At 42.6% G+C, this 70804-nt stretch overlaps 3 protein-coding genes and 2 long non-coding RNA genes across 5 annotated transcripts; all 5 read left to right on the top strand.

Annotated features, from left to right (window-relative positions):
- The first annotated feature begins 16087 nt into the window (after positions 1-16087).
- gdi2 (GDP dissociation inhibitor 2) lies at positions 16088-28531 on the top strand. Its single transcript, XM_038276877.1, has 10 exons — positions 16088-16248; positions 19607-19714; positions 19796-19895; positions 20255-20389; positions 20471-20669; positions 20760-20891; positions 23426-23525; positions 25808-25979; positions 26956-27155; positions 28064-28531. The coding sequence occupies exons 1-10, from the start codon at positions 16204-16206 to the stop codon at positions 28214-28216; spliced, it is 1344 nt and encodes a 447-aa protein (XP_038132805.1). The 5' UTR covers positions 16088-16203; the 3' UTR covers positions 28217-28531.
- On the top strand, positions 23532-25587 carry LOC119777874. Its single transcript, XR_005279987.1, has 3 exons — positions 23532-24510; positions 24605-25466; positions 25561-25587. It is a non-coding gene; the product is annotated as an uncharacterized LOC119777874 (long non-coding RNA).
- Positions 28532-31840: 3309 nt separating the features above from the next.
- On the top strand, positions 31841-37123 carry asb13a.1 (ankyrin repeat and SOCS box containing 13a, tandem duplicate 1). Its single transcript, XM_038276876.1, has 6 exons — positions 31841-32037; positions 34775-34962; positions 35049-35205; positions 35276-35410; positions 36616-36807; positions 36908-37123. The coding sequence occupies exons 1-6, from the start codon at positions 31995-31997 to the stop codon at positions 37042-37044; spliced, it is 852 nt and encodes a 283-aa protein (XP_038132804.1). The 5' UTR covers positions 31841-31994; the 3' UTR covers positions 37045-37123.
- An 8393-nt stretch (positions 37124-45516) lies between these two features.
- LOC119777871 (ankyrin repeat and SOCS box protein 13-like) lies at positions 45517-51556 on the top strand. Its single transcript, XM_038276875.1, has 6 exons — positions 45517-45674; positions 46593-46780; positions 48045-48201; positions 48279-48413; positions 48527-48718; positions 51417-51556. Exons 1-6 carry the CDS (start codon positions 45632-45634, stop codon positions 51542-51544), a joined length of 843 nt encoding a protein of 280 aa, XP_038132803.1. The 5' UTR covers positions 45517-45631; the 3' UTR covers positions 51545-51556.
- A 4945-nt stretch (positions 51557-56501) lies between these two features.
- LOC119777870 lies at positions 56502-70362 on the top strand. The gene is made up of 5 exons (XR_005279986.1): positions 56502-56639; positions 56828-57004; positions 69059-69191; positions 69689-69766; positions 69941-70362. It is a non-coding gene; the product is annotated as an uncharacterized LOC119777870 (long non-coding RNA).
- The last annotated feature ends 442 nt before the right edge of the window (positions 70363-70804 follow it).

The raw sequence follows: 70804 nt of genomic DNA, 5'->3' as shown, positions 1-70804 counted from the left end.
CCACAGTGAACTCGCCCCAAGGCCCCTGCTCCATCATTTTTAATAAATGCTTTTTGAGAGATCTGTCTGTTTGAATAAAAGGTTTTCTGTTCTGATGCTTATTTTGGTTTATAAGCCCCAAAGTTTCTTTTCTCTGGCGCTGAGTTAGCATCAATGTCTCTGGGTGAGAAGCAAGAGCTGAATAAACTCCACCAGCAGCACCACAGTTATAGAAACTGTTTTATTTTAAATGTTGGTGCAACATATTTAAAAAGCTGATGTACTGAAATTAGATTATATTTATTCTTTTTTTTTCTTTTTTTCTGCAGTACACGCGAAAATACAGACATAAAAGGAAAGTGCCAAATAAAAGAAGTTTTAGCACAAAGCTTTAGGAAAAACCCACTCAGCAGTTTAGACTAAGCCTCTGGCTCCTACTGAGTGGCTGAATAACCTGAAGTTCAGCAGTGCACAAACACATAGACTGTTAAACTCTGTCATAACGAAGCTTTTCCACTGATTCTAGCTTTTTTTCCCCTAAATTCAATAGAATCTGTCTTAGAAACTCCTCCACCATGGGAAACCATAAGCACTTTATAAATGTTGGAGCACCAGGGAGACATTTACCCGGTTCCTTCCTTTACTTCCTGAGTAACAGGAGTCTCTGCTTCTCTTCTCCAATCATTTCTCTTCAGCTTTAGGATTTTTTTCTCTTCATTCTGTTGTGTTTGGTCTAACAGTCAGAGCTGCAGTCTAATTTCTTCCTAACTGTCCCCCATATTTGGCTATCTGATGGAGTTTGTCTTTAAACATACTATAAATGATGATTTTCTTGTTTTTTCTCCTGGTTTTCCTTTATTGTGGAATAACATCATATGATAGACTTAACTGGAGTTGATCTAACTGCAAAACAGTCTGTTTTTAGCAATGGAGTAAAACTGAAATCTCTTTGTTCATAAAATACTCGACTCTGCTGCTGATACAGTCGGTGACTTCTACATGAATAACAATAATCATAATTTATTCTAATCTAAGCAATATGATTGGATGCCACAGAGGAGGGCCCAGAAGTGCTTGGATGAGGAGAGCCCACCTGCCCCCCCATCCTCCCCACCTTCTCCAGAAGCTCCATAGAGAGCGTTCTGAGCAGCTGTCTCACTGTGTGGTGTGGAGGCTGCAGCGCCTCAGACTGGAAGAAGGTGAGAACAGCAGAGAGGATCATGGGGGCTCCTCTTCCCTCCATTAAAGACATTTCATCCCAGCGCTGCGTGTCCCGAGCCCGTGACATCATCAATGACCCCTCACCCCCCCACCATGGACTGTTCTCCCTGCTGCCCTCTGGGAAGAGGCTTCACAGCATTCAATGCAGGACCAGCAGGTTCTGCAGCAGCTTCTTCCCCACCGCCATCACACTGATCAACTGCTGAGAAAACTATAAATCACAGACTCTGCATCACACTGATAACACCAAACCAAAACACTGCATATTTCTGGGCCCTTTGGACCAGTGAGGTGGTGTTTCCAGTCCAGGTGAGGGTGTCTGTGATGAATGTGGTGCTGCTGACCACCTCTACAGCTGAGCTGTTGATGAGCAGTGGAGCGTGGTTAGGCCGCTTCTTCCTGAAGTCCACCATGATCTCCTTGGTCTTCTCCACCTTCAGGATCAGGCTGTTATCTCTGCTCCACCAGCTGCTCCACCTCCTCTCTGTAGTCCAGGACTTGCTCATCCTGCTTCCCAAATGGATGCGCTTGTAAGAGTCTCTCAAACTCGTCTGAATAATCCGCCGTGTCAAAACGAGCTTAAAAGTCATTCAGTTCCCCAACAAACTGTACTGGGTCCATTGTAGTTACTGTACTGGGTTTGGGGCTGCATCCTGTCAGTGTCTGTACCTTTTGAAAAGCCTGTTTTGTATTCATGTTGGAGAATTCCCGTTCCAATTTGTCCTTGTATTTTAGTTTTGCCTTAAATACTGCATTTTTAACCTCATGATTTGCCAATTTCAGATCATTCAAATTATCATTTGCAAAGGCTTTATATTTCTTTGTTTGAATTCTGGAGTCACCCAGGGGTTTGTGTTGGGGAATTTCTTTATTGTTTTGACAGGAATGCCAGTGCCATTGCAAAAATGTATATAGTCCGTAATCACAGAGGTTTTTTCTTTTATCACCCTAAAACACCTCCCAGTCCGTACAAGCCAGTGATGCAGTGGCCTCCTCTGCTGTAGTGTTCAGGGCGCTGCCTCTTCAGTTGCTGTCTGTACACCAGAAGTAGTGAAATGATGTTGTGATCTGCAGTCCTGAGCGGTGGATAAGCACGGGCAGGAAAGCTCCAGCCACATTGCCATAGCACAAATCCAGAATGTTTCCCCGTCTTGTAGGATCGTCCACATACTGTTGGAGGGATGGTAAAACACTGTGCAGTTATTAAAATCCCCCAGAATGAACAGCGGAACGCCCGGGTACTTGGCTAGCATGTCAGTAGCCTCCTCGGCTATCAGCTCCGCTGCCGTGTTGTTGTTAGCACTCGGTGGGACATAAACACAGTTGATCACAACAGTAGGGAATTCTCTGGGCAGGTAGAATGGATGTAGGGACACAGTATTTCCCGGTCTGCTTTCCGGACTCACATTGGTCATTTTGAATATCTGGTCGTGCCTTTTGGCCTTTCTAATGCCCTTGCAGTTTTTCAGGCCCTCGTTAATCATGTCCTGAGGGACTTTTTAAACATCTTAGTTTTTTCTACATGGACGACATCCTGATCTTTTCCAGAGATCTGGAAGAACATAAGACCCACGTAAGAAAGGTTCTCCACCGCCTGCTAGACAATCACCTGTATGTCAAAGTAGAAAAGTGTGAATTTCATGTTCCTTCAATCTCTTTTCTTGGTTTTGTTTTTGAGGGTGACAGGTGAAGACGGACCCAGCCAAGATCAAGGCAGTGTTGGACTGGCCAACCCCTGAAACCAGAAAACAGCTCCAGCAGTTTCTAAGGTTTGCCAACTTCTACAGGAGGTTCATACGAAACTTCGGCGTCATAGCCGCTCCTCTCTCTGCCCTAACCTCCACCAAAAGACCTTTCATCTGGACCCCTGAAGCTGAGAAAGCCTTCTCTGAGCTAAATACCCTATTCTCTAAGGCACCCATCCTCATCATCCTGATCCCTCAGCTCATTGAGGTAGATGCATCAGATACTGGTGTTGGGGCTGTACTGTCCCAGCGGCCCCCAGCGGATAGTAAGCTCCATCCATGTGCCTTCTTTTCAAAAAGATTCTCTCCTTCTGAGAGAAATTAGAACATTGGAGACAGAGAGCTCCTAGCCATCAAACTCTCACTTGAAGAGTGGAGGCAGAGGCTCGAAGGCTCAGAACTCCCAGTGGTGGTTTGGACTGACCATAAAAATCTGTTCTACTTCCAAAATGCCAAGAGACTGAACTCCTGTTGGGCTTTGTTCTTCTCTAGATTCAACCTACCGTATTATCAAGACCATAAGGCGCACCGTACTAAAAGGTGCAGTCTCAGTTATGTGTGCCATTTCTGTATTTAACACATAAGGCGCACCGGACTATAAGGCACGGGTTTTATATACTGGTACATGTCCTCTACTACGTTTAAATACCTCTACTGTGTATTTAAAATAGAGTGGGAGCAAAACTGAGTATGATTGTGCTTTATTCATGTATTTACTACAAAGTATTAATCAAACCTGGGAGCTGGCCGGGAGACAGACACATCGCTGATGACACAGAGCGCTGTGATCACTCCTCTTAAACAGTTTATTGACGCATAAATTAACTTAAAATGCAGAAATCTGCCGGCAGAATATGTTTGCTTTTATTATCCTGCTGCCTGCAGTTTGGATTATTTAGATGAAAACCACCTACCAGCCGCCGCGGTGAACCGCAAGGAGGCGACCCGGCCAGAGGCTGCTGATGAAGGGATTCCTACTGTCGGCGCACCGCTGGTATGTGGGGGTCTGAGCGGCTCCGACAGAAATAATATTGGAAGGCAGGATGGTAATCTGGATGAACTAACTGCAGTGATTAGGTTTTCAGGTGGATTTTCTCACTTAAAAACATATTAAAACTACTTTATTCCCACTGATCACAGCAAATATAGCTGCAAGGCAGAGAAAGGATAGTGAAGCTCCGCCCAACGCGCATCAGACACACTTTTGCACCGCGCTGCTTCAGCCGCGCGTCAGAACTAACTGGTACAAGCAGCAAAAATGAAGCAGCAGACGTAATTTTGCTGCTCTTGCTGCGTCCGGTGTGAACGCAGCCTTACTTTGAACGGCCGGTTCACAACGATGTCGAGCGGTTGAAGTTCCTTTGTCAGACCTCCCGCTATAACAGCGAGCACAGCGTTCATTTGTTTCACCATGTTTTTCACATCAGCTGTGAGATGGGCACGCATGGAGTCACAGATTAACAGCGATGGTGATGCGAGGAAAAAAACACCTGGTCTCCTTACATTCACCTCCCTCAGCCACTCTTTCATCATAAGGAGTTCTGCATAAAGCACATACCTGTTCTTTTATACACAATCCACGCCCACACTTCCCCCTTTAACGTTCTCATGGCGGTCTCAACAACGTCTGCAGTAATAACACACATAGGGTGCACCGCACTATAGGGCGCGCCGCACATTTTGAGGGAAAAAAAGACGTTAATATGCGCCTTATAGACGTGAAAATATGGTAAATATCACTTATCATCCTGGGTCACGTAACATTAAGCCAGATGCCCTGTCCAGACAGTTTGCCTCGGATGACTTCTCCAAAACCCTACAGATGTTTTGGACTCGTATTGTGTCTGCACCAGAGTCTACTAAAGAATCATGTCACAAATATTTTCATTCCAAAGGGAAGATCAGACCTCAACTCAAAAACAAATCGATCTGAAGCTGGCCCATCAGTTTCAATGACAGATTTCTTCTCCCTAGATGTTCACAGATGGTTTGGTGTCTGTCTGTGGATTCTCCACCTTGGTGCTATTTTAGCCTTGGTGTCAAAGCAGCAGATTTCTGACGCAAGGCTGAAAAGCCTCCTTTGTCTGGTAGCCTCAGACTTGTTCAGGATCATGTTTCCACTGGCCTCTACTGGAAGCCAGAGTGTGTTTCTGACATAAAAGTGAAATTAAATGTCTCGCCGAACCAGATGTTTTACAGTTGGCAGATGTGGAGAGTCTGAGCAAAAGCCGAGGGAAGAAAGCAGAAAGTTGTTAAAACTGTCGACTGGGTGGAAAGTTTTAGAGGAAAGAACATTTACTTCTGTTTTTTCTGCTGCCTGCTTTCAAACTATATTTATAAGATAAAAGATATAAGATTAAATCTTTAGAACTTCACCTAAATTGAAAATCAAGTGTTTTAATATCAGTAAAAATGTTTGATGCTGGTACAAAGCAAGGAGGTCAGAAAAGTAGAGGAGAAACTTAGCATCAACAAAGGTTGCTACTTTAATTCCTGCTTCCCTTTTCCTGAAAAAAAACAGATTACATTAACCATGGTTGGACAGAGCGCTCATGTTGGGGAGCCGTTTTTAGGGTTTGGTTTTTGGGAAATTGTTCCTCCTTCCATTTGCTAATCTGAGACGCCGGCAGCAAGGCATTAGTTTTATGGCATGCCTTCTCAGAGCATTGGGCCCCTGGCTGCAGACGATCGGCCCTTGTTGGAAAACTGTGGTCCAGCTCACATCATTAGCTCATGTTTTGGCTGGACCAGCCCCAATATCGTTCACCGCTGCGACAATTGCATTAGCAGACCGCCAGCTACATCACAATGCAAGGAATTCAGACATTACCCAACGTCCAGAGAGAAGGTCTGAGGGGATCGCTGCTCCCGCTGCCGCTGCTGCTGCCCCCGATAATTGATAAGTAATAATTCTTATCATTGCCTGTTTTCTGAACCAGAATCACTCGTCTCCCCAAATATTTAATCAAAGCAAAAGGCAGCTACTTTAAAGAACCTAGAATATAAGACATATTTTCAGTTGTTTCACACGTTTTTAAGTAATTCTGCACATTTTCATTCAGAGTTTTGATGCCCTCAGTGTGAATCTTCAATTTTCATAGTCATGAAAAAAAAGAAAACTCTTTGCATGAGTGTATCTCTCTCTCTCTCTCTCTCTCTCTCTATATATATATATATATATATATATATATATATATATATATATATATATATATATATATATATATATATATATATATATATATATATATATTTATAAAAGAATATATAGGAATCGTTTATTTGAGCCACACCAGATGTTCAGGTTAAGAGACACGGAAAAGTGAACGCTCCTGCTTTTAAGCGGATCTTATCTGAAAATATACAAACTGTTTTTTTTTTCTTATATTGCAACAGAAATCACAATAAATAATAGAAATCAATTCCTGCAGCATAACTTCAGTCGTCAACCTTTAGCAGATCATTTTCTTTTTGCTACACTTCTTACTATCAATTTAGAAGCCATAATTAAGTTTATTTATAAAAGGTAATTGCACAAGTAACTAGGTATTTACTAGAGTAACTAAAAAATAAACTAATAATATTTCTTTTTTCAGCGTAATTTTTACTTTTACATTAGCCTTAGGCTTAGACAGATTTATTTGTCATTTTGTTTACACAAGAGTAAAACAAAAATAATTTTTGTTTAGAACAGCTCTAGTTTAATATTGCAATATTAAACTTAATTAAGTTTAATATTGCAAATTAACTGCTCCAACTTGTGTCTGATTTCTGGCTAGAAAACCCAACCTGAGTATTTTCTCTCCATCTTGTGTTTATCTCTGTTTGAAAAGACTAATAGATTCTTATCTTCTAAAATAACGATATCAGTTTATGCACTTCTATATGTGATGGTAATCTATGCAACGGACATTAGCAGTCAAAATAGTTCAATAGACTTAGACTCAGCTTTATTAATCCTTTGGGATTAGTCCTTCAGGGAAATTCTGCTTCCAGTAGCTTCTATAGAGCACAAAGAGTTAAAGCATGATGCCATTAAAGATAAAAATATGACAGACTGGCCCAATAAGCTAATAATAATAAAAAAAAGAGTTTCATTAGTTAGTAAACTGGTGTTACCCATATATGGACATAAGAGTTTGACCGCCGTATTATTTGGATTAGATGGAGCTTCTAAATAAATGTAAATCCCTTTAATAATCTCAAATTGAAGAGATTTACTTCTGCATTTACCCCCCTTCCCTCGGGGAGCTGTGGGCTGCCATTGTTCGGCGCCCGGAGAGCCGTTTGGGGTTAAGGGTCTTGCTCAGGGACCCAGCTGGCAGTTTGTGGATCAAAACAGATACTTGCCACCTTCCCAGAGCACAAACTGCTCTGACCTCTATGCCAACACTTCCATCATACTGTAGTCTGACGACAGATTTGAGTTTAAATGGTAAAATATTGTCATTGTTAAAAGTATAAACTGTCTCCCTACACATACATATATATACATCTTTATATACATGTGTTTAAATGTATATACTATTACATGAGGTTTAAACCATTACACGATGTATAAAACTTATATAAGTTTTGTTGTTTGTACGCCGCCGCCGCCACCCTTCCCCTGGGGCAGCCATTACTCTGACTCCACTTTAATTGACATGCTTTGTCTCTGCAGAGGCATTTGCAGCCTGAACATACTGTACGACTCCACCTGAGCATTACTGCATAATAAAAGGTTACCGTGCCTCTGTTATGCTGACAGTGTGCCAGACTGCCGGTGAACAGGAGTTAATGAAGGGCAGCTCAGAGCGACAGCCTTGCCGTCAGAACCTTATGTGCTGATGTTTGCACAACAACGAGCCTCGGATGTCCTGATTTCATCAACATTACAGAGAAAAACAATTTTCAATCCTCTGCATGTTTGTGGCGTGAAAATTTGTGCAGATTTTTTCTCATTGCATCAGATTTTTTTGGTTCCTTCATTCCACAATAATGATTGACTGTTTTCAGACAATAATTCAGAGCGGGTCCGCCCTGACCTCTGACCCCTCCATGGCTACATAGAGCTGGGTCCGCCCTGACCTCCGACCCCTCCATGGCTACATAGAGCTGGGTCCGCCCTGACCTCTGACCCCTCCATGGCTACATAGAGCTGGGTCCGCCCTGACCTCTGACCCCTCCATGGCTGCATAGAGCTGGGTCCGCCCTGACCTCTGACCCCTCCATGGCTGCATAGAGCTGGGTCCGCCCTGACCTCTGACCCCTCCATGGCTGCATAGAGCTGGGTCCGCCCTGACCTCTGACCCCTCCATGGCTACATAGAGCTGGGTCCGCCCTGACCTCTGACCCCTCCATGGCTACATAGAGCGGGTCCGCCCTGACCTCTGACCCCTCCATGGCTACAAAGAGCGGGTCCGCCCTTACCTCTGACCCCTCCATGGCTACATAGAGCTGGGTCCGCCCTGACCTCTGACCCCTCCATGGCTACATAGAGCTGGGTCCGCCCTGACCTCTGACCCCTCCATGGCTACATATAGCTGGGTCCGCCCTGACCTCTGACCCCTCCATGGCTACATAGAGCTGGGTCTGCCCTGACCTCTGACCCCTCCATGGCTACATAGAGCTGGGTCCGCCCTGACCTCTGACCCCTCCATGGCTACATATAGCTGGGTCCGCCCTGACCTCTGACCCCTCCATGGCTACACAGAGCTGGGTCCGCCCTGACCTCTGACCCCTCCATGGCTACATAGAGCTGGGTCCGCCCTGACCTCTGACCCCTCCATGGCTACATAGAGCTGGGTCCGCCCTGACCTCTGACCCCTCCATGGCTACACAGAGCTGGGTCCGCCCTGACCTCTGACCCCTCCATGGCTACATAGAGCTGGGTCCGCCCTGACCTCTGACCCCTCCATGGCTACATAGAGCTGGGTCCGCCCTGACCTCTGACCCCTCCATGGCTAAACAGAGCTGGGTCCGCCCTGACCTCTGACCCCTCCATGGCTACACAGAGCGGGGTCCGCCCTGACCTTTGACCCCTCCATGGCTACATAGAGCGGGTCCGCCCTGACCTCTGACCCCTCCATGGCTACATAGAGCTGGGTCCGCCCTGACCTCTGACCCCTCCATGGCTACATATAGCTGGGTCCGCCCTGACCTCTGACCCCTCCATGGCTACACAGAGCTGGGTCCGCCCTGACCTCTGACCCCTCCATGGCTACATAGAGCTGGGTCCGCCCTGACCTCTGACCCCTCCATGGCTACATAGAGCTGGGTCCGCCCTGACCTCTGACCCCTCCATGGCTACACAGAGCTGGGTCCGCCCTGACCTCTGACCCCTCCATGGCTACATAGAGCTGGGTCCGCCCTGACCTCTGACCCCTCCATGGCTACATAGAGCTGGGTCCGCCCTGACCTCTGACCCCTCCATGGCTACACAGAGCTGGGTCCGCCCTGACCTCTGACCCCTCCATGGCTACATAGAGCTGGGTCCGCCCTGACCTCTGACCCCTCCATGGCTACATAGAGCTGGGTCCGCCCTGACCTCTGACCCCTCCATGGCTACACAGAGCTGGGTCCGCCCTGACCTCTGACCCCTCCATGGCTACATAGAGCTGGGTCCGCCCTGACCTCTGACCCCTCCATGGCTACATAGAGCTGGGTCCGCCCTGACCTCTGACCCCTCCATGGCTAAACAGAGCTGGGTCCGCCCTGACCTCTGACCCCTCCATGGCTACATAGAGCTGGGTCCGCCCTGACCTCTGACCCCTCCATGGCTACATAGAGCTGGGTCCGCCCTGACCTCTGACCCCTCCATGGCTACATAGAGCTGGGTCCGCCCTGACCTCTGACCCCTCCATGGCTACACAGAGCTGGGTCCGCCCTGACCTCTGACCCCTCCATGGCTGCATAGAGCTGGGTCTGCCCTGACCTCTGACCCCTCCATGGCTGCATAGAGCTGGGTCTGCCCTGACCTCTGACCCCTCCATGGCTACAGAGAGCTGGGTCCGCCCTGACCTCTGACCCCTCCATGGCTACATAGAGCTGGGTCCGCCCTGACCTCTGACCCCTCCATGGCTACATAGAGCTGGGTCCGCCCTGACCTCTGACCCCTCCATGGCTACACAGAGCGGGTCCGCCCTGACCTCTGACCCCTCCATGGCTACACAGAGCTGGGTCCGCCCTGACCTCTGACCCCTCCATGGCTACACAGAGCGGGGTCCGCCCTGACCTTTGACCCCTCCATGGCTACACAGAACTGGCAAACACACTGGCGTCGAGGTAGTGACAGCCCACTGCTCAAATATTCCTCCAGTAATGATCCAACAAGTCGCAGGTGTGCATGGAGGCCCAACAAGGACAGGGCACCACCTGGTGGTGGAGGGAGAAAAACACACAAACTGGATTCCTAACATTCTGGATTTAACAGGAAGCCAATGAAGAGAAGCCAGGACAGGAGAGATATGATCTCTCTTTTTAATTTTCATCAGAACTCTGGCTGCAGCATTTTGGATCAGCTGAAGGCTTTTAACTACAGTTTGTGGACTTCCTGATGGTAAAGAATTGATGATCAGCTGGTATTGATCTAGCTACCAATCTAGCAGATATCTTCTGGTTTCCCTCCACTGATAAACTATATGGAGATGATCAAAATGAGCTTTTTCCTAAATCTACTTTAAACATTTTGGTCTCATCCTGAATTGAACCAAAATTCACAACAGCTGTTCTCAAAAGACAAAATAAACATCTTTATTTCTCGGCTATTGAGTTGATTTAAATTATACATAAAACTAAGAGACAGCCATTCTGTCTTCCTCTCAGTTTAAAATCATTTGAAGTTAGATTCATTAAGCTGTCAGTCTAAATGGATCCTCAGATTCAACTGAAGTGATGCCCATTCCTGATTATGAGCTCAGATGTGTTTTGTTAGTTTCTGAAGTAGCGCAGCACAGACTACATGCAGCAGCAGCAGGAGAACAAAGAGGGAAACGTCTGTTTAGTCCATTAACTCTCCAACATTTGAGACGTCTGCTCAATGGCTCTCCCTTCAGAAACTCCAACCAGATGTCTCTGTCATCTGGAAGCTTTTAACGTCGGCGTATATATGTGTGTGTGTTAATGTGAAGCATCAGCATTATAAACCAGACTAACGTGATTTCCTCTAACTGTCTGACTGTAAGTGTGGGAGAGTCCAGACATGGAGGACAGATCTGCGAAAGTCTGCAGTTTTACCAGCTAATCAATAAAAAGGAGCCATCTACCTTTGGCGTTTATTCTGATCTTTGCACAGAATAATCTGCTTGTTTTTTTCTCAGGCTTTAGTTCCACTTAGTTCTAAAATGCTTTGAAGAAAGTATTCAAACCCTTTGGAAGGATTGAAGAACAAACTAAACAAGTGGAGACTTTGAAAAGAGCTTCAGTCAATCCTCCATAAAGGGATTGGAGGCTAATGTGGCTAAAAATAACATAGTTTGAGTTTTAAAAATGGGGCCAGACTGAAGCTGATCGAGTCCAACTGCTGTGAAAATATGATGCTAAATACTTTAGTGGGAACCAAATTCAAAAACATATTCTGTTCTCTCTAGATCCATTTTGTTTTGAAGCTCAATCTATTTTAATACAGGATATTTTTATTTATTAGACAGTGATGAATTTTTAGCACAGGAAGGAAACTCTGGCAGCAGGAATGAGAGCAGAAACTTTAATAAAACACTAAACTTTTATTAAAACACAACAGGTGCAAATCCTGACAGTAGTTATGTTTATTGATATAGTCAATGACTGGATAATCTGGTTGAATTATTTCTGTAAAGTGACCGGGAACTTTAGCAATAAACAAAATCTCACTGAATTCATATAAACAGGAAAACAGAAGTTTGTCCTAAAATTAATAAAACATTAACAATTAAAGAGAACAATAGAGCGACTGAATAAAAACTACAAACTTCCATAAAGAATAATAAAACTTATGTTGAGCATTTGCATTTTGTTGGTCAAACACATTTATATAAGTTTTATTATTTTTTTAATGGTCCTTATTGGATTATTCCAAAATAAGGAGGTTGAAATATTGTTGTTGAAATACAGAATTTATGTATTTCTTTTCTCAAAACTAGAAGAAAACCTGTAAAAACATTAATTATGTATTTAGTGTATTTGGCTTTAATTTGTGTAGCAAAATAAGATGATCTTCCAATGGAATGAGTTAAAATAAGATAATTTTACATTATGCCTTTAAAATGAGAGACTGTTGCCTTTTCCAAATTACCTTATTAGGAAGAAAATGACTTCATTAGATTTATATTTCTTGCAGTATGGGTAATTTAGTTTTATTATTTAATAAAGGTTTTTTTAATGGATTTATTTTTTTTTTAGATGAAACAGTTGATTTCTTGTAAAAGTTGTTTTGTTCCTTTAATTCTGACCCGTCCACTCACTGCTGTTATGACATGGCGGCTGTTTGGACTGAAGTCATGTGACGATAAAACAATGTGAAAAACAAAGTGTCCTAGTTGGAGAATAGAGCCAAGAGGAACGCCGTATCTTCTCTCTATTTAAATCTCCCCAAACTGCTAAACTACTGCAGAAGTACAGACTTTCCCAGAGAAAGACTGAATATTTAACCCTAAATCCTTTAGTCGATTGTTTTTATCCAGCAGCAGTTTATTAAAGTTGAACTGAGTTGATTCAGATGGAAAATACTTTGAGTCCTTGATCATGGTGATTAAAGGCAAAAATTAGAATATATCGTCCTCATATGTGGCTTTGTGGTTTTTATCACATTAAAGAAAAGGCAGGACTCCCTTTTTTTTAAACTTTATTCTCTGCTAAAGTTCAACTTTGCATTCAGTTCAAATAAACCAAATCGCTCCAAGAGATAATGGAGGAGGAGTTATTCAGAAACCACCACTATAATAGGCTGAAATGAACCACAATGAATTAACATGAAAGCATTTAAAGTAGATCTTTTAATTGTAGATGCTATAAATCATGTTTTACTGCATCTCTGGACCACAGTCTTCATCTGCAGCTCATTTCTGCAGCTGTTGTGTCTAATGGAGGAGCATGGCCCTGGACCATCATGGCAGAGCGCTCAGGTCCACAGCCTCCCCTCTTTTTACACAGTTGCCTTGAAACTCACTTCATCTGCAGGAGGAGCTGAGCAGTGAAAGGAAGGCAGCTTTTGTTTAAGGTTTCTAAAGGCTGAACTTAGTGGATTTCTTTATTTCTGGCGCCATCTTGTGGTAGAAGGTTTTAGATCTGATAAAGTCCCTTAAAACCTAAAGCTTCAAACTGGCTGTATTAACTGACAGTTAAGGCCAGTATATAAATGGAAAGTTAAATACTAGGAAAACTGTGGTGAAAAGGGCCCCATGATAACTGCACACTTGAAATTATTATAATGCAGAAGTCTTTTAATAGTCCAAGGGAGATTTACCAGCTGGAGTCTAACTTTGAGATTAAAGTATTTTTTTTATTTGCACATCAAGGCTCCAGAGTCTGGAAGGAGACAGAAGTGAGACATGACAAGACGCTCTGTGTGAAATGAAGATAAATAATCATTTTAATTATTTGACAGTGAATTTTTATAATACATTTAAAATATATCTATACATAAACATAAAGAAACATTTACATTAGAAATATTTCCAATTACTACAACGTAAAAATTAATGGGCTAGGGTTATAAATTATTAGAAATGCTAATGCAGTCAGAACAATTTTATGGGATTTGTCATATTATCAAAGTCTGAATCCTTTTCATGGTAAAAATAATTGCTGCTAGAATAATTTCCTCACTGGAAAAGTTTATTCTGCAGCGCTGCCCTTATGACACATTTAAAGGAATTATTGTTGTTTTCATGTTGCTGTCAGGAAGCTTGATTTTTAACAGACTCCTTTGTCTTCTTTAAATATCAGAGCTCAACTTTCAAACAGATCAATCCTGTTCTTGTTAAAGTGTCGGTTAAGTGTTTTATTTCCCGGTGGATCATCTCAATCAGTGGTGCTCCAAACTGTCAATCATCCTGGTGATGTGTTTACTAAGGCCGTGAATGGGCTCATGCATGAGGAGAAATGGGCTCATGCACGAGGAGAAATGGGCTCATGCACGAGGAGAAATGGGCTCATGCACGAGGAGAAAGGGGCTCATGCACGAGGAGAAATGGGCTCGTGCATGAGGAGAAATGGGCTCGTGCATGAGGCCATTTCTCCTCTGTCCAATGTCAATAACTTCCGGTTTGAGCTAAGTGCTTTTATTTTGTTGAGCATTTGTTTCTGGTCCGCGCTATGTAGCATGGTTAGCTTTATTATTTATTATTTACCTATTTAGGTCAGGGTATTTATTTATTATTTATTTATTTAGCTCACTGCTGCTCAGTGGAACAGTGGTTATCACTGCTGCCTTGCAGCAAGGAGGTTCTGGGTTCGATTCCTGGCCAGGGGTCTCTCTGCATGGAGTTTCCATGTTCTCTCTGAGCATGCGGGGGTTCTCTCCGGGTACTCCAGCTTCCTCCCACAGTCCAAAAACATGACTATTAGGTTAATTGTCGTCTCTAAATCCTCCTTAGGTGTGAATGCTTTTTTGTCTCTGTGCTGCCCTGCGATGGACTGGCGACCTGTTCAGGATGGACCCCCCCTCTCACCCACTGACAGATGAAGAAGGACACCAGCACCCCTCATGACCCCGCTTGGGAGCAAGCGTGTTAGAAAAATTGATGGTTATTTATTTATTCAGGTTAGGGTATTTATTAGTATAATTATTAGTCTTAGGACCCCTCCCAAGACGTAAAAGTTTGATTCCTTTGCATGACAGCATTTACCATTGTTTATTTTTATGCATAAATTCAAACATTTTCCAGCATCATATATGTTAGATAAGATAAACTGTTTCACCATGGAGGAGGATTTAAAGTTCGCTCTTAATGGAATATTAATTTACAGGAATTTTAATAATCTGATGAGGCCATAAATAAAGTCTCTGCTACATGCAGACTGATTTAGGCTTTTGGGAAGAATTATCAACAATAAATGTGGAACCTTATTTTGAACATAATGAAGTAAATTGTTGTAGCTGCTTAAAAGCTGTAAAAAAAGAAAAGTCATTTTGTATATAAAAAAAGTTTTCTAAGTTAAATGCGGTTTGACTCATACTAATGTGTTATTATTTAAAAATATTATAAATAAATGATAGATTTTCTAAGGTTTCTCCAAACTTTCAAGCATCCATCCATCCATCCATCCATCCATCCATCCATCCATCCATCCATCCATCCATCCATCCATCCATCCATCCATCCATCCATCCATCTTCCTCCGCTTATCCGGGGTCGGGTGGCGGGGGCAGCAGCTTAAGAAGGGAGGCCCAGACTTCCCTCTCCCCAGCCACTTCCTCTAGCCCCTCAGGAGGAACCCCAAGGCGTTCCCAGCCGAGAAACATAGTCCCTATAGTGTTTCCTGGGGCTCCACCGCCCCCCCCCCCCGATGGGACGTGCCTGGAACACCTCACCAGGGAGGTGTCCCAGAGGCATCCTAACCAGAAGCCCGAGCCACTTCGACTGGCTCCTCTCGACGTGGAGGAGCAGGGGCTCTACTCCGAGTCCCTCCCGGATGACCGAGCTCCTCCCCCTATCTCTAAGGGAGAGCCCAGCCACCCTACGGAGGGAACCCATTTCGGCCGCTTGTATCCAGGATCTCGTTCTTTCGGTCAAGACCCAGAGTTCATGACCATAGATGAGGGTAGGAACGTAGATCGACCAGAAAATCGAGAGCTTCGCTTTTTGACTCAGCTCTCTCTTCACCACAACAGACCGGTACAGCGCCCGCTTCACGGCAGACGCTGCGCCAATCTGGTCAAGCTAGCTCTAAGGACTTTCAAGCATTTCATCTAAAACATATTTCTGCTTTCTGTAAAAAAAAAAAAAAAAATGTCCCGGATGTCTTTATTTATTTTCTTACATTTAACCAATATTAAATACTAATCTTGCTTATTTATGTTTTCTGTTTGTTTGTTTTGTTTGTTTTTTTGTTATTATTTGTTTATTTTTCTCATCAGCTGCTTGTATTTCTGTGGAGGACACTTTATGCTTAATTATGCATAGTTTGAATTTCTTTAGTACAAAAGTTTTGGTTTGGGCTGAACCAATCCGCTGTCAGGGAGCCCCGCCCCCTGCGTCACGCGCTTGACGTTGAGCCTCTTTTCCTTTTCAGTCTCGCGGATCTCCATTTTCTTCTTTGGCGACAGCTTGAAGCAGAAAGACTGAAAGCTTTGAAAATGAATGAAGAATACGACGTCATCGTCCTGGGCACCGGGCTCACGGTGAGAAAGCATCCGATGCTGCAGACACTGAAGGCGGATTGATTTCCAGTCTGTTAGCGGCCTGTTTCCAGGCTGCTTCCAGCCTAACTAGGCCCAATTAGCTAAGTAGCTAGCTTAGCCGCTAACTGACTGCAGCGTAATGAACTGTTAGCACCATGCTAACTGCCAAATCACCAGGTTACTCTTTATATTAAGTTGGTTTAATCGAATAGTGACGTCAGCATGTATTTATCCAATTAACGGAACAGAAGAGTTTGTTTATTTGCTGCCTGAGAATAGAAAGCGGATAAGTTAGCATTAGCATTAGCTAGGCCAACTGCAGCTAACTAGTTTCCCTACGTTTCCTTTAAAGATAGTTAAAATCACACATCAGTTATTAATGTTATTCAGATTGTTTTCTTCTTAGTTGTTTAGCTTGTTGCTCAGCCTTTAAAAAAACAATAGTTGGATTTCCGCTTGTGAAAAAGACACTAAAAGTTTATTATTTATAATTCTTCATGTTTTAGAAGTTAATCAAGACAAACGTGTTGCTTCCTCTATCAACTCGATACATTTTTTTGCTTTATTATTTAGGATCTATTTAATATGTTGTTTGTTTTAAATCTGAGAAAGTCTCAAACTGCAAACAGTTTTATGTCATTTTATTTTCCATATCCTCTCAGCCAACCTTCATATTTTAGAGTATAAGTGGATATTTGGGGCCTGTCGCCATGTCTCCTTTAAACAGAAAAAGATTAAATAAATAAAAACAGCTCTACAGTCTTTAGACTTGGATCCTGAAGAGAAATGTCATAAAAAAGCCAGGATGCAGAATCTGGTTGGTTAGGCTTTGCTAAGCCGGGTCTGGGTGTGGCTGAACTGAAACTCTGCTGCTGATTGTCAGAGCTTCACTTTCAGCCAGTCTGAAGCTAAAGGCTGCAGCTTCTAACTGCTGTGGCTTTGCTGCTTTCAGTTCCCGATGCAGATCAGTGACTTAAACTTCTTCCTCTTTTGGCTCCAATAGAAGGAAACTAATGTGATGCACAGGATCACTAATGGGTTAACAATATACGCATGTTTTTGCTTCATCAAATTATGGATCAGGCCTTCCTTCCTTGGTTGTTTCTAAGTTCTGACTGTTGTTTTTTTATTTGTTTTCTTTCTGTAGGATTCTAGCTTATAAAATAGACTCACTGCTTATTTGATAGAGTTGGTTTAAAACTTTAAATGCAGCAGAAATGTGGGAATTATGACTTAAAGGTGTGTTTCTAACTACATTTTGATCAAGATCCAGGAAAACATAGATTTACAAACAATAAAAGCGATTTAAATGTATAAAAATGTCAAAGATGGGATATTTCAGAGTAATAAAAAAAATGTGTATGTAGTGATAAAAGCAGAAAACGTCCCCTCAGACTTTTTTGCGTGATACTTTTAGTCTCGTAAACGTCCATCCAAGCCGTCCTCTGCAGCTCCAGCGCTGATCTAACAACTGCTCTGGTGGAGAGGAAAGATCTTCAGAACAATGGCTGTTTGTCTTTTGTGATTCCCCTTTAGTTTCTGCTCTTCCTCTTTGCTAAACGCTCTAAACTGTATCTTAGCAGCCATTAGCATTCAGGTGACTGTAGCATCTAAAACCAGCGAGGGTTTAGAGTTAGTCCTCCAGGGTTGGTACCTGCCTGCTTCACATCTGTCCTGGTTTCATCAGAATCAAACGTTCATCACCTGCTGAGAAGCTGCTGTAAATCTGCAAACGTCCTTTTTCTTTAACAGTTTGGTGCTTGTTTCATTAAACAATCAGGCTTTAGGCATTTAGGTCCAGAAACAAGAGTTAAGCTTTACTAAAAATAAATTGTTCTTTTTTTGTGTGGTTAGAATCCAATTTAAACTGCTTGGCCATGTGTTTTTTTTTTTTCCCTTCAAATTGTTCTCTTGTTCACTTTTGAGAAAACCTCTGATTTCTGGCACTAAAGCAAATTTAGTTTGTTTGAATGACTTCTATGGTGCATAAATAAAAGCTTCTGGTTTTAATGTATAAAATGTTAGCATGGAGTGTGACTGCGGCGGTTGCTGTGACTGCGGCGGTTGCTGTGACTGCGGCGGTTGCTGTGACTGCGGCGGTTGCTGTGACTGCGGCGGTTGCTGTGACTGCGGCGGTTGCTGTGACTGCGCCGGTTGCTGTGACTGCGCCGGTTGCTGTGGCTGCGGCGGTTGCTGTGACTGCGGCGGTTGCTGTGGCTGCGGCGGTTGCTGTGGCTGCGCCGGTTGCTGTGGCCGCGCCGGTTGCTGTGGCTGCGCCGGTTGCTGTGACTGCGCCGGTTGCTGTGACTACGCCGGTTGCTGTGACTACGCCGGTTGCTGTGACTGCGCCGGTTGCTGTGGCTGCGGCGGTTGCTGTGACTACGCCGGTTGCTGTGACTGCGCCGGTTGCTGTGACTGCGCCGGTTGCTGTGACTGCGTCGGTTGCTGTGGCTGCGCCGGTTGCTGTGGCTGCGCCGGTTGCTGTGGCTGCGCCGGTTGCTGTGGCTGCGGCGGTTGCTGTGACTGCGCCGGTTGCTGTGACTGCGCCGGTTGCTGTGACTGCGCCGGTTGCTGTGACTGCGCCGGTTGCTGTGGCTGCGCCGGTTGCTGTGGCTGCGCCGGTTGCTGTGGCTGCGGCGGTTGCTGTGACTGCGCCGGTTGCTGTGACTACGCCGGTTGCTGTGGCTGCGCCGGTTGCTGTGGCTGCGGCGGTTGCTGTGGCTGCGGCGGTTGCTGTGGCTGCGGCGGTTGCTGTGACTGCGCCGGTTGCTGTGACTGCGCCGGTTGCTGTGGCTGCGCCGGTTGCTGTGGCTGCGCCGGTTGCTGTGGCTGCGCCGGTTGCTGTGACTACGCCGGTTGCTGTGACTGCGCCGGTTGCTGTGACTGCGCCGGTTGCTGTGGCTGCGGCGGTTGCTGTGACTACGCCGGTTGCTGTGACTGCGCCGGTTGCTGTGACTGCGCCGGTTGCTGTGACTGCGCCGGTTGCTGTGACTGCGCCGGTTGCTGTGGCTGCGCCGGTTGCTGTGGCTGCGGCGGTTGCTGTGACTGCGCCGGTTGGCCGGTTGCTGTGACTGATTGCCTTCAGCTACACATCCCTCCTAAAGGGAACGACTGTAGAAATAGATCAACCAGGTTTCAGTGAGAAAATGCTGCAGAGCTACTTTCTGTGAAAGTGACCTTCTCTCTCAGAGCCGTAAAACTAGTTTTAGCTCTTTAGTCACATGATGCTCATTACATCCGCTTAGCTCTGCAGACTTTCTGCTGTAACAGCTTTAAACACCCAGAACAAGAAAAACATAATTCCAACTTTTATAGGTTTGTAATCTTTAAACTTTGTGTGGTTTGCTTTAATGTGCAGGAATGCATTTTATCAGGCATCATGTCAGTAAAGGGGAAGAAGGTTCTTCACATGGACCGTAACTCGTACTATGGAGCTGAGAGCGCCTCCATCACACCGCTGGAAGATGTAAGCTGACTTAAATTCTGCAGTTTGTGACGTTCAGTCGCTGCCTCTTGATTCGCAGTTAGATTTACTTTCTGCCTGCAGCTCTACAAGCGCTTCAACCTCCCTGGCACCCCCCCTGATTCCATGGGAAAAGGACGAGACTGGAATGTGGACCTGGTCCCAAAGTTCCTCATGGCCAACGGTATCTGAACTGCTCACTGATTTCACCGTGTGAATGGGAGAAAGAACACCTGAACTTCTACAATCCAGATACATTTCTGTGCATTAAGTGTTTTTCATTCTTGAAGGACGTTGCATGTTTTCTAGGTTCATGTCATGCTGTGATGTTTTGTATTTCATTGTGACCAGATGATCCTCTGCCGGACAAACAGTCTTCCTCATTATTGTGTTTTTAGAATTATGCTATAATATCTAGATTTCCTTAGAAACAGGTTTTCATTAGAAGTGATAGCATCTATTTTCCTTTGAACGCTGGATTTAATATTCTTTGTTAAAATAAAGAAGCCAGAATGTGAGTCAGCATAGAGAGATGTTTTTCAGGTCAGCTGGTCCGCATGCTGCTGATCACACAGGTGACTCGCTACCTGGATTTCAAGGTGATTGAAGGCAGTTACGTCTACAAGGGAGGGAAAATCTATAAAGTTCCCTCCACTGAGACTGAGGCTCTGGCTTCCAGTAAGTAGACGAGCCGTTTGGCTCTGATCGCTGCTCTTCATGAGCGGTAGCCCCTCTAACGGCTCATTCTGTCCCTTTAAGGCCTGATGGGTTTGTTTGAGAAGCGACGCTTCCGGAAGTTCTTGGTCTTTGTCGCCAACTTTGACGAAAACGACCCGAAAACCATGGAAGGCGTTGATCCCAAGAAAACCCCGATGAGGGCCATTTTCCAGAAGTTCAGCCTGGGACAGGAAGTGATTGACTTCACCGGTCACTCCCTGGCGCTCTACCGCACTGATGAGTGAGTGCTGCTTCTCTATAGCCTGGGGGGGGGGGGGGGGGGGGGGGGGGCATTGCTGGTTGCTTCATTTCTCCTGGTTTCCTCTCTCAGGTATCTGGATCAGCCGTGCATCGAAACCATCAACAGAATAAAGCTTTACAGCGAGTCTCTGGCCAGATACGGCAAGAGTCCGTACCTCTACCCTCTGTACGGGCTGGGAGAGCTGCCGCAGGGCTTCGCCAGGTACAGCGCTTATTTCCTCTGGGTGCACTCTGTTTATTTTACAAGTATTTGCTGAGGAGAAATGGAGAATATAGCGGAAGCTGCAGCATAAAATGTTAAGGAAAGTAAATTAATATCTGCTGGTCAACTGACTGTGATCTTTAGGAGGTTTTTAAAGAACTAATTCACTCGGTTTGCAGATTATTCAGGGTTTCCGTGGGTCATTAAAAATCAGTAAATGTCATTAAATTATTATTTTGGGTTTTAAAACCAGGAATTCGAGACATGGCTGCAGCCTGTCCACGGGTGCCTGTTGGTGGCATTAAAATTAGAGCATTAAAAAGCATTAAGTTAGAGTTATTCTGTTATTTAAATCAATCCAACTTGGTCCAAAAAGCATGAAACTCGACTAATCATTTAACCAGAGATATTCTGGAAATAAAATCATTCAGCAGCTAAAGATGCAGCTGGTTTATTTTTCTGGCTGTCAATGTGGTTTTCCATAAAGCTTTAGTGGAGGATGGTCTGTCTGTTTCTGGGTGGATCATCTCAATCAGTGGTCCTCCTAACTGTCAATCATTCTGGTGGAACGTTAACGTAAGGCAGTCCTGCGTGCTCGCCGCCATTTTTCTTCTTTTGGGAACTAAACTTGTATGATCGATGCAAACAGCAACTTTTAAACAGAGCGTGCACGAGGAGAAATGGAATTGTGCACGAGGAGAAATGGAATTGTGCATGAGGAGAAATGGAATTGTGCACACCCTTGCACGCGTTTAATAGGCCTTTCTTTGACCATTGTGGGCACAGGGTTGTGCATGTGCTTCTGTGGGTCTCTTAAAGTGTGAAATTCTCCATTAATCTTTTAGCTTTACAGTTGGAATTAAACTTTGTTGTCATTAAACCATCTTAAAGTGATGAAATTCACCCTCTATATTTAACCCCTCCCCTTAGGGAGCAGTGCGCTGCCATTGTGCGGAGCCCGGGGAGCAGTGTGGGGTTAAGGGTCTTGCTCAGGGACCCAGAGTGGAGGCTGTTGGAGTGGGACTTGAACTGAGAACCTCTATTATCCAAGATCTATGCCCAAACCACTATGCCACCCCTCCCCCTATCATCCACCTAAAGCCACACTCAGCGATTTTCCAGTAATGCGAATATTTTTCGATGGGCTCGACTTTCAGCCTGATTGTGAGTCGTGTAGTGTACAGGGGGTTACGAGCGGCGATCAGCCTCTCACGACCGCTTCCCGATCAGGAATCGTGAGGCAATCAGCACAGTAATTGCACTAATTGCCAAGGCAGCGCGGTTAACTATAGAGAGCTTAATATTCCTTCCATTTATTTGCCTTCAGGATGGAGAGCTGCAGAGCAGCTCCGTCTCGCCGCGGAGCTCAGGCCGACGTGGTTTTTAGTCGCACAGTGTGAGCAGGTAGATCGCATCAGAGCGTCGGGCCAAACATAAATCGTGAGCTGTGAGCTCGCACTGTACGACAAAACCCTGCGGTTAGTCGTACACACCTTTCTGTAACCTTCCAGATGGACCACTGATGTTCTTCAGACATGCTGCTCCAGATTACGTCCTCAATGAGCCTCTTCAGCTGCAAAGCTTGATCAGTTCAATGATGGTTTTCTATGTAGAGCTGAGCGATGAGAAGAAAATCTAACAGTGTATATCACCGTGTGTTTATATATCACCATATTTATATGAGGAGGCGAGCGGGCCTGAGGCAGCTGCTGCTGGGGATTCCCAGTGACAGCGCAGCGCCTGTATGTGGGGGTCTGAGCGGCTCCCACAGAGAAATAATCTTTGAAGGCAGGATGGTAATCTGGGTGAACTGACTGCACAGACCATGTTTTCAGGAGGATTTTCTCACTTCAACATAGATTCTAATATAGCTGCCATTGTTCCAGGCAGAGAAAGGATAGCGTAGCTCCGCCCACCACGCATCAGACCCACATTACCACCGCGCAGCTAGAGCAGCAAAGACAGGGTGACAGACGTCCTCTTTTTTTTCCGCACATGTCCTACTTTTCACACCTAAACAAAATGTCTGGGGGAAATTTCAAAATCGGGGATTCGTTCATGTCTCAGGGTACCCGCACAGGGGGGAGGGACAAGCAGAGAACCCTTATTGACGTGTCAGGAACCAATCGTGTACGACGGACCCTCTTTCATGATTGGTTGTGGTTATTAATTGATTTCTCACTTTAGCGGGGACCAATTATTTTAGCTTCCAGACCTTCTATCTATCTATCTATCTATCTATCTATCTATCTATCTATCTATCTATCTATCTATCTATCTATCTATCTATCTATCTATCTATCTATCTATCTATCTATCTATCTATCTATCTATCTATCTATCTATCTATCTATCTATCTATCTATCTATCTATCTATCTATCTATCTATCTATCTATCTATCTATCTATCTATCTATCTATCTATTCTATCTATTTTTTTCCATTTAATGTCATAAATCTGCTGAACAATTGTGTCCATTAATGGATTTAGTGAAATAATTTTTGTTTTGAAAGTTCCTCATTTTGGTTTCAGGTTGAGCGCCATCTTTGGCGGGACGTACATGTTGAACAAGCCCATCGAGGAAATAGTGACGGAGAACGGGAAGGTGGTGGGAGTGAAGTCTGAGGGAGAGGTGAGGCTCCTGAGAGGTGAACTCTCCTCTGGGCTCATTCTGTTTCACATCCTGCTCACCTTTTAGTGCACATCATCTGCTTCTGTTCACTCGCCGTCTTTACCTGATTCCTGCATCACCAACGGGACAAAGACACTGATGCTTCCACTCAAACTAAACCAGGAAGTTGGTGTGATGACAACGTGCCACCAGCAGCTCTATGGAGGGAATTTTGGTCCATTAAATTTTGCAAAGAACACGTTTTGTAAAATTAAAATGGATGTAATCCAGAGTGATTTCTCAGATTTGGTTTTTCTAAATATATTAATGTAATTTTGTGCATATTTTGCTTTATTTTTTGTTTTTCTAATATTTTCTTACAGATTTTATTTATTTTTTTATCAGACTGAGTTTTACAAATTCCTTTTATTTCAGGTTGTATTTTCCAGTTCTCATTGTCTAGACTTGTGGGGCGGGAGCTCCTGTGGAGTGACGTCTAAAGACGCATTTCAATTGGTCTTCTAGGTCGTTAGCAACAACAGTTTCATTGGTCAATATTGGCTTAAAGGAAAGGGAATTGGATCTAAAAACACGGTATGAGAAGAAAAATTTGTAAAACTCGATCTGAAAAAGATTAAAGAAAAACAGCTCTGCTACATCCTGTTTTTGGCCCAACTTCTAAATTTTACTTAACGTTTTAGTGTCTTTATCCCGGTGACGCTAGGTGACGTTAGCTGTGTTTCTTTATCCCGGTGACGCTAGGTGATGTTAGCAGAGTGTCTTTATCCCGGTGACGCTAGGTGATGTTAGCAGAGTGTCTTTATCCTGGTGACGCTATCGGAGTGTCTATCCCGTTGACGTTAGGTGACGTTAGCTGTGTTTCTTTATCCCGGTGACGCTAGGTGATGTTAGCAGAGTGTCTTTATCCCGGTGACGCTAGGTGATGTTAGCAGAGTGTCTTTATCCTGGTGACGCTAGCGGAGTGTCTTTATCCCGTTGACGCTAGGTGACGTTAGCTGTGTTTCTTTATCCCGGCGACGCTAGTGGAGTGTCTTTATCCCGGCGACGCTAGCGGAGTGTCTTTATCCCGTTGACGTTAGCGGAGTGTCTTTATCCCGGTGACGCTAGGTGACGTTAGCGGAGTGTCTTTATCCCGGCGACGCTAGTGGAGTGTCTTTATCCCGGCGACGCTAGCGGGGTGTCTTTATCCCGGCGACGCTAGCGGGGTGTCTTTATCCCGGCGACGCTAGCGAGGTGTCTTTATCCCGGCGACCCTAGCGGGGTGTCTTTATCCCGGCGACGCTAGCGGAGTGTCTTTATCCCGGCGACGCTAGCGGGGTGTCTTTATCCCGGCGACGCTAGCGGGGTGTCTTTATCCCGGTGACCCTAGCGGGGTGTCTTTATCCCGGCGACGCTAGGTGATGTTAGCAGAGTGTCTTTATCCCGGTGACGTTAGCAGAGTGTCTTTATCCTGGTGACGTTAGCGGAGTGTCTTTATCCCGGTGACGCTAGGTGATGTTAGCGGAGTGTCTTTATCCCGGCGACGCTAGTGGGGTGTCTTTATCCTGGTAACGTTAGCAGAGTGTCTTTATCCCGGTGACGCTAGCGGGGTGTCTTTATCCCGGTGACGCTAGCGGGGTGTCTTTATCCCGGTGACGCTAGGTGACGTTAGCGGAGTGTCTTTATCCCGGCGACGCTAGTGGGGTGTCTTTATCCTGGTAACGTTAGCAGAGTGTCTTTATCCCGGTGACGCTAGCGGGGTGTCTTTATCCCGGTGACGCTAGCGGGGTGTCTTTATCCCGGTGACGCTAGGTGACGTTAGCGGAGTGTCTTTATCCCGGCGACGCTAGTGGGGTGTCTTTATCCCGGCGACGCTAGCGGGGTGTCTTTATCCCGGTGACGCTAGCGGGGTGTCTTTATCCCGGTGACGCTAGCGGGGTGTCTTTATCCCGGTGACGCTAGGTGACGTTAGCGGAGTGTCTTTATCCCGGCGACGCTAGTGGGGTGTCTTTATCCTGGTAACATTAGCAGAGTGTCTTTATCCCGGTGACGCTAGCGGGGTGTCTTTATCCCGGTGACGCTAGGTGACGTTAGCGGAGTGTCTTTATCCCGGCGACGCTAGTGGGGTGTCTTTATCCCGGCAACGCTTGCGGGGGTCACGCTAGGTGACGTTAGCGGGGTGTCTATATCCCGGTGACGCTAGCGGGTTGTCTTTATCCCGGCGACGCCAGCGGGGTGACGCTAGTGGTGTCTTGTTGTCTTGTCGTTTTGTGAAATTCCTCTCTGCTTGTCTTTGTTTCCAGATTGCAAGATGCAAGCAGCTGATCTGTGACCCCAGCTATGTGATGGACCGTGTGAAAAAGGTTGGTCAGGTGATCAGAGTCATCTGCATCCTGAGTCACCCCATCGCCAACACTGGAGACATCAACTCCTGCCAAATCATCATCCCACAGAATCAGGTCAACAGGAAACACGGTGAGATGAGGAAGCGCTCAGACCCAGAAGACTGATCTGCTGTTAGGAAGCATTTCATCATCAAAGGCTGCGTTCGCACTGCAGGCCTTCATGCTCAATTACAATTTTTGGAGAAATCCCTTTTCTTTTTTTGTGTTGCCGTTTATATTTTCAAATATATGCGACTTGTATGTGATCCCCTGTGTGAACTGCAGTCATACAACGTAAGTCTCCTGCATGCGCAGTAGAGACACAATGACGTCACAGGCCAGCGTGCTCAGTGTTTACGGAAGTAAACATGGATGGTGGCGCCGGCGCGCATCAAGCGATCTTTTCCGACCAAATAAATTCAATCTTTTCAAGAGGGTTAAACATAAATACTGCTCCGCCATGGTTGTTGTTTTTCTTGCCGCTTCTGCGTAGCAAGATCCAGAATAGTGACCTTTGTTAATATTAATGGCGTTCAGGTCGGATGAATGCGACCTGGCTGTTCAGACACAGGTTGCATTTGAAAAGATCAGATTCGTATCGGATTCAGGACCACAGAGCCAAGCGGCCTGGGTCGCATTGGAAAAAGCTGATCTGTGTTGTTCAGACTGCCATGAAAAGATCAGATCCAGGTCGCATATGGGCTTCAGGCTGCGGTGTGAACGTAGCCAAAAAGACCTTTTAGAGAGGATCTCTGCTTCTGTCTCCTTGAACCCCAGTGGGCCTCAGCAGATGGCCGCTCACACTGAGCCTGGTTCTGCTGGAGGTTTCTTCCTGTTCAAAGGGAGTTTTTCCTCTCCACTGTCGCTATAAGCATGCTTAGTGTGAGGGATTGCTGAAGAGTCAATGAGTCGATGCAATCAGCCGGTTTTCCTTAGATAGAAAACTTTGAATCAATCTGACTGGATGATCTGGTTGTTTTATTTCTATGAAGTGCCTGAGATGACAGGATGTGAATTGGAGTTAAAGAAATAAACTGAAATAAAATGAAACCTGTTTCTCTTTTCAGACATCTACGTTTGTATGATCTCTTTTGCTCACAATGTGGCTGCGGGGGGTAAATACATCGCAATCGCGAGCACCACCGTGGAGACCAGCTTCCCTGAAAATGAAATCAAGCCGGCCCTGGATCTTCTGGAGCCCATCGAGCAGAAGTTCGTCAGCATCAGTGACCTGTATGAGCCCACCGACCTGGGCACTGAGAGCCAGGTAGGAACGCTTCGCTTTCACCAAAGTGATCAGCCATGTTTATGAGGGACACACAGGGAAAGGTCTGCATCTTTGGGTTCAGTGCTTTTCCTCACCAGCCTGACTGCAGGCAGCGGCAGCGGCGGCTGCTGCAGCAGAAGCAGCTAGTTTACATTCTAAGTCTATAATTGCTGCTGGAAGCAGATTCTAACTCCCTCTTCACCTAAATCCATTAGAAGAGTTAAAGGAGTTTTTACTGTGTTTTAGGCTCTGAAATGGTCTTTATAGATCTACAATATTAGATGCAGCCATGGAGCCACTCAGTACTTTATCTACAGTTTTAAAATGTGCTACTTTTTCATCCATGCAGTTTACCATAAAACCTAGAATGGCTGATTTATTTCAGAACCCCCCCCACCTCTACCTCTACATTGGCTAAATTTGATTAAAAATTTTCATTTTAATAAGAGGCGTTGAGGAAACTCAATTTCTCTGCTCATAAATAAAAGCTAAACTGAAGAAGCTGCTTCAGGGTTTCCATCCCAGCGTTTCTGATCCTTCAAATAAAGTTTATTACAATAAGCTTCACCCTCTAGTTTCCATTTGTTTTTAACAGCACATACAATTAAAAACATTAAAAAGAAATTCAAGCATTTCTTTTTTTTTTTTTTTTTTTTTATTAAAGAAAAAATCCTTGGTCTGTGATTTTATTTTCAAGGCCGGTCTGTTAGTTCATTGTTTGGTCCGTCTCCTCAAGAGGAGATGATGATGATGATGATGATGATGATGAACCCAGTCAAGTCTGAGAACATGAAGCAGAACATGTTGAAATGTTGATATTAAAGTCCTAAATCATCTAGTTTGTTTAATTCAGTCTAACAGCAGAATTAAATATAAACCTGTTTTATTTTTTTCTGTGTTCCTCTTAGATCTTCATCTCCCGCTCATATGATGCCACAACTCACTTTGAGACCACCTGCGACGACATCAAGGACATCTACAAGCGAATGACTGGTTCAGACTTTGACTTTGCTGAAATGGAGCGCAGGAAGCAGGACATCTTCGGCGACGCTGCCGAGTAGACGCCACACATCCACAGTCCTCCACATTATGAAAGACGGCTCTGATTGGATTCTTTAAAATGACAAAAAACCCAAATAGATAAACTACAGAAACCAGTAGCCCTGGGTGGGTTAGGGTCAGCCCAGTTTATGATCCTTAGAAAGATGAAAGGTTCAGAAAGGGAGCTTCGCTTTTTCACTTCTCATTCAGGTGGATGTTGCACTAAATACAGTTTATGTCTAATAGTACTTTTCTCTTCTGAGTCATCATGTTTAGATAAAGCATTATCCAAAGACCCCAAATACTCAAATAAAAATCATCAGTATCTTTAAAAAGTTTCTATCTTGTGGGTTTAGGGTGGGTGGGGTCCAAGACTGATCCGTGGTTCAGGTTCTATCAAACTGTAAAATATCTGCATGTTGTTCCTGCAGGTCTGTTAGTTTTCCATGTTTGCCTGAAAGACGGCTAGCTTTGGCTTCGTCCTTTTCTTCCCTTCAAAACCCCCCAGCAGCAGCAACAGGCGGGCCCCCCGGGTTCCCATCCTTTACCCCGGGGGCCGCGGCCCCAGGGTTCCCATCCTTTACTCTTGGGGCCGCGCCCCCCCGGGTTCCCATCCATTACTCCTGGGGCCGCGGCCCCAGGGTTCCCATCCTTTACTCTTGGGCCGCGGCCCCAGGGTTCCCATCCTTTACTCTTGGGGCCGCGGCCCCAGGGTTCCCATCCTTTACTCTTGGGGCCGCGGCCCCCCCGGGTTCCCATCCTTTACTCCTGGGGCCGCGGCCCCCCCGGGTTCCCATCCATTACTCCTGGGGCCGCCTGGATTCAAGGGAAATCCTTGTGAAACTCACCAGCCGGGTTTTCTGTCGTCACGGCGCGATGCTAACGTTAATCGACGGTAAACATGGTTCGCTGTAATTAAGGACCAAATGTAAACTGCTGCAGTGTTGAACTGCTGCTCTGTTGGAACAACTAGAAGAAAAAACTGTTGGGCTCAAATGATTTCTGTACTGCAAAGTAAAATAAAAAAAATGATTCTTGTATTTGTTCATTTTTTAATGAATTACCTGTAAAAGTTTCCATGAAATCATTATAGTCGGATTAACCTCTAAAGTATCACTGCTGTTTCCTTAAAGGTTGGATTACGTCTGACTGCATGAGATTAATCTAACGGTTAATTTATAAATCAATAATCTGAAAGCCAAAGGTTCCATAAAGAAGATAGTTAAAACGCTTGAAACTAAAACTTTTCCACTTGTTTTCTGGATAGAGCAGATTGACAGGAGAAAAAGTTTTTTTTATCTTAAATCCAAAGTTTATTTTTTCACAGTATTGATATTCCTGCTTTGGTCGCTCTGTCAGTTAAAGGCACGTTTTAGAGTCTCTAATCTCGACTTAACGATTCCTGAATTAGTTGATTTCAATAACCTGTTTCACCCATAATGGGACCAAATATCGTCATGGAGATTATACTTTAAAAGAAAATTATTTATAAGGTTCAAACTGCTGAAAGAAGACGTTTGAGCAGGAGAAAAAAAAACAGCTGAATTGAAACTCAAACATGATCCAAAATTAAAGACTGCAGCAGAAATTTACACAAAAAAAACGTTACAAATGAGGTCTTTTTCTTTGAGTTTCCAATAGAGGTGGAAAAAAAAGGAATTGGCAAAAAACAAACCAAGTAGTCGTTTCCTACAGGATCCTTTTTAAGAAGCAGGTTTAACGAACTCTAAATTGATCTAGTCTAAAGTTCTCAGTTTAAAACGGCTGCTATCGGTTCAATCAACTCTAAATAGGGTAAACTAGCCCAAGCGGCTAAAATCATCTTCCCCTTCAGTGGTCTAGCCTCGATCAATGCCTCAGGCCCTAGAACTGGCCAGCCAATCACAGCGCAGAGATGTAGTTTGAATTTTTGGATGCAAAGTGGGCGGGGTTTTTAGGGCAGGACGACAAAGCTGCACGACACTGGAGGAAAACAAGGAAGACGGTAACGACTATTGACCAGTTCTGGTTTGACTCAGCTTTGGAATCAGTTCTGGAAGGATCAGACTTTGGGTTTTTATTTAAACGTGAGCAGGAAGAGGCTCTACGTTCATTTTATAGAAGGACGTATTCGCCGTTTAACGACAGGCTGTTTGTTTCCACCCCCCCACCAGCTTCCTGTTACAGTCAGCTCCTCATTGGTCAGAGCGTTGGCCAATAGGCACAGACATGGTTTGAAAAACATCAACGATCTTCCGATGTCTCATTCATCGGGGCCAGACTAGATTACACATTTAATCTCATCTTTAATCTGGTTTATCAGGCTACTAAGGAGGTCCACTCAGAGAATGTTCGATTTCAGAGGCTGGATCTTCCAAGGACCCGGCTTACCTTGACTGGACGCTCTGTCGCCTAGCAACCATGACAGCTGACACACAAAGCAGCAAAGGATGGATGCTGAGCTTCTCTCTGCTGTTCTGGGTGGTAATGATCATTTCCAATGAGCTTCAGCGGCAGTACGGTCGTCTCAGATATCACATTTATAGTCCCCCCCCAGAGATATTAGAATCTGAGCTTAAATATCAGCCAAACCCATTTACACAGGGACAGATAAACCAAACATTACCGCCACATATCTGACTCAATAACCATTAAAACTATTTTCATTCATTTCAGACGGAATTATTCACAGACTGGATTATATTAAACTGCACTTTTTCACCACTGAATGGCACCATTTACCTTTTTCCTCTGAGCGCGGAGCAGCTGAATGACTTGGATTCTCAATGAATCATGGGATAGCCAAGGCTACGGAGGGTCCAGCGGACCCGTCCTTCACAACGTGCAAAAAGGAGGACGCTTCTAATCAGAACAGGCCTCGTGCCGCGATATGACGTAATCAGCTGGCGAATGTTTGGAGCCGCTGGATTTGAATTTAGCGATTGAAACAGACTCAGATCTGTTATTGAACGATAGTGATGATGTTTGTGATTGTGCCTCAAATCACTAAATCTGACTTTAATTACAGTCACTTTGTCTTAAATTATTAAAATAAAGAATCCTGGGTAATCGTCAAAGTGTTCCCTCCCTTCAGAGGTGGGTAGTAACTAGTTACATTTACTGGAGTAACTTTATTTTTAAAAAGTGCTTATAGCAGTATTTTTACAGCATTGTACTTTTTACTTTACATTGAGTAAAATATTTTAAAGTATCACTATTTTTACTTGTTTAATATTTTACTCCTTCCATTGGAGCTACACTTAGTGAAACGCTTGTGTAAATTTTTCACCATTTTTGGTTTTATTGGTTTAATGTTATTTTCCATCTGCTGACTCTGCTGAGGAATTAATGTAATTTAACCTATTTTCAATGATTTAGTAGATTTTTATAACTCAGAAAATGTTAAATCAGTTGTTATGATGACGGGTATTCAGTAGATCAATAGACTTTTTACCAAAATTTGAATAAATTATTTAAAAGCTACTTTTTACTTTCATTTGATGGAAATGTTGGTTTATCTGCTGAGCTGCTCAGCAGATAAACCCAAAAAAATTTAAATTAAAATGTGTTTTTTTTAAACACTCTACTTGAACCTGAGCAGAAATATGATGTTTATACTATTTTTACTTTAGTACATTTAGTTATTCCAGCAGCCTGGACGTTTCTCTCTGGATTATTGGTGTATAATAACCCAGCCTGCTGCTGGTGGACGGTTCGTATTTCACCTCTAGACTACATTTCCCACAATCCCTTGCGGCATCGCGATCCCGCCTCCTCCTCCTTGCTGTTTTTGTGCTGACTGGTTCAGCTCAGTCCGCCATGGAGGTGACAGCTGCCCGGCGCTCGTTTTTATGCGACATTGGTGAGCAGAACAGAAGCAGCTGGTTAGAGAAACCAGTAGATCTGACTGGTTCTGACTGGTTGACTTTACTGGTCTCACAGTGGAGAAATTCCAGCAGCTGAAATAATCAACAAAGAAGAAGAAGAAGCTGCATGATGGGATATATACACTATATACAGTGCAGCGTCCACATAGGAGAGCTTTTATTTATTTATTTTTATGGTGGGGTTATTGCACAGGGTGTTTGCATGGGTATTTATTTAGATATTTATAGTTATTGCACTTGGTATTAAATAGTAAATGCACATTATATATTGCATAAGTTGTTCGGGTTGCAGCAGGGATTTACGACCTGCAGTAATGCAGTGAGATCAATAAAGTCAATCACTCAATTTTTGATCAGGACCTGTCATTTAAATCCCAGATCAAAGAGGTTTCTAGAATTTCCTTCTTTCATCTGAGGAACATTGCAAAGTGAGCAATCTCCTGTCCAGGGGTGATGCTCAGAAACTAGTCCATGCATTTGTTACTTCAAGGCTGGACTATTGTAATTCTTTACTATCAGGAAGTCCACAAACTGTAGTTAAAAGCCTTCAGCTGATCCAAAATGCTGCAGCCAGAGTTCTGATGAAAATGAAAAAGAGAGATCATATCTCTCCTATCCTGGCTTCTCTTCATTGGCTTCCTGTTAAATCCAGAATAGAATTTAAAATCCTCCTTCTCACATATAAAGCCTTAAATGGCCAAGCTCCATCTGATATCAGAGATCTGATTGTTCCTTATGTTCCTAACAGAGCACTTCGCTCTCAATCTGCAGGTTTACTAGTGGTTCCTAGAATTTCTAAAAGTAGAATGGGAGGCAGATCTTTTAGTTATCAGGCTCCTCTCCTGTGGAACCAACTAGCAGTTTTAGTCCGTGAGGCAGACACCCTGTCTACTTTTAAGGCTAGGCTTAAAACTTTCCTTTTTGATAAAGCTTATAGTTAGAGTGGCTCAGGTTATCCTGAGCTATCTCTATAGATATGCTGCTATAGGCTTAGACTGCTGGAGGACATAGGGAACCCTTTTTCATCATTCTGCTTCATTCTATCTCTATTCTCCCACTCTGCAGAATCTGTTAGTTCAATCTCTAACGTTCTGCTCTCTCTGCTTTTTCTCATAGTAGCTTCATCTGGTCTGTTCCTGTTTGGCTGTGACTCCATCCTGGAGAGAAATATCAGCTGTGCTGCTGCCATCAACACCTTTGTTTCTAGATGTTGGAGATCGGCCTGTTTTCCAGTGTAGTCCTGTTTCTCTGACTGTGACTAACTGGATGTGCTCTCTTCATCCTCTGACATGGGAGCTGGCTCGGAGCTCGTCTGCCTGGCTGTGTGTTTCCTGGACGGGGCCGCCTGTGGAGCTGGTTGACAGTTGCCTTTTGTATCTATGCTTCTTTTTCTATGTCTGCTTCTGTCTCCTTGAACCCCAGTGGGCCTCAGCAGATGGCCGCTCACACTGAGCCTGGTTCTGCTGGAGGCTTCTTCCTGTTCAAAGGGAGTTTTTCCTCTCCACTGTCGCTACAAGCATGCTTAGTGTGAGGGATTGCTGAAGAGTCAATGAGTCGATGCAATCAGCTGGTTTTCCTTAGAAAACTTTGAATCAACCTGACTGGATGATCTGGTTGAATTGTTTCTGTAAAATGACCTCAGATTATATAATGTGAATTGGAGCTATAGAAATAAACTGAATAGAATTGAATCCCTATTATTTCCACAATTTCAAATAGGGAGTGTGTCTGTCTGTCTGTCTGTCTGTCTGTAGATGTATTAAGAAAAATATGAAAAACTGAAAGTAACAAATTTTGATGACCCAATAATTGTTGGATCCTTTTCCTTTCAGCTGTATCTGTGATTATTTCCTTCCTTTATTAGCAGAAAAATAGAATATTTCTTTTTTTCCCCACAGATCTTTATGCTGAAATCATTGATTCACTGATTTTTCATTTATTTATTGTTTGGGCTTTCAGTCTTGTGGGTTTCTTATATTTCAAATAAAAATCTCTCACCTTTTAGGCTGTTCTTGCAGCTCTGATTTGACTTCCATAACAATTCCCGAGTCTTGCTAAATTACAAAAGACAAAAGTTCATGTAATGCATAATGTGTTTTTTCTTATAAAATGTTTCTGAGATATACTTTGTCGCATGTTACATATCCTAGTAAATCTGTTGTATCTTTAAGTCTGCAGCTCTCTCTGCTGAAAAACACATTAAGATGTCTACTAATATAACAATGCCAGAGAAAATGTTATTTTCAAGTCTCCTCTGTATGACTTTAAAATCTCAGTAACTTGGCATCTAGACCCTCTGCAGGAAATTGCAAAACATTTCAGTTCAATAACATGGAGAAATTCCAAGTTGTTTATTTGTCAAAAGCTCCGTATGTCTTACAGCTTTTTCTGTGGCATCTCTTTCTTTACCAACCCTTCTCATAACTGCAGGTTTGTATTGACTGGGCGTGGCGGTGATTAGGATCACCAGTCATATCTCAAAGTGACAGATCCTGAGCAGTAAAGTAACTCAGATCCAGTGACAGCTGCATCCGAGTTTCTCTTGGTTAAATGAGTCGTTCACAAAGCGACGCCTGTGTGATGATCTGCGGCTGCTTTGCTGCTCCTTCCATGATGTTACCCAGCAGAAAAACTCCTGATAAATCTTCATATATTGCATGAGGTGGTGTAGCGGTGTTTGAGCATCTTCTGCTCTGTTACTGTGTCTGTAAGGCTCCTGGGCGGACCGAACAGCTCTGCATGAAGCAGCAGCCCATGGCAGGGCCCTCCAGTTGAAGCAGCTGCTGGAAGAGGGGGCCCCCGTTAACGTGGTGACTGTGGATAACATCACGCCGCTACACGAGGCCTGCATACAGGCCCATCCAAACTGTGCCCGCCTTCTGCTGGAGGCCGGAGCTCAGGTGAGTCCAGCTCCAGTCTCACTGCTCCAACACAGAACAGCAGCTGGTTCTGGTGGGAAAAGGCGCATAATCTCTGGCTCTTCCAGGTGGATATCCGGACCATCCATGGCAGTACTCCTCTCTGCAGCGCCTGTGCTGCTGGAAGCCTGGAATGTGCAAAGCTGCTGTTGGAGTACGGAGCCAAAGTAAACCCATCTCTAACAGCACTGACTGCATCTCCGCTCCATGAGGCCTGTATCCACGGTAACCAGCCCCCTCCCACAGGAAACCTATACTGGGATACGCCATTCAGTAATGATTGAATTCCTTCCAGGTAATGCTGACGTCGTCAGGCTGATGATAACCAATGGTGCAAAGCTGGAAGCCTTCGATATCCACTTCGGCCCCCCTCTTCACATAGCGTGCGCTAAAGGGCGCTTGGATTGTGTCAAGGAACTGCTAAAAGCAGGTTGGTGAAAATTCAGAGGCTAGAAGGTTCAGTAGATCTGAACTGGCTGGTTGTTAGTGATCCAACAGCATGATGGTGAATATGATGCCGTTCAACCGAAGGTCCTAGTTAGTAAATATCCAGTATTTGAATGAAAAGGTTTTTCTGACATCGTCACTGAGACAGGAAGTAGAAAAAGTTTTTTGAAATGTCCTGAGCGTCGGACACAGAGGTGCCCAGACGCCTCATTGGGTGGGTTGGCCTTATGCTGCCATCCGCCATGTTGGAGGAGGCAGACCTGCTGTTAGACTCTTATTCTGTATTAGAGGGACTTTGATCTCATAACATACTTTATATTCATTTTAATATTAGCAATAGTATCAGTAATATCTTCTCAGTTCTCCTGATGTTCTGGCTTTTTTCTCATGATGTTTTTCTCCTAATTACTACGTAATTCTCGCAAGAGTTATTTCTGTCTTGCAATGTCGCCACTTTTGTCTCGTACTTTTACGTATTACTCATGACTTTTGTTTCTTGTAGAGCTAGTAATTAGGTTCCCTTTAATGCGCCCCTAATAGTTCCCCCTAGTTCTGTGTCTATCCCAGATATTCAAATGTTCCCATCTGACGCATAAAAAAAATTAAGACCACGAACGTGGGATTAAAAGCTAAAGCTAGCAGCTCTGGTTTGTACTATAAAACGATTGGTTGATTTCCATGCAGCTCAGCAGAGGCTCCTCTCTGCCCCGTTCAATATGGCGATGATGTCACAGGTCAAGCCAACGGCCAAAAAGGCATCTTAGTAATGACGTCTAGGCTCGTACATCTATCAGAGCTTCCTTTGTGGCTCGTTAAGAAAAGGAGGCCATCCACCTTAACTCAGGTGACCAAGGTTTTACAAATGCTCTTTATTCCGATCAAAACAATAAAACTAATTATACGCCACGTCACGTTGATTCATGGTGGTGGAGGTGTCATGATGTGGGAATGCTTAGAAAAAAGGCTGGTCCTATTTGATGGAAACTTGAGTGAGCATGGAGGGCACAAGATTTCTATTCACGTAAAAAAAAAGTTCTAAATTAATTTTATTATTTTATTCTGTTCTACCTGCTAACGGTGGAACAGAGGAGTTGGTTCAGCTGATTGATGTACTTTTCTTTTTGATTCTTCTGAGGCCTCGTTCACCTTCGAAGGAGGCCTCTGATTCTGCTCCCGTTCTTCATGCAGGCGCCGACGTGAATTCGGTGAAGTTCCATGAGACGGCTTTGCACCACGCAGCTCGAGCCAACATGGTGGACATGATGGAGCTGCTGGTAGAGTTTGGAGCCGATGTTTTTGCCAGTGACAATCTTGGAAGAAAGCCCATCGATTACACAGACCCGGCTTCGCCCTCTTACTCCTGCCTCCAGTTTTACGAAAGTAACTTTAACGAAATTATTTTAGTTCCTCGCAGCCTTTTATAGCTTTTCCTTTTGAAGAAAAAGAAAGTAGATTAATGGAGATGTTTTGTTGCTTCCAGGTAACCCTCTGAACCTCCAGCAGCTTTGCAGGATTGCGTTGAGGAGGATGCTGGGTACCAAAGCCTCAGAGGTCATGGAGCAGCTGAAGATCTCCCATCGCATCTACAACTACCTCCAGTTCTCTGATCTCCTGTGAACCAAAATATTCATTCAGTTTGTTGGAGTAACACAATGTTACACTAAAAAATGTATTTAAAATACAGTCTTAAATTTAATTATATGAATTGTATTTATTAATTTGAGGCAAATTTCACATTTTAAGAGATATGCTTCTTACAATAAGTGTAAAATTAATATAACAAAAGTTTATTTTTTTGTCAATCTTGATTTAAAATTTTCTTTATATTTACTTTTATTGGGGCTCATGATTCATTTAGACAAAAAGCTGCATAATGAATCATATTTATGGGTTTAGGAGTGTTTGGAAAATGACTTCATGTTGGTGGAGGATCTATGGTGATGTGGGGTTTTCTTTCCCAAAGGACTTGGGAATGTTGTTGGAGTGGATGAGTTATAGATATAGTAGCTGTTTTATTTCCTGGTGGATCATCACAATCAGTGGTCCTCCTAACTGTCAATCATTATGGTGATATGTTTACGTAAGGCCGTCCTATGAGCTCGTCTGTTTTTCTGCGTATGCACACTTTCAGGCGTATATCTGTGGTGAGCTACTGTTTCAGACAGTCGTTGAAGCTCACCTTTCTCCACGCGGTTCTTTGAAAATGGCCGAGGTTCCTAAGAGGAAAAAGTGTCTACGAAGTGGATGAGAGGAAAATAAAGGCCTCAGAAGAGAGAAACCAGACCAGAGTGTTTCTGGGAGATTTTTTCACACGATGGCGTCCGCTGAAAGCACAGGTAGGGCTTCCCACTGATGCAGCGGTAGTGAAGTTTCTACTCGACAGGTAAAGTTTGGCTAATTGAAACAAGCAAACTGGCTGCTCTGTGCTCAGTGGAAAAAGCTCAGTGGAAATGAAGTGCAGTTTAAAATAATCCAGTCTGTGAATAGTTCCGTCTGAAATGAATGAAAATAGTTTTAATGGTTATAGAGTCAGATATGTGGCGGTAATGTTTGGTATATCTAAAGGTTTTATCTGTCCCTGTGTAAATGGGTTTGGCTGATATTTAAGCTCAGATTCCATCATCTCTGCAGGGTGGGAACTATAAATCTGATATCTGAAGCTCCTCAGAAATGTTATTAGCAAACAGAACAGTAGGGAGACGTTCAGCATCCATTCTGTTGCTAAGCGACAGAGCATACAAGTGCTGAAAGCTGAAGAAGGCAGTACCACTGATCTCTATTTATTGACTGGATTACTGATACGCCGTTGATAGTACACGGTGCTGTGAACACACCAGCCACCATGTTGGTACTCCCTATTTAGACCTGTGTAAGCAATCTGTGCGCTACAGCATCGAACAACCATGATGTTCCCATTTTCAGGGGGACTTAAGACTTTTAAAATAAAGATAAATTCATCACTTTGACACAAACTGGCTGTTTCATAGCATCAGATAACTGTGACTTATGATGAAAAAAATACACTATATTGCCAAAAGTATTTGCTCACCCATCCAAATTATTGGAATCAAGTGTTCCAATCACTTCCATGGCCACAGGTGTATAAATTCAAGCACCTAGGCATGCAGACTGTTTTTACAAACATTTGTGAAAGAATGGGTCGCTCTCAGGAGCTCAGTGAATTCCAGCGTGGAACTGTGATAGGATGCCACCTGTGCAACAAATCCAGTCGTGAAATTTCCTCGCTCCTAAATATTCCACAGTCAACTGTCAGCTGTATTATAAGAAAATGGAAGTGTTTGGGAACGACAGCAACTCAGCCACGAAGTGGTAGGCCACGTAAACTGACGGAGCGGGGTCAGCGGATGCTGACGCGCATAGTGCGAAGAGGTCGCCAACTTTCTGCAGAGTCAATCACTACAGACCTCCAAACTTCATGTGGCCTTCAGATTAGCTCAAGAACAGTGCGCAGAGAGCTTCATGGAATGGGTTTCCATGGTCGAGCAGCTGCATCCAAGCCATACATCACCAAGTGCAATGCAAAGCGTCGGATGCGGTGGTGTAAAGCACGCCGCCACTGGACTCTAGAGCAGTGGAGACGCGTTCTCTGGAGTGACGAATCGCGCTTCTCCATCTGGCAATCTGATGGACGGGTCTGGGTTTGGCGGTTGCCAGGAGAACGGTACTTGTCTGACTGCATTGTGCCAAGTGTAAAGTTTGTTGGAGGGGGGATTATGGTGTGGGGTTGTTTTTCAGGAGCTGGGCTTGGCCCCTTAGTTCCAGTGAAAGGAACTCTGAATGCTTCAGCATACCAAGACATTTTGGACAATTCCATGCTCCCAACTTTGTGGGAACAGTTTGGAGCTGGCCCCTTCCTCTTCCAACATGACTGTGCACCAGTGCACAAAGCAAGGTCCATAAAGACATGGATGACAGAGTCTGGTGTGGATGAACTTGACTGGCCTGCACAGAGTCCTGACCTCAACCCGATAGAACACCTTTGGGATGAATTAGAGCGGAGACTGAGAGCCAGGCCTTCTCATCCAACATCAGTGTGCAACCTCACAAATGCGCTTCTGGAAGAATGGTCAAAAATTCCCATAAACACACTCCTAAACCTTGTGGACAGCCTTCCCAGAAGAGTTGAAGCTGTTCTAGCTGCAAAGGGTGGACCGACGTCATATTGAACCCTATGGATTAGGAACGGGATGTCACTTAAGCTCATATGTGAGTCAAGGCAGGTGAGCAAATACTTTTGGCAATATAGTGTAGGTTCATCACTTTGCATAGTCATTATGAGGTCAATGAAGTCTATAAATCATTTAATATAACAAATAAAAATCCATCACAACAATATTAAAGTGTTAATGGAATAGAATAATACTGGCATAGCGACTATCAGACACCTTTTAATCGCCTCTGGGTGCGAGGAATCCTGGTATTAATCGCTTACAAGATGATGTCCAAAGCGGGAGATGAGTTGCGGGCGTTTCCATTTACTGAGGTCAGTTTGTAGATGAACAAACTGTCGGAGTGGCGGTCTTTTACAGCAAGTAGGATAGACAGGTAATTATGGACATTGCGGATATAACAGCTTAATCAAAGGACGCAGGCTATTGTGTGCCAAAGAAAGTGGTAAAACAGTACGACCTCCCGTCACCCAAACCCTTTCTGCCTTCTCAAATCTAGAATTTCCCCCTCCACACCGCCACCAGTGGTGGAACAAAATAGGTCAGTTCCTCAATCTGAACAGAACACCAGCACCAAACCTGATAAACCAGACTATATGTGAGATTAAATGTGTAATCTAGTCTGGCCCTGATGAATGAGACATCGGAAGATTGTTGGTGAGAACAACCTGTTGTTTTTCAAACCATGTCTGTGCCTATTGGCCAATGCTCTGACCAATGAGAGCCGCTGACTGGGATGTAGGAAGCGCCACAGGAAGCTGGTGGGGGAGTGGAAATAAACAGCCTGTCGGTAAAACGGCGAATACGTCCTTCTTAAAAATGAATGAGCGTAGAGCCTCTTCCTGCTCACGTTTCAACTAAAACCCAAAGTCTGATCCTTCCAGAACTGATTCCAAAGCTGAGTCAAAACTTGCCATCAGAACCAGCGGTCCTTCACACACGGCTAAGCCAAGAGAGGGCCGCTGCAGACGGGCTATGGTTAGCCCTGGCTGCCGTTAGCCCTGGCCACTGCAGACGGGCTGCCGTTAGCCATGGCTGCCGTTAGCCCTGGCCGCTGCAGACGGGCTACGGTTAGCCCTGGCTACCGTTAGCCCTGACCACTGCAGACGGGCTGCCGTTAGCCAAGGCTACCGTTAGCCCTGGCCACTGCAGACGGGCTGCCGTTAGCTCGGAGCTACGCTGGTTGCCGCGGTCCTCTCAACTTCGGAAAATAGTTTTTTAATTATGCATTAAATCAGTAAATGGACGATATAGTGACGCTTTAAAGTATACTATTCTCGCCTCAAATGATCTTAAAAAGTACTTTTATTGAACAACAGCAACAGAAAGAGAACTTTTAACTTTCAAAGGAGCGCTCCATTGAAAGCTGTTGCAGCCGCAGTGCATCATGCTACTGTTGTGCTTCTCCAGCGTCGCGCAGCTTTGTCGTCAAGTCCTCAAACCCCGCCCACTTTGCATACAGACATTCAAAACACATCTCTGCGTTGTGATTAGCTCGCCAGTTCTAGAGCCCGGGGCATTGATCGAGGCTAGTCCACTTGTAGGCAAAAATGATCCTGGCCGCTGGTGGGTGGGGCTAGTTTACTAGGCTACTATAGTATAGTATGTTGCGTAACATTAATCTCGGACCGGCTCGAAGATATTGACTGAGTTAGCCACGGACATTCTGTATAACGTTAGAAAGTAGAGTAAATATTTTACATTTCACTGTGAAATTTCATTGTAGTTATTCTTTATTAAGTGGAGGATGCTGTCGTTTTTGTAGAATTTGTTGTATTTCTCATTTGAAAAAATCATGTATGGAAATATATTTCATGTTATATTGATGAAAAAAGTGCAATTCCACAATTTTTAACGGCTGATGCACAGACACAGCATAAAGTATATGCCATCATTCATGCACAATCTGCAAACATTTAAATACTGTAGCAATAACAGATATGTACTTGTAATTCAGTCTTGATGTAAAATTTTGAAATGATATGTTGTAGCAGCTCCCCAGCACTTAAATGAATGCGCGGTCTCGACGGGTGATTTCCAAGGTTTGTTTATTTTTCTTTGATATGGACCATCAGTCATCTCAATCATCTTGTTTTACCTCAGTCACTGTAATCACTGTGAAAACTAAACAGATATACAAATATTAGAATATAAATATTACCTTACAACACACAAACAACAAAATAAAACGTACCTCGCTGCTTTCACCGAGAAACGCTAAGTGTCGATAGTGCCAAGCACATCTCTGACAGTTTGTTGAAGTCATTCATTGATACAATGATTTGCCAGCTTTTATAGGGTCTGTCCTCATTTAGCTACGGCAGCCCGTGAGGTACATAACAAAAAAAAAAACTTTACAAAGTGCAAATACGATTAAACAAAATACAAACAGCCAGTGCTAATCAAAACAGACAAATATTAAACAATCTGAAACATCCTTTAAATAATTTGCAATAAATAGTCTACAAAAGTGAATAATTTAAGCAACTTAATTTAAATGGTTCACTATCCATTACATATGTAATATGTTATAACAGCAATAATGTAATAAATACATGCATATTACATGTACTTCGTCACTTTTATTTTATTGTGATGGATTTGTATAATATGTTATTCAACATGATTTATAGATTTATTGACTTCATGATGACTATGCAATGAAATGGGCCTTTTTTTTATTCTTAATTAAAGTAATCTACTGATGCGATGAAACAGAGAACATCATCATTGTTCGATGCTGTAGCGCATGGATTGTTTACATTGCGACCAGTCTAATTAGGGAGTACCAATATGGCGGCAGGTGGATTCATTTGGTGGTTATTTTGTTTCAAAAGTATTTGTGCATTATAAGTGTGAATTTGAAGTTGTAGAGAGAGTTATATTCTCACAAGTACAATTTTTTTCTTCACTAAATTTTTTGGTTGAATTTGTGACTCAATAGTAAGAACAGCTCAGGACCAAAACTGAGAATGTGAGGTTTTTGATGAGCAACTTGTTGAACAGAATTTATGTTCTTGTACTTAAAATTTTTACTTGTGAATTTTTTTTATCCTCCACAAATCAAACTTAGAGTGTAACCAAAATAACCTTCATAGCTTCTACTACTACTGTGGTAATGGTGCCTTTGTTCTTCCTTTTCAAGTTAATTTCATGTTTTATTTTTCAGATTTATATTTCTTATATTTTGAAGTTATTTATTTTTTGGTGTTACCGCTCATACCAGCGGCTCAGGTGTTCTCCATCAGGTAAGAAAAAGGACTGGTTGCCGCGGAGACTCCTCCAAATGTTCGCCGTCGAGGAACGGACGGTTGTTGGGATGCCAGTGGCTGGATCGCCGCTGTGATTCGCCCCCCGGACCAGTTTATCTTTTCTAAACAGACTGATCCATTGACTCTGTTGCTCCTTACTGCCCTGCATTTTCTCTTTTTAGTGAATTTATTATTTTAAAGAAATTGTTGTAACTTTAACCGGCTCGTTCTGCACAGTCACTGCAGCTTTTTCATAAATTTATCTCTCAGGTGCCAAACTACCAACAGGCATCAGCATCCAGTGAATAAACACAGATCAGTGGTTTGAACCCACAGCCAGATTCTCCATCCTTATATTCACGCACCTCCAAGGACCAGGTCTACATTCGGGGAGACCTGGTCCTTGGAGGATCCAGGTAGACCCGGTCCTTGGAGGATCCGGGTAGACACGGTCCTTGAATGATCCGGGTAGACCCGGTCCTTGAAGGATCCTGGTAGACCCGGTCCTTGAAGGATCCTGGTAGACCCGGTCCTTGGAGGATCCGGGTAGACACGGTCCTTGAATGGTCCGGTTAGACCCGGTCGTTGAAGGATCCTGGTAGACCCGGTCCTTGGAGGATCTGGGTAGACCGGGTTCTTGGAGGATCCGGGTAGACCGGGTCCTTGGAGGATCCAGGTAGACCCGGTCCTTGGAGGATCTGGGTAGACCCGGTCCTTGAAGGATCCTGGTAGACCGGGTTCTTGGAGGATCCGGGTAGACCCGGTCCTTGGAGGATCCAGGTAGACCGAGTCCTTGGAGGATCCAGGTAGACCCGGTCCTTGAAGGATCTTGGTAGACCGGGTTCTTGGAGGATCCGGGTAGACCCGGTCCTTGGAGGATCCGGGTAGACACGGTCCTTGGAGGATCCAGGTAGACCCGGTCCTTGAAGGATCCGGGTAGACCGGGTCCTTGGAGGATCCAGGTAGACCCGGTCCTTGGAGGATCTGGGTAGACCCGGTCCTTGAAGGATCCTGGTAGACCGGGTTCTTGGAGGATCCGGGTAGACCGGGTCCTTGGAGGATCCAGGTAGACCCGGTCCTTGGAGGATCCAGGTAGACCGGGTCCTTGGAGGATCCAGGTAGACCCGGTCCTTGAAGGATCCTGGTAGACCGGGTTCTTGGAGGATCCGGGTAGACCCGGTCCTTGGAGGATCCGGGTAGACACGGTCCTTGGAGGATCCGGGTAGACCTGGTCCTTGGAGGATCCGGGTAGACCGAGTCTTTGGAGGTCCAGCCTCTAGAATCAAACACACCCACAAACTCCTGGAAAAGATCACCTCCATGGTGAAAAAAAGGAAACTAGGGCTCTGTTCGAAAACCTAGGACGCATCCTTAGAAGACCGGATTCGAAGGCCGATTACGTCATAGCGCGGCGCCGAGGTCTGGTCGGATTCCAAGAGTCCTCGTTATGCGGCCTTAAAATGCGTCCTTCTTTTTGCCCGATTTGAAGGACGGGTCCGATGTATCCTCGGTATTCTTGGATATCCCAGGATTCATTGCGAGACCAAGCAAGCCGTGATCAGAGGAAAGGTTACTTGGCGCCGAACAGTGGTGAAAATTGGAAGTTCAGTTTAATATAATCCAGTCTGTGAATAGTTCCGTCTGAAATGAATGAAAATAGTTGTTTTAATGGTTATAGAGTCAGATATGTGGCGGTAATGTTTGATTTATCTAAAGGTTTTTATCTGTTACTGTGTAAATGGGTTTGGCTGGAATTTAAGGACAGATTCTAATATATTTGCAGGGTGGGGACTATAAATCTGATAGGATTTTTATCTTTTTATTGCTATTTTGTCAATATGCTTAACTACGTATTTTTTGTTGTTGAATTTTAGAGATTTTGCAGATATATTTTTTGTAAATATATTGTTTAGATTTACTTATATCTTTCTACCCCTTTTATAGAATAGAATAGAAAATCCCTTTATTGTCCCACAATGGGCAAATTTACAGCAGCAGAAAGATTATTGAAAATGGTCACACAAATGTGGACCTTAGAAAAATGTATAAGAATAACATAATAGGGAAGAGTTAAAATATAAACAATAAAATACTGTAAAGTGTTTTAACAATATAAAACTGGAGAATAAATAACCAATATGCAGCTATGGACATTTTTACAGTAATGGATATTTGAAAATAGCAGCAACATCAGAGATGTGCAGAATGACAGCAGCAGGTTATTTAACTGACTAAGGTTTCTATCATTACATTTGATTTGTTCCTGCTCACGGTGGGTGGAACATTTATTCCACTCTGGATTCTTGTGAGTGTAGTATTTGTTCACTTCACAATAACAAATAAATAAATAAACAGTTTTGAAAACTTCTGTATTCATTCTTTTCCTGCTTTGTGTGTCAACGTTCACGGTTGCTAAGCAACAGAGCATACGGCGGTAAAACCCGCCAAAGGGTAGACCTGGTCGAATTTACAGCCAAAACTCTTCCGGTCTCCTTATTTTCAAGGACTTCGAAGGATCCAGTCCAGGTAGACCGCGTCCTTGGAGGACACGTCCTAGGTTTTCGAACAGAGCCCAGATCCCCAGCTTCTCTTCTCATCTCACTTTTTCGGAAATATTCTTAAAAAACTACAAGTACCAACCTGCCCTGCGGAGGAGGAGGGAGGGGTGTGTCACGTGACGGTGCAGCGCGCGAGCTCCATAGGCGGCTGTTTACAAACAATCAGCTGTTATTAAGGCCGCTTCCTGTGGAAGACTGAAGCAGGATGGAAGTGGAGGTTTCTCAGTCCTGTTACGTTGGAGACATCGGTGAGTGGAGGACCTGCAGCGGCCAGACCGCAGGCCTGAGCCGCTGTCACAGTGACCACCCTGTCTGGGCTGCTAGCTAGCCATAACGAGCTAATATCTGCTAACTGGCTAATATATCTGCTAAGTAGCTAATATCTGCTAAGTAGCTAATATCTGCTAAGTAGCTAATATCTGCTAACTGCTAAGTAGCTGATCTCGCCCATTGACACCAGCACCCCTGGCGACCCCACTTAGGAGTAGAAAATGAATGGATGGATTTTGAATAAAATCCAGCTGATATAAATGTCCTGCTGAAGGTTCCTCTGGTGTGTGAATTTTGTTGCAAATCCCACATTTTCTGGAAGGGGTTCATTTTATCAGCATTTTTAGTCACTAAATGAATGACTTAATTCTTCTAAACTTCAATTGATGCTGTTTTTTTTAAGGCTGATTATTTGTCATCAGTCTAACCGATCCCTGATATGTGCAGCCAATTTTTTTAAAACCAATTTTAAGAATGGCACTATGATGATAAAGTTAAGAATATAAAAAATAATTAAAAATAATTGGTTATTGATCTCACATTGGAGAAATTCCCTCTCTGCATTTAACCCCTCCCCTTGGGGAGCAGTGGGGGGTTAAGGGTCTTGCTCAGGGACCCAGAGTGGCAGTCTGTGGGAGTGGGGCTCGAACTTAAACACTCTGGATTCCAAGCTCTATGCCCTAACCACTACTTCACTCACTAATTTTAAGAGAAAATGGTTATTAATTAGTAAAACAAAACAGGAATCAATCGATCTCAAGTTATTTCTGCTGAGCACTCAGGAATCCACAAACATGAGAGAAATAATGTCCGGCTGATGTTTCAGTCTTCCTGTTTGCCTGTGATGTTATCAAGCTTCACATGACGAAACCAGATCATTTCATTTGTGTCTTCAGGCTGCTGGGCTGAGAGAACGGAGGTCCACAAGGCGGCGTCCCTTGGCCACGCCTCTCACCTGCAGCGCCTCATACAGAGCGGCGCTTCGGTCAACGTGGTGGCTGTGGACTCCATCACCCCGCTCCATGAGGCCTGCCTACGGGGGCAGGCCCAGTGTGTGCAGCTGCTGCTGGACGCTGGAGCACAGGTGACCCTGTTGGGGGGAGGAGGGCATCTTATATGGATTTACTGATAAATCTACAAAATTGTTTTCAATTCATGATTATTACATTTTTTTAACCATTCATTAATGTGATGTAATGTAACTTCTGTCCACTAGAGGGCGTCACTGTTCTCTATTGAGGAGAAATCAGCACAGAATTCTGCATTGCTCTGATTTTTCTAAACTATATCCGGCGCACCGGTAGACTTCAGACCCGACCCGTTACCCGCATCTAAACCCATTTAAAACCCGGCCTGGACCGCACGGACGGGTAGACTTCAGAACGAGGACCCGACCCGTTACCCGCATCTAAACCCATATAAAACCAGGCCTGGACCACACGGACCGGTAGACTTCAGAACCCAGACCCGACCCGTTACCCGCATCTAAACCCATATAAAACCCGGCCTGGACCGCACGGACCGGTAGACTTCAGAACCCAGACCCGACCCGTTACCCGCATCTAAACCCATATAAAACCCGGCCTGGACCGCACGGACCGGTAGACTTCAGAACCCAGACCCGACCCGTTACCCGCATCTAAACCCATTTAAAACCCGGCCCGGACCGCACGTACCGGTAGATAATAAAGTGCTCAGCTGTTTATAATAACAGAGGCAGTAAATAAAAAAACTCATTTATCTCCATTTTTTTTCAAACCAAGGGGTAAATAGTTGGATGAATTTCCTTGTGGCAAAAGCTTCCATTTTGCTTTACTCTGTAATGTATAAACTGGTCTCATTTTCTAAAGTGTAAAACCGTTTCCTGAAGTTCAGGTTAAAAGGTTTCCTTCGTTCGGAAAATCAGCAGATTTCATTGAGATGCAATTAGTAGCAGGAAAACTCATTATCCTCACATGCTGGCCTAGTCAAAGCCCAGACCTGCTGATGGACACACACTTCAAAATGTTGGTTTTACTTTAGGTAAATGTTCTGCTCGGATCTGTATTTGTAAACAATATTTTAATTTGCGCTGTAATGAAAAAACAGCCAAAACAATAAAGGTCATGGAGGGCATAGTTAAATACTACTTTTTAATAAAGATGTTTTTAAATAATTTACATATACAGAATTCACGGGAAGTCTCTGTATTCAGGCAGTAGTAATAGTGCTTCCTGGGAATTTATTTAATCATTTCAATAATGTTTCAATCATTATTAATTTTTGTAAAAGGGAATCCTCAGAAGCGCTAAGCTTATGGACAAAGATGGAACGGATGATCAAAGTGTGCTCTCCATGTTTCACTGCAGGTGGATGCCAGGAACGTGGATGGAAGCACGCCGCTGTGCGACGCCTGTTCCTCTGGGAGTCTGGAGTGTGTGAAGCTGCTGCTGGATCATGGTGCCATGGCTAACCCCGCCCTCACCTCCCGCACCGCCTCCCCTCTTCATGAAGCCTGCATGGGAGGCAATCACTTCATTTTCAATCTTCTTCCTCAAACTAACCCAAATCAAGGCTGTTTTAAATCTGGGCTTTTATTACAGGTAACTCAGACTGTGTGAAGCTGCTGATTGCCATGGGCGCTTCTCTAGAGGCATACGACCTTTACTACGGCACCCCGCTGCACGTGGCTTGTGTTAACGCGCACACCGATTGTGTTAAAGTTCTTCTCAATGCAGGTTGGTGTTGCTGCTAAACAAAAAAAATTTAAAGGTGACATCTGAATATTTCTAAATGTTTGAAAAATAAAACGAGACTTTTAATAAGTTGATCAGAACATTTTGTTTTTTAGGTGCTAAAGTCAATTCTGCTCGGCTACATGAGACTCCGCTGCACCATGCAGCTAAACATATGAGCGTTGAGATGATTGAGACACTGGTAGAGTTTGGGGCTAACATCTACGCCAGAGATCAACACAACAGGAAACCGGTGGATTACACCACACCTGGCTCTCCCTCTGAAGCCTGCCTGCAGTTTTATGAGTGTGAGTTTTAGTTTGGTATGAGGGTAGAAAACCAAGGTTTCTTAGAAATGGTGCCATGTCAACAAAACACCAGTAGATGGCAGACTAACCTCGAAATTCTACATCCTATGTAACGCTCTGCCCCACCATGCCCCGCCCCGGTTCAGACCGCCTGCGCAAAGCAAAGACTACAACCTTGGCGGTTCCTCCAGTCCTGCTCCACTCTGAGTTCCTTGAAGCTCAAGGAGAGTATAAATATTCGTAGGAACTCTATATGAGGTCATGAACACTTCATTTAATATGACATCATTTAAGCTCATCATCAGCATCAATGACACGTTTTTTCCCCAAACATTTTCTTTTCGTAACGTTTTAATTGATGATTAGGACTACTTCCAAACTCGGCTTCTCTTCATCCATGCCTGAGATAAGTAGTTACTTTTAAAGTTGTGAGATGCGCTCTTGGAAGTTAATGTTACTATATTTGATTTGACTTAAACCTCTCGGTATAAAATAAGTCTTTTGATGGAGATGAGGAATCTGCTTCCTGGTATGTTGAAGTACCAATAGTTTGCATCCAATCATTTAAACAAACGCTCTCAGTTTTTTAGGGAATATATTAGAATTATGCTCTAGTTTCTGGTTACCGATCTGTCGTTACCATATTTTATTTTGACAAACCGGATCTTCTTGGCATTCTTTTTCCTGTTGGGAGCGATTGCGATTGTGGATCTTTATCTGGCCGTCTTCCAATGAACCGGAGCAAAAAATAGCTTGACTCCATATTTTTGATCGTGAAGGACGGAAAAGACATACGCGGACATTGACGTGCAGAGTAGTAGCGTTGGATGTGTAACAGCTTTCACTGATTAACATGATGCACAAGTGCTCCGCTGATTATGTAAAGTCACGGAGCTAACGAACTGTGTGTAGCTGCTGTGAAATCACGGAGCTAACGAACTGCCTGTAGCTGCTGTGAAGTCACGGAGCTAACGAACTGCGTATAGCTGCTGTGAAGTCACGGAGCTAAGGAACTGCGTGTAGCTGCTGTGAAGTCACGGAGCTAATGAACTGTGTGTAGCTGCTGTGAAGTCACGGAGCTAACGAACTGTGTGTAGCTGCTGTGAAGTCACGGAGCTAACGAACTGCGTGTAGCTGCTGTGAAGTCACGGAGCTAACGAACTGCGTGTAGCTGCTGTGAAGTCACGGAGCTAACGAACTGCGTGTAGCTGCGGTGAAGTCACGGAGCTAACGAACTGCGTGTAGCTGCTGTGAAGTCACGGAGCTAACAAACTGCGTGTAGCTGCTGTGAAGTCACGGAGCTAACGAACTGCGTGTAGCTGCCGTGAAGTCACGGAGCTAACGAACTGCGTGTAGCTGCCGTGAAGTCACGGAGCTAACGAACTGCGTGTAGCTGCTGTGAAGTCACGGAGCTAACGAACTGTAAGTAGCTGATGTGAAGTCATGGAGCTAACGAACTGCGTGTAGCTGCTGTGAAGTCACGGAGCTAATGAACTGTGTGTAGCTGCTGTGAAGTCACGGAGCTAACGAATTGCCTGTAGCTGCTCTGAAGTCACGGAGCTAACGAACTGTGTGTAGCTGCTGTGAAGTCATGGAGCTAACGAACTGTGTGTAGCTGCTCTGAAGTCACGGAGCTAACGAATTGCCTGTAGCTGCTCTGAAGTCACGGAGCTAACGAACTGTGTGTAGCTGCTGTGAAGTCACGGAGCTAACGAACTGTGAGTAGCTGCTGTGAAGTCACAGAGCTAACGAACTGTGTGTAGCTGCTGTGAAGTCACGGAGCTAAGGAACTGTGTGTAGCTGCTGTGAAGTCACGGAGCTAAGGAACTGTGTGTAGCTGCTGTGAAGTCACGGAGTTGACGAACTGTGTGTAGCTGCTGTGAAGTCACGGGGCTAACGAACTGCGTGTAGCTGCTCTGAAGTCACGGAGCTAACAAACTGTGTGTAGCTGCTGTGAAGTCACGGAGCTAACGAACTGCGTGTAGCTGCTGTGAAGTCACGGAGCTAACGAATTGCCTGTAGCTGCTGTGAAGTCACGGAGCTAACGAATTGCCTGTAGCTGCTCTGAAGTCACGGAGCTAACGAACTGTGTGTAGCTGCTGTGAAGTCACAGGGCTAACGAACTGCGTGTAGCTGCTCTGAAGTCACGGAGCTAACGGACTGTGTGTAGCTGCTGTGAAGTCACGGAGCTAACGAACTGCGTGTAGCTGCTCTGAAGTCACGGGGCTAACGAACTGTGTGTAGCTGCTGTGAAGTCATGGAGCTAACGAACTGCGTGTAGCTGCTCTGAAGTCACGGGGCTAACGAACTGTGTGTAGCTGCTGTGAAGTCACGGAGCTAACGAACTGTGTGTAGCTGCTCTGAAGTCACGGGGCTAACGAACTGTGTGTAGCTGCTGTGAAGTCATGGAGCTAACGAACTGTGTGTAGCTGCTCTGAAGTCACGGGGCTAACGAACTGTGTGTAGCTGCTGTGAAGTCACGGAGCTAACGAACTGTGTGTAGCTGCTCTGAAGTCACGGGGCTAACGGACTGCGTGTAGCTGCTCTGAAGTCACAGAGCTAACGAACTGTGTGTAGCTGCTCTGAAGTCACGGGGCTAACGAACTGTGTGTAGCTGCTGTGAAGTCACGGAGCTAACGAACTGTGTGTAGCTGCTGTGAAGTCATGGAGCTAATGCCGTCCTTTTCTCTGCCCACAGCCAGACCAATGACTCTGCAGCAGCTCAGCCGGTTGGCGGTGAGGAGGAAGTTGGGAACCACAGCTCTAAACGCTATAGCTCAACTCGATGTGCCAAGGCTAATCATCAGCTTCCTCTGCTATCAGTGACTCATCTTCTTGGAAAGAAATGTTGGAATTCAAGCTGTTGCCTGCAGAGCAGCAAAGCTGCTAGCATAAATTAACAAACATGGTGCCAAGCATCAACTGAAGACTTCCTTTTCTGAAATACTGCACTTTATATTTGAGTAAAAAGCTCTAAAGTCTTCTGTAGCCTAAAGCCAGGCCAACTAGTGATAGCATTTTAGTTGATTATAGCCTGCAAGCTGTAGTTAGCTTAGAAGATAGAGGTAGTTAATGTTAGCTAAGATTTTGGGGTTAGCAAAGCAGCTAGTGATGTCAGTATATTTTGTGTTAGTTAGACCCTGTACTAATATCACCATATTGGCTAATGTTGCTCTTTATTCTTGGGTTTGCAATGTTGAGCACATTCATGCTAAGATTAGCATCTTAGCTGACTTTAGCATTATAGCTTTTACTGAAACATAAAATGCTATTAACATAGTAGTTAAGCTCTTAACAATGTAAATGTTGGTTTTCCACTTTTAAACTGTCCACTAACTTTGTGACAAGGATTTAACCTTTTTTCCTATAATCTCTGATGCTCTTTTAGCTAAATCTTCTTTAAAAACTTTGTCTACTTTGATGGAGCGTCTTATTTCACATTTTCTTAGGAACATTTCCTTAGGTTAAATCTACGTCTGTTTTTTTTTGTTTTTTTTGTTTTTGTTTTTTTTTTATTAATCACTCTTTGAATGATAATGTTTTGGATGTTTCTTACCTCACAATGCAGCATTATTATTAAGCAAAGTCTTAATTCCCTGAAAACAAATGTTTGGTTCGAATTCAGGGTTTTTAAAACTGTTTTAAAAGATATTTGTTTGTGTTGAGAAAATTTTAAATTTCTAATGATTTATTCTAATGGCAGTAATTACTGAACATTTTACCATCTGCACTTTATTCCAGTGGTTGTGATATAAAGAAAAGAAGTGAGGTGAAACGCCACATATTTATTAATATTTAATATTGTATTACAGCCAGGTTGCTGTAAAACAGTTTGTATAAATTATTTAAGCATTTATATGCTTAGCTGTGAAATTCAACAGAGGAATAAAAAGATGTGAAACAAAATAAAATAATTTGTGAAGAAGTCGGACATCTTGGTCAGTCTACACTTTTCTTTTGAAACTCAACAAATGCATAAATTGTTTGTAATAAATTTAATTATTGACGGTATTTCAGTCAATTAGGACTTCTATGGATCTGTTACTGATATATTTTTTTCATTTTTTACTTCATGGCAACAATTGTAACTTTTATATTATAGATCCTTAAAAAGACCATCTTTGTTTTATCAACTGCTTTAAACTCCTGACGTTATTTTAGGTTGACAGATTTAGTGATTAAACATAAAAGTCTTGTAGAACCCAATAAGATAATTAACACCTGCAAAGATTCCCAGAGTCTCTGAATGTATGTCTTCTATCAGTTCGTGAGAACGATTAAAGGAAGCACAGTTCTTAACATGCAGTTTTTTACTGTATATAAATTGTATATAACTGTATACTGTATATAACATGTGCTGTCCCCCTGAAAATAAATGTCATAACCATTAATTTTTAAAGCAATGGCAAAACAGTGAGGACAATCCAAAGAGAAAATTTTCAAATTGTGCCCAATCAGCCACCGTAGTTTTACAAACTGCCAGTTAGTCATTGTGCTGTTTGGTGACCTGCTCTTTACAGTTTGGACCACAGGAAGCGAAGGAGAGCGTTTGGGATATGTTCTTCCATGGGCCTTAAACTTCCTGGTGAAGTACGGGAAGGTAGCCATGATGTTACAAAGCGTAACCAAAGAACCAGAAAATCCTCCAAATAAATGAAATTTGAGCTCCAAGGTTAAGGTACATTGTTTTAGTTTAGTCCAAAGATGACCCCACTCTTACAAAGAAATCCTAGAAGAAGCAATACTGGCCTTTACCTATGCACATCTAAGACTTAGAATTAGACAACTTTATTATCATTTTGTATACACAGTGTATACAAAATGACATGTCATTATGTTCAACTTTCAGACAGTAAATGAGCAGCAGCTTAGTAAAATTAACATTTCCATTCCATAAAATACAGCAGTGACCAAATGTAAACAATGTGGGACAAAAATGTGGTGCAGAAAAGCAGTAGAAAAACATTTTTGAGTTGAATGCTATTTGGTTCGATGTCAGTGTGATACAAAATCACGATTTCTGGCTTAATTTAGAGTTTTCTTTAACGAAACTTCGTTAAGTACCGCTTTTCAGGAATTAAATGAATTAAACTGCAGCAGTGATCAAATGTAAACAGTGTGAGATAAAAAACATGGTGGAAAAAAACGCATTGATATGGAAGTTCAGAGCATTAATATATATGGTGTAAATATGCAGAATTTGGGTTTGGCGTTGTTGCATCATTCCCAAGACGACTCATGGCTGTGATAGCTCAAACGGGGGCTTCTGCTCAGTACTGATGTGGTACCGCACACCGAGCAAAAGGTCTGAATACTTATGACCATGATAGTTTTTTCTCTTTTGAGTCCCAAATGTTGGATGATCTGGTTCAAAACCCCAGTTTAATATTTTTATAAGTGAGATATTGTTATTTGAAAGTGTTTAAACTGTTGTGACATTCCAAAAGCCCAAGCATTATTGCAGGATATCAATATTTTAAATTAAATTGTATCAAACACTGTTTCAGACAGTGTAGCCATAAAAAATCTTGGTTAAAATGATATAGATAGATACACAGATAAGATAAAAATGAAACAATGCATCTTACTATTAGATATGAGATTTAAGGAGACAGAAATACCAGGGTCTCCACAGCTTAGACTAGTATCAGATTGTACTGTGTCAGTAGGTGTCAAGATAATATAATTGCCAGATGCATTTATTCTACAGATAAACCCATACATTGACTTAAAAATATTAATTTAGAATATTAGACATTGATGTCAAATAATCCATATGTTCCTCATAGGAAGGACGGTGAAATTACATATATAGCAGAGTCAGTTGTCATTCAACCGAGTTGTATTTTATATATATATATATATATATATATATATATATATATATATATATATATATATACAGGTGCTGGTCATAAAATTAGAATATCAAGAAAAAGTAGATTGATTTCAGTAATTCCATTTAAAAAGTGAAACTTGTATATTATATTCATACATTACATACAAACTCATATATTTCAGATGTTTATTTTGTTTAATTTTGATGATTACAAATGACAACAAATGAAAATCTCAAATTCATCATATCAGAAAATTAGAATATTACTGAAGACCAATAAAAACAAAGGATTTATAGAAATGTTGGCCAACTGAAAAGTATGAACATGAAAAGTATGAGCATGTACAGCACTCAGTATTTAGTTGGGCCTCCTTTGGCCTGTATTACTGCAGCAATGCGGCGTGGCATGGAGTCGATCAGTCTGTGGCACTGCTCAGGTGTTATGATAGCCCAGGTTGCTCTAATAGTGGCTTTTAGCTCTTCTGAATTGTTGGGTCTGGTGTATTGCATCTTCTTCTTCACAATACCCCATAGATTTTCTATGGGGTTAAGGTCAGGAGAGTTTGCTGGCCAATTAAGAACAGGGATACCATGGTCCTTCAACCAGGTACTGGTAGCTTTGGCACTGTGTGCAGGTGCCAAGTCCTGTTGGAAAATGAAATCTGCATCTCCAAAAAGTTGGTCAGCTGCAGGAAGCATGAAGTGCTCTAAAACTTCCTGGTATGTGGCTGCGTTGACCCTGGACCTCAGAAAACACAATGGACCAACACCAGCAGATGACATGGCACCCCAAACCATCACTGACTGTGGAAACTTTACACTGGACTTCAAGCAACGTGGATGAAGTGCCTCTCTTCTTTTCCTCCAGACTCTGGGACCTTGATTTCCAAAGGAAATGCAAAATTTACTTTCATCAGAGAACATGACTTTGGACCACTCACCAGCAGTCCAGTCCTGTTTCTCTTTAGCCCAGGCAAGACGCTTCTGACGCTGTCTGTGGTTCAAGAGTGGCTTGACACAAGGAATGCGACAGCAGAAACCCATGTCTTTCATACGTCTGTGTGTGGTGGTTCTTGAAGCACTCACTCCAGCTGCAGTCCACTCTTTGTGAATCTCCCCCACATTTTTGAATGGGTTTTGTTTCACAATCCTCTCCAGGGTGCGGTTATCTCTCTTGCTTGTACACTTTTTTCGACCACATCTTTTCCTTCCCTTCGCCTCTCTATTAATGTGCTTGGACACTGAGCTCTGTGAACAGCCAGCCTCTTTGGCGATGACCTTTTGTGTCTTGCCCTCCTTGTGCAAGGTGTCGATGGTCGTCTTTTGGACAACTGTCAAGTCAGCAGTCTTCCCCATGATTGTGTAGCCTATAGAACTAGACTGAAAGACCATTTAAAGGCTTTTGCAGGTGGTTTGAGTTAATTAGCTGATTAGAGTGTGGCACCAGGGGCCATCAATTTTGAACCTTTTCACAATATTCTAATTTTCTGATATGATGAATTTGAGATTTTCATTTGTTGTCATTTGTAATCATCAAAATTAAACAAAATAAACATCTGAAATATATGAGTTTGTATGTAATGTATGAATATAATATACAAGTTTCACTTTTTAAATGGAATTACTGAAATCAATCTACTTTTTCATGATATTCTAATTTTATGACCAGCACCTGTATATATATATATATATATATATATATATATATATATAAGAAATTCAACTTAATGGATGTTACCCATTCTCCAACAGAATGGGTAACATCCACCATTTTATCAAAAAATAAAAAAGGATCAGCAACAGCAGAAAACCAAAGTTTAACTTTTTAGAGAGAAAAAAAACAAATAATGTTTTAATTCGGTCTCGCGGACCATTTAATTATGGCCTCGCGCAACAATTTCTATTTTTTAAGGTCCAGGTCAGTGTGATCAATCAGAAGGGAGTGGGCGGGGCTTATGGTCCGCGTTTGATTTTGGAGAATTCAGACTTCTTATCGGAGCAGATATTATAAAATAAACTTATCCAACCCAACAGTTAATGCAGAGCTGCCGACTGGGACGGACTGTTAGAAACAAATATCAGGTAAATGTTTCTGTTGGTTTGTTTTAGCTCAGTGTAGCGTAACTAGCAGTTAGCATGCTAGCGTCATGTAGCCGCTGCCGCACATGGTGTTGCAGGTTGAAATATAAATGTTAAAATTAAAGGCTTGTAAAAATCCGTCATAACTCCATAAGAAACAAAAGTGATTTTATTGTATTTTTCCTCCATAGAAGCTAAAGGGACTGAGAGCTTTTAACATCTACAGAGAACCAGGAGCTTCTGTTTGGACCTGCTGGAGCAGCAGAAGTTCCCCATTCAACCACTGGGTGCCAGTATTTCACCCAGTGTCACTTTAAAGGAGTTTCTACATCTACCTTTCCTGACTGATCTCCAGCTCTGAAGGATTAGTGAGTACCAACACAGAACGAATATAGCTGCTTTTATATTGTTTGGTTCACTGACTGAACCAGCTGTTTGTTTTTGGCTCCAAAGCTGCAGAGCATCGAATCAGGCCTGCAGCGGGTTAATTAGGGATCAACATTGGGTTTGAAAGCATTGCTTGAACATTTTGATGTTTCATGTGGACTGTAGTTGTGATGCAAATCAATATAATTAAGATGAAAATGGAAAACCCTTTAATTTAATGCATTATTTTCCTTTCTTTTTTTCCCTTTACTAAAAGGGTGTAAATTCACATTATGTATCAGTCGGCATCTAATTTAGAAGTACTTAAGTTTCTCCATATTCCCAGGGAGTTTGTTTGACATAATCATACCTTTATCTAAATTACAATTCTTAACAAGGTTAAACGGGATAATAATTTGTATTCCTATTAAGTGGAGCTCCGACTTAAAATATATGAAAGTCAACTGATTGAGAAAAAATAACATATTAATTGAATATGGCAATTCAGTTGTATCACCTGTAACTGATACTTTTCAAATCTTTATGATAACGTTCCCAGGCCCCGCCCAGTGTACTTCTTTCAAATTTAGTTTGTTGTTTATCTCTGTTCGTCTTGGTGCGTGCGCTACACACACACACACTAACATATATATATATATATATATATATATATATATATATTAGGGATGGAACGGTTTATGAAAACTGTCCGAACCGTTCGATTCGACTGTCTCGGTTCGGTTCGCGTGTGTTGCGTTCGGTTCATGCGCTGCTCCTTTTTCTCATAGGTGAAGCGTTTACATTCCAGAGCAGAAGGTGGCGGTACTGCGACCAAAGCCAACCACCAGTAGTAAACAAGAAGAAGAAGCGAAGCAGCGTAGCGGGGTGTAGCAGGAAAAAATCAGTTGTTGTGGAGAATTGTGTGGGTATGGCGAGTCTGAAAGAACAGGAGTTGGAAGACGCGCCAGCAGCACTTTATAGGTCTGCTGTATGGGACCACTTTGCATTTAGAGTGACCTACGATGACGGCGGGAAGAAAGCTGTGTTGGTCGTGTCATACAGGCTCACAGGATGCATTCCTGTGGATGAAAATCCACTTGCATGGTGGAGAAGCAACAAGCATAAATATCCTCATATTGCTAAATTGGCTCGACGTTTCCTTGCAGTCCCAGGTACATCCGTACCAAGTGAGAAAGTTTTCTCTACAGAAGGAGACATTGTCACTGCTAGTAGATCTCGTCTTTTGGCAGAGAATGTGGACAAACTCCTCTTCTTGCAGAAGAACATGATAGAATGAGCAGAGGCTTGTTGTTTATAAGCAGTGCAGCATGTGTTAGTTTGGTTTATGCTATATTTTATATTGATTGTTATAATATATACTGGATTATTTATTTTGTTATTTCAGATAACACAGTTGCACCTTAAGTTTGACAAGAAATCCAGTCTTATTTATTTGATTGTATTTCAAACACTGCAGAACAAACTGAGTTTTGATAATCAGGGAATTGAAAAATGTCAATTTATCTTGAGTTAATTTAAAACAAAGGGACCTAAGTCTAGTTTTGATAGAGCCTTTGCTTCTTTGTTAGATTGTTTGCCAGATAAATGAAGCACATGTTGGAACTAGCACTGTCTCCTCTCTTGCAATGCCAGAATCTCGCCTACTTTTAACCTAAGACTGTCACAATGATGTATCAAATGTCAGACTAATTTTTTCTTTCAGTTTTAACCTGACTATACAAGACATAATAGATTTTCCTAACAATCAACATATACCGAACCGTGGATTTTGTGAACTGTCCCACCCCTAATATATATAAATATATATATATATATCTATTTATATATATATATATATATATATATATATATATATTAGGGTTGTCAAAAGTATCGAAACTCAAAAAAGTATCAATATTGAAATGTTGTATCCAGATACAATACTCGTTTTTAAAAGTATCGATACAGTGCCGTCACCAGTGGCACCTAAGCAGTCATTCATCTAAAGTGCAGAATAGAGGACAATGCACTTTCTGAACACTGTGTGATTGAATAATTCTGTACTCTTTTGGGTTTCAGACTTTTTTTTGTAAGAGGTGCAGCTGCTAAGACTTATTTTTGTTTCTTAACTGGTTTGGCTAGTGTCATTGTTATGTGTGCAAAGCATAGCAAAGGAAGGAACACTTAATTTGATTTTTATAAGTTTTTTATCAAGCTTGCATAATATGCACAGCATACAACCTTTATTGTGTTTATTTATTGTATTTTATTTATTAATGGAAATATTTCTGTTGAATTTTGGAGTCTTTGTCTTGAAAATGGTATCGAGTATCGAATATTTTCCTTAGTATCGGTATCGTGTTGAAAAGTTTAGTATCGTGACAACCCATATATATATATATATATATATATATATATATATATTAGGGCTGCAACAACGAATCGATAAAATCGATAAAAATCGACTTTTAAAAGCGTTGGCAACGAATTTCATCATCGATTAGTTGTGTCGCGCGATTATTGCGTCATCCGCCGCGCCGTCATCACTGCCTCTTGACTGAAAGAGGAAGAAAAAAAAATATGGCAGAGCGAGCCAGCGCTGCAGGTGCAGTGTTGCATATTCAGCGACTTTTCAGACCCCTCCAGCGACTATTTTTCAAAAAGGCGACTAGCGACAAATCTGGCGACTTTTTTTGGTGTCACTGGCGGCTTTTAGAGACTCTTAGTGAAAGCATGTATCGTTCCTACTCTGCCGTGAGGCGCCTCCCCCACCCCAACCGCATTTTTCCCGCAGGAGTCCCTCTCAGCGCTGCAGTCAGAGCCTCAGCGTCCAGACTGCAAATGAAGCGCGCATGCACCGGGATTGACGGCGCAAATTGATCACAATAATTAAAATAGCCTGCGCTTTGTAAAGCGAAAAAAGTCGTAACATGCAACTTTTTTCAAAAGAAATTAACATGGCACGGAACCACCATGTTTGTTTGGTTTTAAAGTGGGGAAACGTAACGTTAGTTTCTCAGGTAGCTCATCTGATGCTTTCCTTACCGTGTTAGTAGGTTACAGACAGTGATAAGGTTGGCTACTTATTTTACTTTTAATTTCATTTGAATTAGCTTAAGCAGCGTTTACATTTACTTTATAAATAAATTAACTTGCAAATTATGAGGGCAAGGCTTTTAAAGTTTAAATCTTCTGGCAAAGATAAAGTAAAGAAGATCCTGCAATTTATGGAAGTAAAGCAGAATAAAATCCAGCAAGATCAGTAATATGTCAATTAATTATCTGCCACATTCCCATGTAAATATCTGTCTTTGGAGGATGTGTTTTTTAGCACCCCTAGTTCTCTCATTTTTATTCTAAATACAATTTATAATTTGAATCACAGGGCTATTTTTATCTCTATGGTTCAGTATTTCCTCAAGCAGCAACTTTAACTGCTATACTTTCCTGTCTTAAAAGGCAGAACTCTTCTAGTCTAAAAAAACTCATTTGTTGAAATGGGGGGGGCCTATTGTTTGAACCCCTTAGGGGCTTTAAAAAACAAAAATGTCTTTTTTTGCGCTTTATGAAACAAAGTACCCTATATTTTGTGGATGTACAGCTACATTTCTCATGTAAGTTTGCGTAGTTTTAACACAAACATTTATTTTTCATATTGCACCAGTGCAGTTAATGAGCAACCTGTACTTGTGTGCTTGTTTGTTCTGTCTAAAATGTTTATCTTGGAATAAAGAGGTTAATATAAAAAATATTTTTTGTCCGATTCATCGAAAAAATAATCGTCCGATTCATCGATTTTTAAAATAATCGTTAGTTGCAGCCCTAATATATATATATATATATATATATATATATATATATATATATATATATATATATATATATATATATATATATATATATATATATATATATATATATATATATATATATATATATATATATATATATATATATATATATACTATATTGCCAAAAGTATTTGCTCACCTGCCTTGACTCACATATGAGCTTAAGTGACATCCCGTTCCTAATCCATAGGGTTCAATATGACATCGGTCCACCCTTTGCAGCTAGAACAGCTTCAACTCTTCTGGGAAGGCTGTCCACAAGGTTTAGGAGTGTGTTTATGGGAATTTTTGACCATTCTTCCAGAAGCGCATTTGTGAGGTTGCACACTGATGTTGGACGAGAAGGCCTGGCTCTCAGTCTCCGCTCTAATTCATCCCAAAGGTGTTCTATCGGGTTGAGGTCAGGACTCTGTGCAGGCCAGTCAAGTTCATCCACACCAGACTCTGTCATCCATGTCTTTATGGACCTTGCTTTGTGCACTGGTGCACAGTCATGTTGGAAGAGGAAGGGGCCAGCTCCAAACTGTTCCCACAAAGTTGGGAGCATGGAATTGTCCAAAATGTCTTGGTATGCTGAAGCATTCAGAGTTCGTTTCACTGGAACTAAGGGGCCAAGCCCAGCTCCTGAAAAACAACCCCACACCATAATCCCCCCTCCACCAAACTTTACACTTGGCACAATGCAGTCAGACAAGTACCGTTCTCCTGGCAACCGCCAAACCCAGACCCGTCCATCAGATTGCCAGATGGAGAAGCGCGATTCGTCACTCCAGAGAACGCGTCTCCACTGCTCTAGAGTCCAGTGGCGGCGTGCTTTACACCACCGCATCCGACGCTTTGCATTGCACTTGGTGATGTATGGCTTGGATGCAGCTGCTCGACCATGGAAACCCATTCCATGAAGCTCTCTGCGCACTGTTCTTGAGCTAATCTGAAGGCCACATGAAGTTTGGAGGTCTGTAGTGATTGACTCTGCAGAAAGTTGGCGACCTCTTCGCACTATGCGCGTCAGCATCCGCTGACCCCGCTCCGTCAGTTTACGTGGCCTACCACTTCGTGGCTGAGTTGCTGTCGTTCCCAAACACTTCCATTTTCTTATAATACAGCTGACAGTTGACTGTGGAATATTTAGGAGCGAGGAAATTTCACGACTGGATTTGTTGCACAGGTGGCATCCTATCACAGTTCCACGCTGGAATTCACTGAGCTCCTGAGAGCGACCCATTCTTTCACAAATGTTTGTAAAAACAGTCTGCATGCCTAGGTGCTTGAATTTATACACCTGTGGCCATGGAAGTGATTGGAACACCTGATTCCAATAATTTGGATGGGTGAGCAAATACTTTTGGCAATATAGTGTATATATATATATATATATATTAGGGCTGCAACTAACGATTATTATTTTTTTTGACGCATTTAGAAATCAGGGGGTTTTAAGTACTTTTGTCAGCTTCCATCCCTGCTACTCATCAGCAACTCTTGTGTAAACAGAAAAAAAGGATAATCCATCAAACATTTAATGAAGGTTAATTTACCTGGATCTTTTAGTCTCCTTTTAATCGTGCATCAGTGGTGGGTTGATGAGGTGTCATGAAGCATTTTAACACATTTCCAAACTGTATTGATGCTGCGCTGATACTGTCTATGTCAATACTGACACCTTCTGGACTTTTAAAATCCCTACATGCAGCCCATTTTACCGACTAGACTGACACTGATTCGATGACCTGGTAACACTATAATTTAAGCCATTCTGTGTTATTTAATATCCTTGCTTATATGAAAACATGTTTGCTATTTTTAGATGCAATCCATAAGTAATCTGAATATTTAGGTGAACATGTGAATGATGACTATTGTAAACTAGCATAAAAAAATACAACATAATTACAGTAAACTCAATGTCAATTTAAATTCAATTAAATTCAGAGAACTTTGGTGATAACTGTGAGGACGGGATGACACAATGAAAAATTCCAAACAAATATGAGATGAAATTGGTCCCACATGGCTGAAACCTTAACGAACCCTAAAGAAAATTGGTTATAGAAAAACATATTTTGCTTCTCAAAGATTGGGGGGAAAAGAGGGGTAGCCATTCTAATATCAAACAATGTAAGATTTTATATAATTTCAGAACAGAAAGACAGATTTGTGTTGTTAAAGTTGGAACAGGAAGTACTATAGTTTTCTTTCAGAAATTATTTAGTCTCATGGCCGCAGAACCTAGCGGTACGTGTGTGTGTGTGTGTATATATATATATATATACACTATATTGCCAAAAGTATTTGCTCACCCATCCAAATTATTGGAATCAGGTGTTCCAATCACTTCCATGACCACAGGTGTATAAATTCAAGCACCTAGGCATGCAGACTGTTTTTACAAACATTTGTGAAAGAATGGGTCGCTCTCAGGAGCTCAGTGAATTCCAGCGTGGAACTGTGATAGGATGCCACCTGTGCAACAAATCCAGTCGTGAAATTTCCTCGCTCCTAAATATTCCACAGTCAACTGTCAGCTGTATTATAAGAAAATGGAAGTGTTTGGGAACGACAGCAACTCAGCCACGAAGTGGTAGGCCACGTAAACTGACGGAGCGGGGTCAGCGGATGCTGACGCGCATAGTGCGAAGAGGTCGCCAACTTTCTGCAGAGTCAATCACTACAGACCTCCAAACTTCATGTGGCCTTCAGATTAGCTCAAGAACAGTGCGCAGAGAGCTTCATGGAATGGGTTTCCATGGTCGAGCAGCTGCATCCAAGCCATACATCACCAAGTGCAATGCAAAGCGTCGGATGCGGTGGTGTAAAGCACGCCGCCACTGGACTCTAGAGCAGTGGAGACGCGTTCTCTGGAGTGACGAATCGCGCTTCTCCATCTGGCAATCTGATGGACGGGTCTTGGTTTGGCGGTTGCCAGGAGAACGGTACTTGTCTGACTGCATTGTGCCAAGTGTAAAGTTTGGTGGAGGGGGGATTATGGTGTGGGGTTGTTTTTCAGGAGCTGGGCTTGGCCCCTTAGTTCCAGTGAAAGGAACTCTGAATGCTTCAGCATACCAAGACATTTTGGACAATTCCATGCTCCCAACTTTGTGGGAACAGTTTGGAGCTGGCCCCTTCCTCTTCCAACATGACTGTGCACCAGTGCACAAAGCAAGGTCCATAAAGACATGGATGACAGAGTCTGGTGTGGATGAACTTGACTGGCCTGCACAGAGTCCTGACCTCAACCCGATAGAACACCTTTGGGATGAATTAGAGCGGAGACTGAGAGCCAGGCCTTCTCGTCCAACATCAGTGTGCGACCTCACAAATGCGCTTCTGGAAGAATGGTCAAAAATTCCCATAAACACACTCCTAAACCTTGTGGACAGCCTTCCCAGAAGAGTTGAAGCTGTTCTAGCTGCAAAGGGTGGACCGACGTCATATTGAACCCTATGGATTAGGAACGGGATGTCACTTAAGCTCATATGTGAGTCAAGGCAGGTGAGCAAATACTTTTGGCAATATAGTGTATATATATATATATATATATATATATATACATATTCAGACAATTTCAATTTACTCTTAAACCCAAAAATGTATACATCTAGCAGAGAGAGAAGATGGACTCACTGAGAGAAGCAATTTAGAAATTTAAGATTTATGGAGATATTTCTGTAAACAGGACCGTGAATTAACTTTTTACTGTAATAGGCATAGCATGCGTACTAGAATTATTATTTAATGTTGAGTAAGGACCTTCACAGAGCGAAAGATTGTTTAATAGGACAAATAAAATGCTGACTTTCAATGTCAGCATTTTATTTACGTTTCAAAGTAAATTGAGAACAAGGCATTCATGACGTCACACCAGCATGATGGTCTGGCCTGTTCTGTCTTAGTCGTTCCCTTACTTAGAGCAGGCGGAGTCACAACAAATTACTGATACTTTGGTTAAACAGTAACATGAATAAATCTTGAGGAAGTATTTGGCTTGTTATGGGAATAAGTATGTCTACACACACTCCTCTCACTCAGACATTTTGTGGCCTTTTATGTGAAACAAACTGAGTAAGAAAATATTTTTCAGTGAGTAAATGAAATAAATCAATAAATGTAGTAAGAAATGAATAGAAATCTAAATCTTCCGACCACAGGCTAAAGCAAATATTAGGGGTAAAATAATTTAAAAATTCAGTGATTTAAAAAAGATTAGACAGAAAAACTAACAGATTTGCAGGGAAACTTAAAAAGAATAGAACAGCTGCATTCGATTAACAAAAACCCTCCTTACTAGAACAAATAAGGCCAGTTGGGCAGGAGATATACAAAAGTTTAAGTGAGGAAACTGAAAAAAAATGTAGATATTTATGAGGCAGGGCCCAAAGCTGCCAAAGTGCTGTTAAAGAGGCTTAGGAGACAACAGGTGGAAAACAGGATCTATAAATGCTGGTGAAGATTCTCAGCCATCAAGGCCAGTTATTCCAAAATAGTTAAAAAACAATCGACTGAACTTTGATTCCAAGTTTGAAGTTTCTCTTCCCATCCAGCTTTTTCAAGATGTCATAAATGGCGTTGAGTTTGAAGGTTTATATAGTAACCCCAAAACTTGTTTTGGGTTAGAAAACATGCAAACTGATCCAGAAGAATTTCAATTCAATTCAATTCAGTTTATTTCTATGGTGCCAAATTCACAACACATGTCATCTCAAGGCACTTTACAGTTCAACCAGATCATACAGTCAAATTGATACAAAGTTTTCTATCTAAGGAAAACCAGTTGATTGCATTGACTCATTGACTCAAATACAATCCCTCACACTAAGCATGCTTGTAGCGACAGTGGAGAGGAAAAACTCCCTTTGAAAAGGAAGAAACCTCCAGCAGGATCAGTGTGAGCGGCCATCTGCCGAGGCCGACTGGGGTTCAAGGAGACAGAAGCAGAGATACAAAAAGCAGCTGTAAAAGGCGGCCCCGTCCAGGAAACACACAGCCAGGCAGACGAACTCCAAGGCAGCTCCCATGCCAGAGGACGAAGAGAGCACATCCACTCAGTCACGATCAGAGAAACAGGACCACACTGGACAACAGGCCGATCTCCAACATCTATAAACAAGGGTGTTGATAGAAGCAGCACAGCTGATGTTTCTTTCCAGGATGACGTCACAGCCAAACAGGAACAGACGAGGCAAAGCTACTCTGAGGAAAAGCAGAGAGAGCAGAAGGTTAGAGATTGAACTAACAGATTCTGCAGAATAGGAGAACAGAGAGAGAATGAAGCAGAATGATGAAATGGGGGTCCCTATGTCCTCCAGAAGTCTAAGCCTATAGTAGCAGAAGTATAGAGATAGCTCAGGATAACCTGAGCCACCCTAACTATAAGCTTTATCAAAAAGGAAAGTTTTAAGTCTAGCCTTAAAAGTAGACAGGGTGTCTGCCTCACGGACTAAAACTGGTAGTTGGTTCCACAGGAGAGGAGCCTGAGAACTAAAAGATCTGCCTCCCATTCGACTTTTAGAAATTCTAGGAACCACTAGTAAACCTGCAGATTGAGAGCGAAGTGCTCTGTTAGGAACATAAGGAACAATCAGATCTCTGATATCAGATGGAGCTTGGCCATTTAAGGCTTTATATGTGAGAAGGAGGATTTTAAATTCTATTCTGGATTTAACAGGAAGCCAATGAAGAGAAGCCAGGATAGAAGAGATATGATCTCTCTTTTTCATTTTCATCAGAACTCTGGCTGCAGCATTTTGGATCAGCTGAAGGCTTTTAACTACAGTTTGTGGACTTCCTGATAGTAAAGAATTACAATAGTCCAGCCTTGAAGTAACAAATGCATGGACTAGTTTCTAACCATCACCCCTGGACAGGAGATATCTAATTTTTGCAATGTTCCTCAGATGAAAGAAGGAAATTCTAGAAACCTCTTTGATATGGGATTTAAATGACAGGTCCTGATCAAAAATAACACCAAGATTTTTTACTTTATTATCTGAAATCAGTTTAATCCCATCCAAATGAAGTGACTGGCTAATCAGTTTCTTTTTCAGAGACTCTGGTCCAAAGACTATAACTTCTGTTTTGTCTGCATTCAGAAGCAGAAAGTTAAGAGTCATCCAGGTTTTTATGTCTTCAGACATGCCTGTAATCTATGTAATGGGTTAGCTTCATCTGGATTTATAGACAGATATAGCTGGGTATCATCAGCATAACAGTGAAAATTAATCCCATGCTGTCTAATAATTCTACCGATTGGTAGCATGTATAAAGTAAAGAGAATTGGTCCTAGCGCTGATCCCTGTGGTACTCCACAGGTAACCTTTGAGCGTGTTGAAGATCTATCATTAACATGAACAAACTGAATTCGATCAAATAGATAAGATTTAAACCAGTCTAGTGCTGCTCCTTTAATTCCAACAAAATATTCAAGTCTTTCTAAAGGAATATTATGGTCAACTGTATCAAATGCAGCACTAAGATCCAACAGGATGAGCACAGATTCCATTATCTGAGGCCATGAGAATATCATTAGTGACTTTCACCAGAGCTGTTTCAGTGCTATGATGAGCTCTAAAGCCAGACTGAAAGTCTTCAAAAAGTTCATTATGGTGTAAGTAATTGCAAACTTGTTTGGCAACTACTTTCTCAAGAATTTTGGATAAGAAAGGAAGATTGGATATAGGTCTATAATTAACCAAGTCATCTGGGTCAAGAGACGGTTTCTTAAGCAGAGGTTTAATCACAGCAACCTTAAAAGCTTTAGGTACATATCCCTGTAACTGAGATAGATTAATCACATCTAAAATGGAGGAGGAGATCAAAGGGAATACCTCCTTAAATAACCTGGTTGGAACTGGATCTAACATCCAAGTCGAAGGCTTAGATGAAGACAATAATTTTGCTAATTCAGAAAGTGTAACTGGATCAAAGCAGTCTAAACCCGGTTCAGATTCCATGACTACATCAGGTACAATCGTGGATAGAGGAGTGCTTATGATCTTATTTTTAATAAGATCAATCTTATTTATAAAGAATCCCATAAAATCATTGCTGCTAAGAGCAGGTGGAATGGACGGTTCAACAGAGCTATGGCTCTGGGTGAGTTTGGCAACTGTATTAAAAAGAAATCTAGGATTATTCTTATTCTCCTCTATTAATGAGGAGAAGTATGCTGCTCTTGCTTTACAAAGGGTCCTCTTATACAGCAGTAAGCCATTTTTCCAGACTAGGAAGGACTGTGGAGCAATATTTTCTCTCCAGTTTCCTAGCATTTTGCTTCAAAGTACGCAGCTCTGCATTAAACCAAGGAGCAAGCTTTCTATTTTTAACTGTTTTCATTTTCAAGGGAGCTGCATTGTCTAAGGCAGTACGCAGAGAACTAGCAACCCCATCGACAAAATCATCAACCTGTGAAGGGGAATAAGCTATGCTTTTGCACTCTGCAGCACTGCTCAGCGACACAGAGGAGAGAGAAAGTGAAGCAGATTCTTTAAAATTTATAACTGCACTATCTGATAAAGATCTACTAAAATTGAACCTTCTTTTGGGGGAGCAGAACTCTGTTAAAATAATCCTGAAGGTTATTAGAAAGTGGTCAGAGAGGACAGGGTTGTGAGGAAATACTGTTATTTCTTCACATTCTATGCCGTAGGTTTTCTTGCCTTGAAATTTGGATGAGGGAAATTAAGGGTTAAATGTTCAAAAGAGTTGTAGGTATTAACTGTTTTGGGAGTAATCAGTAAGACTGGAAGATTGTTGCTACTATTTATAGAATGATCCAAAACACAGTCCTATGGTGTTTCATCCACATGCCTTTCAAAATGAGCTTGTAAAATTTCTAAAACATGTTTCAAAATTGTTCTTTTCCTTTATAGCTGTTTAAACAAATAAAATGAGATTAAAAATTCCACATGGTATGTCCAAACTCTGGAGGAATAATGCAATGGCTCATTTTCATCTTCAGCCACACCCCTAACATTCAGGAGCATTGGAAACTAGAGGCTTTCCAACTAAGGGTAAAATGTAATTGAGCAACTATTTCAGGTCATGTGACAGGCATGCATAACCAAGGCTTGCTGTGTACGTAAAAGTATATCTGCATTGTGTTCAGTTTACTTTATACACTGCAGCTTTTAGTTGCTGTGCTCCATGGATCCTGTTTCGACTTGCTTTTTTTCTATAATTTTATTTCAATAAACCATGATTGGACAGAAGAGGAAAATGACCAATTTGGAAGCTTTGGAGGACATCTGGTGGACCAGTAACAGTGAAATTGAGGAATCATCAGACAACAGCAGTTTGCATTAAGCAGGAAGAAGATGAGGACTTGCTGCTTCATTTATCAGTAAGTTCCACGTGATTTTTATTTATAGTATCTCTACAGTGTCTATACAGCATGTCTGCTATTTTTGAAAAAGAGCTTGCGTGAAAACAGTAGGTAAAATAACATCTGTGTTTGTAAAACGCTGCGGTATATATTTGTCCTCCCCGACTGTCCGACGCAGGCAAACGTTAGGTGATGCAGATCAGCATATCCAGACAAGCTGCAGCACGACATGCTTTATTAGGAGGTTTAACAGGAATTTTTTTATTTATTGTGTCTATACAGCACGTCTCGGCTATTTTTGAAAAAGCGCTCACCTGAAAACGGCCGTAAAAATAAGACAGACGCTGTGTTAGTAAAATGCTAATGTGTATATATCTCTGCTCCCACCTTGTATTGTATGTGAGAATGATTTAGGGAAAGTTGTACAACTTTTATAACCACATTCCGCCAATACATTTTGCATTGTGTGTAATAAACTACGTTGTTGTAACAAACTACTTTAACTTATTTTATAGTCCAGAGGATGTCCAGGGACCATCACAAATACAGCAGGCCAGGTCCCCTGCCACGGCTGAGACTTCATTCTCTTCAAGGTGAGATTTCTATTCTGCAAAGATCTGAATAGATGCATATGTTAGTCCTGATGTATCATAACTTCCTTAGATTTATGTTCCTATGATGGTTAGAAGTCAGTGTCAGATGCAGCTAATGTGTTGCTTATATCAGAGGAAATGTATTCTTCAATATATATTTGATTGGTTTTACAGCGATGATACTCCGGAAGAGAAGGTGTACGAGCCACCTTTCAGGCAGCTACGTTAAGCCTCAAGACTTGGGAAGCACAAGGTGATCTGCTCCAACATAAAAGACCTCTTAATTTGGACCAAGAAAAAGAGGTATGAAAGCTAGAAAGCAGGTTTGTCCTGCTACATCTGCGACTGATGACAGGGACATGCAGCACAGTCCAGACCACCCTGACACGGAGCCACCTGTACCTTTCCCGAAGCGTCCTCCTGGACCCCAAATAGACACAGAGCAACCTCATGGTCCCCATTTAGTCTATTCAAAAATTTTTTTTAGTGTCAGTATTGTCAGGAACGTTGAGGAAAAATAAAATAAATAAAAAATAAAAAGATATTAAAATGCAGAAAGGATAGTAGCTGACGGAAACAAAAATAAATTTCATTTAGAACAGCTCTAAACAGTTTTAGAATTTAAAGTGCAGCCTTGAAAACAGTAATAAATACATAAAAATAGTAATACAAATATATGACTGTATATTTACAATTCTAACATTCTTTTTTTTCTTACTTTGGGAAGATAGGCCAAACTGTATTTTTTGAGATATTTTCATTTTTATTATAAGCAAACCAGGTGTGTAATCTCTGCAACAGAAACCGTAGCACTGCGCGTTGTGTGCATTGCACAAAGTATACCTGTCACAAATGCAGGAAGGACTAACCTTGGGTTTGTAAAAACTGCTAAATGTGACAATTGTAGCTTCATATGTAGTTCTTTTCCTTGGGTGAAATAAATGTTACTCGAATACTGAAATCATACTGTTTGGGTTAGGGTTATTATTCTCTAAGTTGTTCTTTCACATAGTGAGCTTTGCAATATAAATGAGTCTG

Source organism: Cyprinodon tularosa, unplaced genomic scaffold (genome assembly GCF_016077235.1).
Source record: "Cyprinodon tularosa strain WSP-4 unplaced genomic scaffold, ASM1607723v1 ctg1286, whole genome shotgun sequence".
Lineage (NCBI taxonomy): Eukaryota > Metazoa > Chordata > Actinopteri > Cyprinodontiformes > Cyprinodontidae > Cyprinodon > Cyprinodon tularosa.
Note: the sequence above shows the minus strand (reverse complement) of the source record. Positions and strands in the feature narration are given on the sequence as shown.

What these genes read in the sequence shown, in the direction of transcription:
- gdi2 (XM_038276877.1), top strand. Translation starts at nt 16,204, where the DNA reads ATGAATGAAGAATACGACGTCATCGTCCTGGGCACCGGGCTCACG. An exon ending in TCCTGGGCACCGGGCTCACG is followed by an intron (nt 16,249 to 19,606) that starts GTGAGAAAGCAT and finishes TTTAATGTGCAG; the next exon opens with GAATGCATTTTATCAGGCAT. An exon ending in GCGCTCTACCGCACTGATGA is followed by an intron (nt 20,670 to 20,759) that starts GTGAGTGCTGCT and finishes TTCCTCTCTCAG; the next exon opens with GTATCTGGATCAGCCGTGCA.
- asb13a.1 (XM_038276876.1), top strand. Translation starts at nt 31,995, where the DNA reads ATGGAGGTGACAGCTGCCCGGCGCTCGTTTTTATGCGACATTG. An exon ending in TGCTGGAGGCCGGAGCTCAG is followed by an intron (nt 34,963 to 35,048) that starts GTGAGTCCAGCT and finishes TGGCTCTTCCAG; the next exon opens with GTGGATATCCGGACCATCCA. An exon ending in CCATGAGGCCTGTATCCACG is followed by an intron (nt 35,206 to 35,275) that starts GTAACCAGCCCC and finishes AATTCCTTCCAG; the next exon opens with GTAATGCTGACGTCGTCAGG.
- LOC119777871 (XM_038276875.1), top strand. Translation starts at nt 45,632, where the DNA reads ATGGAAGTGGAGGTTTCTCAGTCCTGTTACGTTGGAGACATCG. An exon ending in CTGTTACGTTGGAGACATCG is followed by an intron (nt 45,675 to 46,592) that starts GTGAGTGGAGGA and finishes TTGTGTCTTCAG; the next exon opens with GCTGCTGGGCTGAGAGAACG. An exon ending in TAAAGTTCTTCTCAATGCAG is followed by an intron (nt 48,414 to 48,526) that starts GTTGGTGTTGCT and finishes TTTGTTTTTTAG; the next exon opens with GTGCTAAAGTCAATTCTGCT.